Below are 72089 nucleotides of genomic sequence, written 5' to 3' on the forward strand. Positions count from 1 at the left end.
TTGACATAAAGTTTATGATTGTTAAAGAAAGAATTAAGAAAAATATATATATTTGTAACACATATAGGAAGAGATAGTATGTTAGTTGACCCACTAATTTATGGTTGACAATTAAAAGGTTAGCATATATGTTGCTCATATGGTGTTGTTTCAATTGTTGCCTTGGTTTAGTAGGAGTCTTTATGTTCTATGTTTGAATTTAGATTTCATGTATTTTATTTTCTGCATAAATAAAGATTACAATTTATAAGTTTATTATGAAACTTGTTTATTTGAGTGCAATATTTATATTGTACTTAAGGACTTAAGATTGATCTTGCTAAAGACTTAAGTTGGACCAATTAGAAATAGGCATAATTGAGATCACAGTGCATGTAATTTTCATGCTTCTTATCCATATTGACCTATTCATTGAGTGTATTGAAGTGGTGGCCATTGGGGTTTAGTCACATTTTTTTAGTGACAAAAGCCACAATGATTCCATTATTAATACATGAGATGAACCAGATCATTAAGGTGGACATCTAAAGGTAAATAGTGTATGAATGTACACCTAAGGATTTTTTATATAATTGTTACAATATGTAGCCAAAGTGGGAGATTGTTGGAATTTTCTATTCCAATAATTAATGTGGGCTAATATTATAAGACAATTATATTAATTGTTTATTATTAGTGGGTTTTATTTTATGCGGTCAAATTAAGCGAGTTTGTCAAACAACTAAATAAGACGATATAGATTTAAATGAACAGATGTCGGTGTTAGCCTATTACGGGATAATGAGAATCCTATTAGGTTAACACACTATAAGAAGGTTATGGTCCCCAATATATTGAGATGTCACACAGTTTATCTTCTGCTCATTTGAAGAGTTGCAGAGGTTTCATTAAGGAATAAAGATGTTCTAGTTGAGGAAGAATCATAATGTCATTGTTCGTGATCGTGATGGATAGCCGCAAAGATCTTACAACAAATGTCAAAGAATGCTTAGATCAGGAATCATCCATGGATATGGATATTTTATCTAATCCTTAATAATCAAACATGTTGTAAATCCTACGACTTTTGGTGAATTATCCTAGATTATAGACCTGTGAATTTTTAACTTTTGCATAAAAAATAAAAATTAAAGATTAAAGATATTCCAATACAATAACCATTGCTTTGCGGACAATTAACAACAGCATTGTTGCTATTCCCGGTTTGGCCAAACACAAATTTACTCACATCATAGAGCATTCTTGCCACATGGGAACCAAACAAGAACTCTGATTCAAAATCATCACCGGTGAGGTAATCCTTCGTGACACAATTGTTGTTGTTGTTGGCGTTGATCACCTTGTTGTGGATGATCACAAGGATCAACAACAACTCAAAGGAGAGAACCTTCTTCATTTTGTTGCTGCCTCTTCTTCTCTGTTTGGAAATTTGTTTTCTAGAGACAAAATGTTGTGTGGTTCATTAGTCAAGATCGTTGCCATTTTGTACCAATTTGTGTTGCAATAAAATAATGAACGAATCTTCAACAAGTTGAGAGTGAAATTAATGTATCTAGCTGCTATAATTTTTAAAATTATATATATATATATATATATATATATATATATATATATATATAAAGAATTTATTCATTTTTCATTTTAGTATATTAAATTTATCTCTTAAGGGAAAATACCTAAAGAGTACAATACATATATCATTAATACAAAATAGGTTAAGTTTATGGTATACTTTAATTTGAATAAAAGTATATATATATATATATATATATATATATATATATATATATATATATATATATATATATATATATATATATATTGTAAATTAATCAATTATTTACATCGTTTATTCCTTTCACATGTCTTTTTTAATTATTCTTCTTTTTTAAGAAACTCACTAATAGAAACACACGTGGACAAGTAGTTAAAGTTGATTTTTTTTAATTTTATAAATATAATGTAAAATGATCACTCAACAATTAAAACTACAAAATTCATTTTAAAATAAGTGTTATTTTAGGTTATTTAATATAGATAAGAAAAATTATAAATAGATCAAAAGTGATAATTTTATAAAATTAACTCTACTATTAATATTATATTAAAATACTAAATTGAAATTTATTAGAGATATATTAGTGGAAGATAAAATTAATACTATATTGAAAAATTAAGATTATACTTATTCTAGGATAATTTTTTTTCTCTGGATGTGGCACTGTATTTTGGAACGAAAGAAGTAGTATTTATACGTGAGAATATCCTTGTTAGTCAACGTATCAAAACATTACTTGTTGATTTAATTAATTAAGTATAGAAGCACAAGTAATTACGTAATTAAGTTGGTCACGGGTCCCTAGCATTAAATGAAAGTTGTGTTAACAATAGAGACCCAAAGGTTTTATGTTGACAATGTTAGTAATATATAATACATCCTCCCAACATGTACGTTTGGGGGCTCTAATTGTGCTTTATTTTGTTACTATTTTTCTGGCAAACAAGTTTGGTTCAGCCGACATCATTGAACATTATCAACAAAATGGATGAATTTGAAATTTGCTTATGGCACATGTAAATTGGTAAATGATATGTTAAGTGCGTATCATGTAACACTCCATTTTTTTTAAATAAATTAAAAAGAAATTTTATTTAAAAATAAATAGTTTTAGAAAAATGATAAAGTTTTTATAATTAAATAAATAAATAAATAACTTTATTAATTAAAATAATGGTTTGAAGGAAAATAAAAAGAAGATATTTTATTTATTTTTTTAATAAGAAATAAAATAGAATTTTTATAAAATAACTTCCCCAAAAAATCTTCTCTTTATTCTGTATACATTCAAATTTATCTTCTTAAAATGATGATCTCAGACTCGTTAACCGTTGGATCGTCATAAAATTTGAACATGATGTTTGTAACTTATATCTGCACATACCCACCGTTGAAATTTTCAAAATAATATCTATGATGAAAGAAATGTCCATCTCACTGAACTTTCTCTTTTCTCGCATACATCCAAACATGTCTCAGTAAACCTACGATCCTAGACTCCTTAATCATTGGATCATTGTGAAAGTTGGACACCACCTTTGGAACTCATTTTCACACAGTCTCACCGTTGGAATTTGCAATATAATGTTCTTGCAGGGAGAAATTAATCTTGCACATTGACAGTAAAATGGAAGCTATAATCTTTTTTCCTTCTCTGTGACGCTTGGAAATCTTAGCAGAACAATCAAAGGAAAAACTTGAGGAGTCTCAAGAAACCACTAGCGATACCGCTATTACTATCGGACTACACCTGTGAGCCCGCTTAGAGGTAAGAGATGAATTTATCACAATTGGGATTAGAATGAACATGTGTAGGGATCCTTAGGGGATCAAATTGGGATTTATGTTGGGATGTTTGTTGAATTATAATTATTCCTTTATGTTTATAATCACGATATTGTTATGTTTGACGGACCAATTGATGTCCTAATGCGAATTAATTGATAAATTGAGTGCTCTTGGTGTTTTCATGTTTTTGACCTATGATTTTAATTCCTTGATTTTGATATGATTATGTGAAATTGTTTGAGGCATTTTACTTCCCATGTTGTGAGAAACATTTTTGTATAAATTGTTTGTATTTTGGACAAGATTTACTAGATGAGCATGATAAATTGTAACATTGAGATCATGAAATTGTGTTTAAAATTGTGTGTAAGTGATAAATTGAATATGTGATGAATTGTGAGATAACATGTTGCATTGAGATTATAACATTGTTATAGAGATTGAGTATAAGTGCAAAGTTGAACATGCTACCTAATGTGATTTTTCAGTGACATGGTATCACATTGCATATAGGCTTGAGTCTTAGTATAATTGTTGCATAACGTCTGTTAATTGTTTATTATGAAATTGATGAATATTATTACGTCTTGATCCGAGTGTGTGATTCATGTGTAATGTGATTAGTGTTTGAAAAATGAATTTTAAATGATAAAGTGGTGAAATGACGTGGATTGTATTAAGTTGAACTATGTTATAAATACTTTTATAATTTATTTTGATTACGTCTTTGTTTATTTGTTTTTTTTTTGTTTTTTTAGGATCTGATAACTCATTCCTTGTGTGCTATTTGTGTTTAGATCCTGTGATGATCTCGAACCTTGTGACTAGGTGGATGACTTTAAAGGATCTTGTGCTAGAGAATACTGAGACACAATGTTTTGATAGGATGTGACATTGGGATGAGTTTTTATTTTAACTGCATGATGTTGTTTTATTTTATTTTACTTCACTGAATTTATAAAATTTCTTTTGTACACTTTGACGGCCTTGTTGCAAGTCAGATATGTTTTTAATTTATTTGATAATAGTGAAGTGAATGTGAATTTTTTATCCATGTGAATTTATTTATTTATATTTTTATATGTTTTATTGATTTATATCGGAGAGAGGATGTCACATATCACCTTATATGTGTGTGTTTGGGAGTTGCTAATTTGTTATATCCCGAAATTGTCCTTTGAATGAAAACACAACAATTGTGTTTTCCTTTTCTGTGGCGGTGAAAAAACAAATAACAATGGAGAAACATTCTGTTGTAAAAGAAATAAACAAGTACAGTAATTGTAATAATTATTTATTAATGTAATTATTTGATTAAAAAATATTTGACTAGAATATTTTTAATTGATAATTCGTTCGAGTTCAACACGATCAATTAACCCGTTGATTTTCAGTTTAAATTGTTGTCTAGAAATACAAAAACAAGAATTCTAATCTGTTGGTAAACTTACGTTTAGCCTGACTAGTGTTAGCCAAACATTAGCTCAATCGTCACTTTTTTCTTTAGAGAGATTATTATTTCTACTCAGTTACTTCTGGTGGTGTTTCGGGAAAAGAATGCAAGGAATTAAAGGCAAAAGCAGATTCAGCACAACCCTGATTTGAATAAAGAGAGGCAATATTTTTTTTGTTGAACATTGTAACTGTCAAAGATAATAACTAATCTTTGTTAGAAACAGTGAACGCATATAAGGCGGATATTCTCCTTCCAACAAGATCATTTGTACCATTTAGTTAAGAGACTATCACTTATATCAACTTGTTAGAAGAGAGCGCGGTATAATTAGCTTAAAAATATATCACATAGAAGTATTTTGAATTGTGGTTGCCATCGCATATGCCAATTGTTAATATTGCAAAAAAATTGTGAATTAATGCTGCTCTTCCTAGAAATTATCTTTTCCATTTGAAATATTGCACAACAATGCAATCTAAATCTTCCACAAAAACATACAGGTTTATCTGCAGATATCGTACATTGATGTTGGTTTGTGTGTTATACACAACTATGAAAGCTATTTTCCAAGTATTTTCAAATTATTCAAACTAGGTCCAAGTGTTTTACCCAAACTAATGAGAATTGTTTCCTATAAAATATTATTCCCTTTATTTACAGTTTAATGTATAATGTATTTAATAACTTGAAACATACAATCTGAAATCTTTGTACTATGCTTACATTCATAAATTTAATGCTATCCAAAAAATAAAATAAAGAGAGAATTCGCAACCAGGCTATGCACAATTCCCTCTTCAATCAGAATTTCTTGATCCAACAACTTTTTGGCCACCACCTTCTAAGTTCTAACTTTCTTCAACTTGCATTACCTTGATCCACTGTGACAAAAACATTTGCATTCACAGCCTCATCCGTTTCGATCACAACACGATTCTGAGAAACGTTTCTGAGAGCATGATTTGGGAAGGTGTTGCCATTGGCACTTAAGGAGTACACAACATGTTTGATAAGGTTAGGGAAAAGCAAAACTTTGGTAAAATCAGAAGTCCATGTGGTTCCATTACCAAGCAAAGACATTTTTGCAGTTGTGGCCTTTAAGTTCATACCCCTCACAACATTTCTAGCCACAAAAACTTGATCAATTTGATTAAAAGGACTATTTGATTGGTCCAACTTGACTATATCAACCCCTTTATTCAAGCCGGAGAACATGTTATCAACAATATTGAGACCACTTACAATCCCATTGACTGATTTTAACACAATACCAGCATCACCAAGGAAGAAACTGCTAGAGATGTGGAGCTGAACTGGATCTTCGGCGACAATATTGGTGTAATCCATGTAACAATTCACAATCCTAGTTTGTGTCAAACCAGGAAGCTTCAAATAAATCCCTTTGCCACCGAAGCCGGTGGCCTTATTGTAGCAATGTACTCCAGAAAGAGTGTTGGCTTGGCCAGTGACAATTATTCCTATTTCAGCAGAGAAAATCACAACATCTGTTACTGCATTGTCATTTCCCAGAAGGCTTATTCCAGTGCCTGAGAAGTCCCTTTCATGTTTGTCCCCTCCAGCAGTGATGTGCTGGCCAAGGAAGGTGTTTCTTATGTAGGTTTCATGGCCACCTTGGACTAAAATTCCAGTGGTGTTGAAATGTGTGATGTAACAATTTTCTATGTTGATTCTAAGTGTTTTTTTGACTGAAATGCCCCCTCCCCTGAAGTTTGAGTCTAGCAAGAGGTCCTTGAGAGTTATGTACTCATAATTGTAGGAGTTGCTTTCTCCTGAGGTGGACAAGTCTATGAGATGCCCATCTGGTGGAAAATTATATGAGGCTCTTATAGTTCCCCCATGTATCTGTCAACATTCAATTAGAAAAAAAAAAAAATCAAACTCAGCCGTCAAATTTGAGGTCTTTTGGGTTTGACCAATGCTCCTTTTTTGCCTTGATTTGCTGCAAATGCAACTTTGTGCACTAAGAATTTGTGTTATTTGAAAAGTCTTTTGTTGAGAAAAGAAAAAAAAAACATTGACATAAAAGGAGAAAAGATTGGAAAAGACTTTCTTCCTTTTAAATATTAAATTTAAATGGGTATAGTCATTCCTAAAACATTTTTTCTATTTCAAGTTTGACCAAAACCAAACTTTATAAACGTGGATATTTTAATTTTCACGTTCTAGATTAATGTGTTAGTAATTTACCGAAGATATTATTTTTTTAGCTTAATATTTATGCATTGTCATTTTAAGAAATTTTACAGTGTCAATTAATAAAAAACTATCATTAGTAATTTTAAGGTAATGATTGTAAAAGTTAATATATCATACATGATAGTATGCGATTAGACATACTAACTCTGATTATTTACTTTTATACATTCCATGAAAAAAAGTATGCTTTTCATACCATGAGGTTTCCAACCCCGGCCAGTGGCAACTGCAGTGGTTTGCTAATTATGTACTTTCCACCCTCAAGATTAATCTGAGCACCTCCAAGGTCTTTGATGTCCTTCATTAAGAACCCTACACTTGGACCTTTGGCTGCATCTGCTATGGCTGCAAGAAGAGCTTCAGTGCTGTCTGAATTGCCTGTTGGATCTGCACCATAAGATGTCACAAGGTACACATGTGATTTCTTGAGATCCTTCATTAGCCAAAAAAAAAAAAGTATCAAACATTATGAATGACTAAGGCCATTAGTGGTTTGCGTTATCAATGGTAATTCAAAAAGGAAATTAAAGGGTATCTATTCATGACTATTTACCTGTGATGGAAGAGGAGAAGGACTAGGAGAGGGTGAGAATGAAGGTGGTGTTGAAGCAATGGAGTCACGCCTAGTTATAGAGGCCTTGAATGCCTCAAGTCCAAGCAATGCTTCTTGATGAGTGCCACCATAAAGAGTCCTTAGAGGCATGTTCGCCCCATAAGAATCAGTCACACAGAAACAAGTTATTCCAAGAAGTATGAACCACATTGGAGATATTGTTGCCATTGTGGCTAATTTCCCTTGGTGAGATTTTTTTGAAGCAATTGGGGCTAGGGAGAAGCAGTTATGAAAAAGGGCTTTGGTTGAAATCGCATATAAATAAGGGAGTGTGGAAGGGAAAAAGTGGAGGGGTTAAGCAAGTCTTTATATGGAAATATTGGGTGACATTTTTCATAGTGGATCATAGTCATATAATGCACACTTCATTTGGACAATGATGCTAGTGTTAGTTTGAAGGTTTCTCCTTAAACTTTTTTCCTGTAAAATTTTTAATTTTCCCCGTATGTGACAGAAAAGGAAGCAGTTAACAAATTTACGGAGCTTCACAAGTTTGACATATGGAGACACAATTTTAATATTTTTTTACAATAAGATTAGGCAAGTTAGGTATCATGAACTCTCCAACATCATGACATATGTCTCAACTTTATATTAAGAGCGTTGGTTGGTAGAGGCATTGACAAATAGTTCACCGACGAGATCCTCATTTTATAGTAAAATGTAAAAAAGGTTTTTGGAATAGGAAGCAAAGTAGCACTTCTAATGAACTATAATTCTATGATGGCTGCTTATTCAAAAGGGAAATCAGAAAATTTGTTTTAATGGAGAAGTTAGTCCTATATATCATGATATGTCTTGGAGATGAAGATATATCAGGCCTAGATGGATCTATGTTAAGGCTCCAATTGGATTACATTGTAATAGAATTAATTTTTAAAATAATTGATATTTTGCATTATATTGTAATATAATTAATTTCGAAATAATTCATAACAAAACAATTGATCTAAAAAAACCCGGATAAATGCTGTTCGTTTCAACAAATAGCACGAAGTTTTGGGGGGAGTGAATGTATCAAACTGTTCGTGTCAACTTTTAATTACCACAATCTCTGGTAACTTAATTAGTCAATATATGTATGTTGTAACTAGTTACACGAGGCGACTAGCTAGAAGACAGACACAAGACAAATACAAACACAACGGTCATGTCTTGCAAGTTATGCGTCACTCCTCGTGTGTGTCTAAGTCTGAGTTCCAATTTGAACATTGTTAGAATCATAGGCACCCCAAAACCCAACCTATTTCAATCCTTTTTTCTCTATCACTTTTTTTCTCTCATGGTTCAAATTTTACAAAAACATTTCGTAAAATATCTTCTTTTAATTTTTCAAATATCAATCTTAAGAGAATATAATAATGAAACAAATTCTTTTTTTCAATGTTGCTAGAGGTTCTTGGTATGGTGCTTTCTGTTTTGTGTATGAAATTTCCAATATGGACATAACCCAATTAAGTCTCCGTCCCAATATGACACGTGCTTTGACATTAGCTATTGTTTAGTAACATAATTATGAGGTCTTTCATTATTTCAACTTTCAAGATGCAAATTGCAAACTATTAGGTAATTGAATTGAAAAACATTTCAATGCCAAATTATGAAGGCGGTGACAGAATAAATAAAGCACTCAATTTGGAAAAGAAAGCTAGCTAACACAAGAAGCTAAGATTTTATGATGGTGCAATAAAGCTATTGATTTGAGTACTTCAGTTGGCTGCGTCATCTTAAAGGAAGATAAAGGACACAAAAGCTCCCATTTGCTTATATTTGACACCAACTCTTAGGTAGCCTTTTGAATAGGTCCATTAAACATGTCTAGAATCTTGTGAGGTTTAGTTAAGGTTAGGGTTAGTAATAATGCATGTGACAAGGAATTACATGGATTTCACCGCCAAACATTGCACATGTATTACCCTTGGTTCATGCATGATTAAATTTGGAAGAACATTTTTAGTAATAAGAAGTAAATATGAATGACATAATCATCTAACAATTCAATCTAACTAAATTTTTATTATGTTTTGTATAATTTGTTGGCTATGCTTTTATGAAATTCATAGCATATTAGTCAACCATAGGTTTTATAACAAACAAATACAGGTCTTGGGTTCTATGGAAGGAGGCTCATATGAGAATCCTGATTATAAACCAAACAACTATGACCATTCATTTGATTCTATAAAAACCGACAGGAAAGTCAGACATATCAAGTGACCAATGTGAAAAACCGTCCTTGCTCATTAGGTCTAAAAACAAAATCATGTTTTTAACATAATTTCTTTATTGGACCACGTCTCTGCTCCCCTGCTTGCTCAATAACTTAGATTCTAAAACAAATACGAAACATAATTAAACTATAAAGAATGTTAAAAAAAACATTAATATTTTATATTTTTTTCATATTTGGTGAGCTCATAGCACTCCCATCAACCCTTCAACAATAAATGATGTTTTACATTCTTGGGAATGTAAAATACTCACGACTGTGCATTTTAAGAAAACCAAACCATTTCTTCTTTCTTCAAAAAAAAAAAAAGAACTAAACCAATAAATGATGTTTTATGGCATAATGACAACACCAGTTACCATTCACTTGGACATGTGTACATAGATGCCACCCAAAACCAGTAATATAAACTTTCAGAGGTTCTCCATCTTTTACTCCTCCATTATTCCATCCCAAAGGAACAGTTGAAATTTCAGTTTGAATAACAGGAGACTCAACTATATGACTGAACTCCACGGATGCCAGCAGCTGCAATGCATGACCAAGCAATTGCTTCAGATGAGGAAACTTTTCTGTAGCTCAATCCCTAAGAAATACGAGGAATCCATTACTTATATGCAAGTCAGATTCTGCGACCAAAAAGAAAGAAAAAGTATTAATCCTAGTTGAAACATCAATTAGTGATGCAGAAAGACAAATTAGTAGGATCTGGAACCAGTAAAGTAAATAGAAAGAAAATTTGAAATCAGGGAACATTGTTTAGAGAATATAACTATGAAGTACGAAGCATGAACCTGCAAGGTTTGGACTTTGGAGAGCATGAGGTATACTGATATACTAGCCAAGTTATAAAATATAACAAATATACCTCTAGCTTTTCATGAAGACGTCTCCGAACTTTCTAGCTGCAACTGAAGTGCATCTCAAATTTGCAAGCCGCTGCCAATCAAGAACTAGTAATTCAGTTGATTAGAGGAACATCTAATGCCAATATGAAAATAACCATAAGTGGAAGGAAGTACTTGATATTGAGAAGTGGATATTCATAATTTCATATTGATAAGGAATATAACACGATGAAGTGGGCCAGCACTCAGAGGACGAACTCAAGGAAAGAATTACATATAATAGCCTAAATTATAGCTAGTAAGTTCAAGCAATCTTTACTAGAAAGAACAAACGTGATTGCAAAATTTTAACAACTAAGGGAAACTTTTTTTATATAGAAGAATCATTATCAGTCATATTCTGCTCTAATCTTAGAGTTCAGCTCCTTTATGCATAAAAACAACTTACACAAACTTGTTTTAGCATGACTTGCAGTTTCCTTTCTACACTTCTCAATGAAAGAAACTAGCAAGTAAAAGTACTCAATTTAACTTAAACAAAAGAAAATGCAGAAAGGCATATATATATATATATATATATATAAAAGTTAATGGAATTTTGTAGCAAAATGGCCGTGGTGATGTGCACTTACTGTGTTGTCAATTCCAGGCGGCTTTCCATGAATGATTTATCACCTTCAAAGGCCCATATATGTATAAAATCTAGTTCTTTCTCCCCAAATGAGAGTCATCCTTGATACATCCAATGAGCAGAATCAGTGAAAGCCATCTAAGCAGCCACAAGTGCCAAACCAAATTATATAATAACTGAAAAGATTTCTTCTGTTTTCCATAAATCAAGAACACACCTTCATATGTTGCTGCAAAATAGATGGTGAACATTTTAGTTCTAAAAATAGTACCCAATCATAGAGAATTTTTTTTTTATAGTGAGCAATAGCTTAAAAATCAGTCTCAAAGTGGGAAGAGCCCAAGTTCACAGTATCCATAAATTGGGTAGCATCTATGTCACTACAGCAGCTAAAAAGATATGTAATATATCATCAGCAACATGATCAAATTGTATCCATAAATTGAAGCAGAAAAATTGAAGAAAAAAACAATGGACTAACCTTGAGGATCAGTTGGCCAGCAAGTGAGCATACTTGATGTGCATAATATTTATTTTAATGGATAAACTTTATGAAATTCTTACCAGATTAGCCAACCCTGGGTTTTATAACAAAAAATACAGGACCTGAGTTGAAAGGAAGGAGGCTCCAATAGGAATCTTGACTATCGACCAAACAGCTATGCCATTTGATTCTATAAGAACCTACGGGAAAGTTAGACACATCAAGTGAGCAATGTGAAAACCCCTGCCCTTTCTCATTAGGTCTAAAATCCATAAATGTCTCCACGGCCCTACTATTACCATGGCCCCTACTACGCATGCCAATTCTTCTCTTGCCTGCCGCACTATCCAAGACAAGGCAAAACAACTTCTGGTTCATTTCAACAATTTCATCATCTTTCCAAGCTTCATATCCAGAGTGTGAGTTCCCTGGGGCTTGTCTTTGTCCACATGGGACATGAAGGATGCAGTACAACTTAGTTGACTTAACCAGGAGTTTTGGTGGCACATTCTTCAATTGAAGACAAATATTCAGTGTTAGGTGGGAGCCTTGCGAAACAGATATATCAACCCCATTACTAGAGTCCTTATTGTGGACAAAAAGCTTCGACCCAATGAATGGCCTGCACCAATAATTTGCAAATACAACTCTAGCAGTTTGTCAACTATATATAGGAAACATAATAAACAAACACCAAATTGCCAACTCTTAATCATGGCTTTGATTAAAATAAGAACTAAAATGGTCCACGCTAGATTTTGCAGATAAGGCTACATTATAAAATAAGAGTGCACTAAATGCACAAAGGTGAACAACAAAGAGAACATCTATTTAACAAACTAAAGCAAACCAATTCACCATAAATACTAGCAAACTAAAGATCATGATTGGGAAACTATTTCTTGAGACTCCAATACAATGTACACAAAAGTAAACTCATCAATTCCTATCAACAATAGTTTATAGCTATAAAATTCATTTTGGCATGAAAAAAGAAGACATGGAAGGTATTAAAGGAGAACATAATAGTCCAAGCCAGGATCATTATAACAAAAAATACATGTAGACGTAGTCTTGATGTTCTTTAGAATTTAAACTTTCATTAAAATGTTTATACTGATACCAGTGTATTATTAATACACATACCTTACTTTGAAGAAGTACCTGGGAAGCCGAAAATGAATGTGCATCCATTTCATCAAAGTATTGAAAGTTAGTGATAAAGCGTTCTCAGTAAACTGAGGTGCAATTTTCTCAAACAAGCGGACAGCACCAGAGATGGCATAACTACAAACATTTAGCACCTCTCTGTCTTTATAACCAATGTTCCAATTTTGGTAACTAGGCAGCGGGGATAAACAGTTCTCATTTGGGTGAAAATAATTCAACAGCAAAGAGAAACTTGCTCGGGTTTCATGATCCACACTCCAAAATAGCCTCCTTAAACTTTGTATTGTCAAAGCCTGTAAATTAGAGGTTTTGCCACCAATTAAAATTCTCTGAGAATGTTGGTCTATGTTAGACACTCCAAAAGCAGTTGCAAATGCTAATATTGAACAACTCAGACCATGAGCTGCAAGGACTGCAGAAGTTTCACTGTCCATCCCAATGAAAGATGCTCTAAGTAGATCAAATTCTTCTACTAGTCTGAACAATTGTAAAGAAGCTTGAGTAATATCTTGATAAGATTTCAGGCATTGAAGCTTATCACTACTCTCAATCTCTACCTGATTGAAATTCTGAGCTACATTCAATGAAACTTCCCTCAAAGCTCCAAGCACACCCACTAAATTTTCCAACACTCTAGCTCTTAATGATAAAAACCACCTCTGAAAACAAAATGCTTGAGAACTTGTCACGGACGCTTCTAAAATTTTCAAGGAAGAGAAAACTGCCATATGAGACTGAGTAAGCTGATCATAGTAATTACAATCATTGATACTCCTAGCAAGTCTTGGACATGTATCACCCTTGTAATCACATGATGTTATAGGAAATTTGATAGTCTCCATCAACTCCATTGAGGTGGTTCCCTGTTTTGGTTGACTAAGAAGTTGGATTTTTCCTTCAGAATGAGCATAATGGAATAATGCTTTTAACCAGCTACAGCAAGAATCAGACTTCACTTTCTCTATTAACGTCCTGAATATATTAGTAGCTAGCAACCATTCACCCTGACACGCTGCATGAGCACCAACCTTATAAGCAGTCCAATCATTTGTTCCTGTCAAGACTTTGTTTACAAACATTGTGCAACAACTAGCTAGGTGTGTTTCATCAATCTCATGGACCAAGCCATCACAAATAGGTTGACTGTGCAACAGTAGATGGTACAGTGTGTATGTATAGCAATCAATTAAACTACACTGGCACACAAGTCCAACCAAAATATTCACTTCACTGAACACTTTGGTATTGATAGCACCAACTATATAAAAATTTTCAAGGAAGGCCACCAGAAATCTGTATATCTTGCAGAAAAGTTTTAAAATAAAGGATTTTTTCTCTTCTGTAAAATTTATGGTCAAAAGAGTTGATGGTACTGCACAATTAGTAGATGCAACAGTCACAAGATATTCAATCACTTGTTTTAAGCTATCAAGTACCAAAGAACCAAGATTAGGGTGTCTTTCAACAATATTTAGAAGAATCTTTAGCAAACCCTGGAGCTCTTGAAAAATTGTCAAATCATTTTGACAACCTTCCAACAATGTCTTCAACAAAAGTTTGATATGATCTTTGATTAGGGAGATAACACGCGATGGCAAAGAACAACAAAAAACTTCGTCAATATCTGCTATATCCTTCGTCCTACAACACAAATCTGCCAGAATACGAATTGACAAACACCTCTTCCTTGAGGCTGGATATTGACTTGCATTCTCAACAACAGTTAGAAGCCTGACAAACTCACGAAGTTCCTTGTGAAGTGAAGAAGGTGGAATTGAAAGAAGAACCTGCCAATCATTTAATGCATGTCAAACAAGTTCATAAATCATAACAAATAAAAATGAGAATTTCATTTTGCCAGGTACTAAAATCAAACCTTGTGCAAGACCCTTAGAGCTTTATATTGCATGGCCAATGAAATTTCAGGTCCCTCCATTATGGAAAATAACCCCCGAATTAGACCTAAATTATCTGAGTGTTCATACAATCCTCTTCGGAATAAAAAATGCAAGCATTTTAACGTCGTGTCTTGTACATGTGAAGTTCTGTCTCGGTTGAGAAATGAAAGAAGAAAGTCCACCTTAATCCAAATGATTAAAAATAAATTACACAAGGAAAGCACCATAGTAATATTTGAATTAGCACTATCATCTGTGCATGCTAAAGCTGGCTATGTGGTGCTTTATTTTATCACGAGCTTTAACTGGCTTACCAACCCTTTTCAAAGGAAAAAATCTAGCAACGAGTTTCACAAACTTCATATGATTGACAACTTTAAAAGAAACACTTTGTCATTTAAAGGGATATTGACAACGACATTGAGAAAATGTTCACCACATCAGAAAATCATATAATAGGATAAAAAGGTACGTACTTGATAAGAGATACAAGGAATTAAAATGCAAGCCAATTTTGAGAGTGAGAATAACATGGCAACCAAAAATTCTTCATCCGAGGAATTTAGTACCAACTCCATACCTGTCTGCATTAAATCAATCACCACATCAGAAAACCAAATATGTGATTGTCCTAAATAGACAAGAAAAAGTAACAAATTTCTTTAGGTCGATTAAGCTTAACAATTGTTGCTATGGTATTTCACAATGCTATTAAATTTAGATACTGACCCTAAGGCACAAATAGTGTGGGATCCATGGGGCAAGGAAAAAACATCAGCCTAGCACAATAAGAATTAGTTCTGTTTTTTTTTAATCTTATTTTAAAGTCAAGGTTTTTGTTTCAAACAAAAAGTCAATTGTCCAACCTGATTGCTCTATGGCCAAAAGGCAGCAACACACCAAAATATATTGTTCCATAATCCCCGAAGTAGTAGTCCTAAACTTTTGATTAAATTGAACTAGATATTAGTGGAAGGGGTATCTTCTTTGCATTTTGATGTAAGCTTAGTTTTATAATATATTAGACCTGGTTGGTTGGAACACAATGTTAAGAACTATTTACAGAAAAAGAGGATACTAATGAAAAAAAAGTGTAATAAAAGTCAGAGAATATAAAATGATCAAATACCTTATATGCTTTATAAGCAACTGAATAAGAAGATTTGCATTTTGCCAAAACTTGAGCTGCATCCAACTTTATAGGCAAAGGCACTGAAGATGAATTCATTATATTGAATAGCATCTCCACTGAAATAGATGCAAAATCATCTGATATCTCACAAATGCACCCAGTGGCATACAAAGATGCTCTCACCTATAAAATCTCAACCCAATATTTCAGATGTATTGATATAGAAAATTAATCAATTCAAATATAATAAAAGTGTCTTCAAATAAGGTTAGCTAAACATGTCAGAACTTAGAATTAAAGAAAATTAGGAGAGTATTCCAAGGCAATCATCCTCCACATTTTATGAAATGCAAAGGGCAAAATGATAGCCAATCAAGCAATCACTATCATGTGTCAATCCATCCATGTATAGTCATGTAAATCAAATTAAGATTGCAATTTCTTACTTGCAATACAACAGCACAACAAATTTTTTAATCATTAGAAGAAAACATGAATAGGTACATAGGTATAAAATCGAAGTAAACATTTAACCGAGAGACTTTAATATGATTGGAATTAGACATCTAAAATAAAAGAAACACTAAGACACTTATTTTACCTCACAATCATGAGGAGAAACAAGGCTAGAAAATATCAAGTATCGTATCTGAGCATTGTCTTTCACAAAATCAGCCCAACAACCAAACAGAACCAAAGCCAATGCCTTCGACTTCAATTCCCCACTATCAAAAACAGATTTCACTCTCTTCAACAACTCCAAGTGATTAGCTACTTTGGCCTCTGACAGCAATCCTTTACACTGTTTTTTCTTCTCTTTATCACGGTGTTTCCGTTCAGACAAGAAAACCCTAACAACTGAAAGTTTTGTCTCTATGTCACCTCCTCTAAAGGCATCAACAAGGCGCAAGAGGATGGTATTGGCAAATAACTTATCTTCACCTGGAACAAGACCAAACATGGCATAGGGAGCAATGCCAAATTCAGGCTCTGTACTCCATTGCTGAAGGCGAGGCTCCATATCTGATATGGCTTTCACAGGAACACCTGATAGTGATAAATTTCAATAACCAAAAAAACAAACAAACAAAACACAAAAACTAAAACAATTTTAACTATAAGGCTTTTGTATGGATTAATGGTACACAGTGAAATGAAGCAGCAATATTTTGGTAGCTACCTTTGTTAGGATTGCCAAAATTCAATGGAATAAAATGGAAGACAATGACATATTGACAAAAAAATAAGGAACAAATAAGAGAATTAACTAACCAGGTTTGGTAGATCGGAGACCCATTTCTAGTTGAATGCTCCATTCCATGGCTTGAGCAACGGAAGTTGGTTCCATGGTAGATTATCTTCACCCTACATCAATAAGCGTGGTACCAATAGCAAATATGAATTAATCATTGTTTAGAAAATTTTAGGTAAGAAAATTTGCAATCTATAAAATCACAATTACCTTTGAAGTCAGTGAATTGTAGCATGAATAGAGAGGAAAACAGGGTGCTTGATCAAACAAAAATGCTCTACAGATACAATTATAAATATTATTTGGTTCTTTATAAGGTTTGCTGACTTTCCTCACTTTTTCTCTACTTATTTTTACACAAAAAGTTCTGTTTTTTTGTTTCATTATATTTATAAAAAAATGCTTTTATTTTTTTGAAAAATCTCGAAAAATAAAATTTGACTTTGACTGTTTACATTCTAATGCTGTATTATTATATACTCTTATTTAACTTATTTTTATTTAACTTTTTAACTATACCCTTACTTAAGTGTTTTTTTTCTTAAAAATCATTTTAAGTTATTTCATTCCGGTACTGTGAGGCTATTCACACTCCACGGCTTTTATTTTTTATAACTTATTCTTATTTAACTTTTTAATAAAATTTAAAATCATTTAAGTTTACTTCCTTTATATGTTAAATAAAGTATTACAAAAAAAACGAATGTATTACCAAGGGTTTAGCCCTCAGAAATTGTCCTATTTTTATTTAATTTATTTATATTTACAAAATTAACAATGCCTGGACATATTAATTGTCCTATATTCAAGGAAAACTTAGATCTATAGTTTTAAGGCAAACTTAGAAATCCAATTTTCAACTCAACAAGCAGAATAAGAGAAACTATGATACTTTATAAGGTTCCATTCTAAAAACCCATGCCCCTCCAAATATGATTGGTACAAAAAATTTATTTTTCCCCCTTTCATATTCTTCAGTTACAGAAAGTAACAAGATTTAGGTGAAGTTACAAGGAAAATTCAACAAACACATAAAAAAGAAGATCTTTTGAGCTTTCTCATCTACTCCAAAAAAAAAAAAAGGAATATGGTACCCAATATTCATGAACTACAGTGATCCATTCATTTACACAGCTCACACTGATTCTCTCTTTCTTATTTTTCTTTCACACATTGCTCAAGCAAAACACACACACACACTCATATTCAACCCCATTTCTTGTATCACACAAACACTGATTTAAAATGAAACAGATTCCACATCATTGACCAAAATATTCACTTCAAAAATGAATTAAAACTGATTCCATAACGAGAAGAGAGACTGACACACATCAGATGACTAAGAAATCAAAAACGAAATCAAGCAACAGAATCAAACAAGAAATATAAAAAGAAACCCTACATCAAAAACAAAATCAATGAAACCAAACAACGAATTTTAAAAAATAACGCAGATTAATTAAATACAAACCGTAACACAAGTTAGCGAAATTAAAATCAGAAACCTGAATCGCAGAGATGAGAGACGCTCTGTACCACTGCGCGTGCGAGAGAGAGAGAGAGAGCAGTGCGAAAAACTTAAATTTCAGTGTAACCGTGGCTGGTTGGAGCACGAAGTAGTCGTGAGGGAGCTCCGTCGAGCGGTCTTTTTGCGCGCTTGCGAGGGAAAGAGAGTTTTAGTATTTTTGCAGGTCTCATTTTATTTCACGGTGGGCTAAGCCCAATATAATGTCCTCTTCCTTGTTTTTTAGACTTGCTATATCCACTCCCTTTCTTTGCTTATCCACTCACCTTTTTAATTTGTTTTCTAAAAATGTTTTCTTTCAAAAACTACACTCCCCTTTTGGGCAATAATGTTACAATGTCATCATTGTTGCATACCCCACCTCAAATTGAACAAATTATCCTCCAAGAAGGCACCAACAAGGAATCTTAAACCGTAACTAAACTAATCCAACTCAGAGTTGGGGTTGCATTCTTTGGAGTAGAAATTATTATTGTCCAACAAAGTTCCCAACATGGCATGAGTGAAATTAGGGTCATTAGGACCACTCTTTGGAAACTCCTCATTAGAATCATCAAAGTTGAATTTCATAAATAATAATGATGAATAATGAACAGTTAAGAGGAGAGGGAAAGAAAGATACCATGAAGTTTGCTATGGTAACGAAAGCGGGAATCTTGAAGGTCTCTGATGCGTTGGTGATTCTTTTAAAATTGTCAACAGGGAAGTGTACTTTATAAAACAGGATATTTTTCGAAAACAAATTGAAAAGAGGAAGAATAAGGAAAGAAGGGAAATGAATATAGTAAAAAAAATTTCCACCGAAGTCTTTTTTAAGAGGCATTCATGTTCACAGATCGATCGAATATTAAATATGGATAAATCTTACCATATTTTAGGAGATTAATCTTTACTTTTAATTCCAACTCCTTTTGATATGTATTCCTACTCTTTGATCGATATACTTTTCTCATTCATCTATTTACATAAACTAAATACTTACCAATAGATATTATATAATAAAATCCATTTTGAATTTTATTAATCAACTATATAATTATATAATAAAATTGAAAAGTTACAGTAGAATTTTCTCCGGGGAATTTAATTTTCTAGAAAAATATAAATATATCATATTTATATAAATTTAAAAAATTATATTAACAATATTTTTTGACAGCATTAGATTGAAAAACATTATATAATAATATATATCATTTTTAATTTTATTCATTGTATAATTATATAATAATTCTAAGAGTTTTGCCCACATCAAATAATTTGTAAAAAAGTCATCCAACTATATATATTCAAGTATCATATGATAATATATAAATACTTTTAATTGTATTAATAAAATTTATAATTATGTAAGAATTTTTTAAAAAGCGTGTGAGTGTGGGTGTATGTTATTTAGGTTTAATTGCACTTTTTCCTCAAAGTTTCATAATGTTACAAAAGAACAGGAGGAGTCCCCAAAAAAAAGTTTTCACAAAAATAAAGTTTTATAATATTGCAAATTTTGTTCTCCAAAATTGTTTTCATAAACTTTTTCTCTCAAATTACAAAAAATTGGGAATTTCACTCACGCATTAAAAAATCACCATAAGACATTTGTAGCAATTTTCCTTTAAACTGCCACAATAAGAAAAAAATTGTGATATTTTTTTCTCAATAATTGTGGCAATTTTTCTACGCAGGGGCAAAGTGTGTGTATGACATATGAAAAAAAGTGTTTTAGGAATTAACTTTATATTATATAACAATTAAAAGCATAAGTTAATCTACAGTATTTAGACTTAATTGCATTTTTATCTCCCAAGTTTCACAATATCCCAAATTTTTTTCTCAAATATTTTTTCATAAATTTGATCTCCGAATTTACAAAACTTTGCGAATTTTGCCCACATGTAAAATAATTGTCATAATTAAGACCTTTTGCAATAGCTTTCCTTTAAACTGCCACAATTTAAAAAAAAAAAAAAAAAACTGTGACAGTTTATTTGATAATTATGTCAAAATTTCTACCTAAGGGCAAAATTCACAATATTTTATCAATTAGGGGACAAACTTGTGATATTATAAAACTTTTAGGATAAAAAATAAGACTAAGCCTTGTATTTATAAATCTATCTAGTCACCAAACAAATGATCCACTTGTCCCGAAGTTACATTTTTTTTTTTTACATTTACAAAATTAAGTTGCACTCTCAAAAATTACTGAAATAAATGTTGTTCATTACTTAATATTAGAGATTTCTTGTGACTCATATGATGCATGTATGTATGTTAGTAAAATGATAGTTTATAAAGACCAAAATTTGTGTAATTTCAGCTTTATTTGAAGAAATACATAGCTTATAAAAATGATAGTTAAGGAGCAAAATGAAGGCTATGAATAAAATTAAGCTAAAAATATCATTGATCTCTTGTTGGAAGCGCACGTTCACTAGTTATTTTGAATCTGGTCCATTTTCTATCTACATTCAATCCATATCTTTGCAAATATATTTGCAACCACCTTCAGTAACAAATCACGTACCCATCATTTCTGTTGTGGGTTCGAATCTCATTTCTGCCTTTGTTGCTTGTTTTGCCTTGGGCTGGTTTTGAACCCTCGCTCTGCAAGCATAAAAGGACTCCTTTTGCCGCTAAGCTACTGCAATTTAATTGATTATTAACTGCAGTTCATGTGTATTTATAACTTCTGAAGGATAAATCATTTATGCACAAACTGTTTAAAATTGTGTGTCTCTTAAGTTATGTTGAACATGCAATATTATGTTAAATATTGGTATGCATTGGATTTAATCCTTAAAGTTTATTACATGTTGAATGAATATACGTGCAATGTTATTGGTATACATGTAATTTTTATGATTCAATATTGAGCACATTTGCATTATTAAGTATGTTTATGCAAGGATTATTTTTGAATGTTAAGTGATTAATATAATTTTATTAAATTAGAGAATAGTCACAGCATCTTTAATTGAATAAAATTATATGCTAAATTTATAATCACATTAGAAATATTAATTGTGATTAATCATATGTAATGTGATGAAATCTACCCACAGGAATTTTGTTATATTTGTATGATTAATTAGGATAAAATATTAAATTATATTTCTTAATTTACCCACAGGAATTAAGGAAAAGAACATGATTTAATAGTTTTATCATAAAGTTGCATGATGAATCTAATTGAGTAGGACTTTAGCCCACAGGCAAGTTTTGTGTCACTAGATTCATATATTGAGACATGATTTGCATTGGCAAAACATGACATTTGTTTAGTCTCAAATTTTCTTAATGAGCATGTGTGTTTGTTTGCAGTTTCACAATCTATGAATATTTCTTGTGACCTTCCCATTTTGAAAGGTGATAATTATAAGGTTTGGAAGGAAAGAGTTCTCCTTCATTTGGGCTGGATAGATATTGACTATGCTATAAGGAAGGATGAGCCACTGGCTATTACTGAAACTAGCGAACCTGATGTTGTTGATCTTTATGAAAAGTGGGAGAGATCTAATCGTCTCTCCGTTATGTTCATAAAAACCAACATATCCGCTAGTATCCGGGGTTCAGTTGACCAGCATGATAAGGTCAGAGATCTGTTGAAAGCCATTGGTGAACAGTTTACGACCTCTGAGAAGTCTCTTGCTAGCACACTCATTATGCAATTCTCTTCCATTAAGCTTACTGGAACGAGAGGTGTGCGTGAACATATCATGCGCTTAAGGGACATAATGGCTCAGTTGAAAACCCTGGAAGTTACCATGTCTGAGTCCTTCCTGGTACATTTCATTTTGTGCACCCTACCTCAACAATATACACCCTTCAAAATCTCCTACAACACACATAAGGATAAATGGTCTATTAATGAATTGATGACCATGTGTGTTCAAGAAGAGGAGAGATTGATAATGGAAGAGGGTGAGAAGGTAAATTTGACTACTTCTACTTCTGGAAAGGATAGGAAGAAGCTGTAGGCACCAATAAAGGAAAGATTCCGACTCAACCAACAATTAAAAAGGAGTCAAAGTGTTTCTTCTATAAAAAGAAAGGACACATGAAGAAGGACTGCCCCAAATTTAAAAGTTGGTTTGAGAAGAAAGGTACACCATTGACTTTCATTTGTTATGAATCTAATATGATTAATGTGAATCATAATACATGGTGGATTGACTCTGGTTCTACAATCCATGTTTCTAATACCTTGCAGGGTATGGAAAGCCTAAGGAAGCCAGTGGGAAGTGAGCAGTGCATCTACTCAGGGAGTAGGATGAGCTCGCATGTAGAGGCCATTGGAACGTGCGTCTTAGTTTTAAGTAGTGGCTTTAAATTACATTTGGAGAAAGTTTTTTATGTTCCTAGTTTCTGTAAAAATTTAATTTCTGTTTCTAAACTTGCACCTTTGGGATTTTATTTTAATTTTACAGACTTTGGTTTTAATTTACTAAATAAATATGAAATTATTGGTTGTGGTCAATTGGTTGATGGTCTTTATTCGATTGAATTGCAAAATGACGCTACTTCTATGCATGTTTCTGTTGGGTTAAAACGATGTATTGTGAATGAAGAATCCTCTATGTTGTGGCACCGAAGATTAGGACATATCTCTATTGAGAGAATCAAGCGATTAGTAGATGAAGGAGTACTTAGTACTTTGGATTTCGCTGATTTTGAGACTTGTGTAGATTGCATTAAGGGTAAGCAAACTAACAAGTCTAAAAAGGGTGCAAAGAGGAGTTCTAATTTATTAGAAATCATACATACAGACATATGTTGTCCAGACATGGATGCAAATAGTCCGAAATACTTCATAACCTTTATAGATAATTATTCACGATATATGTATCTCTACTTACTTCATTCTAAGAATGAAGCTTTAGATGCCTTTAAAGTTTTTAAGGCTGAAGTTGAAAAATAATGTGAAAAACAAATTAAGATCGTGAGATCAGATAGAGGTGGGGAGTACTATGGTAGATACACAGAGGATGGACAAGCACCAGGTTCATTTGCGAAATTTCTTCAAGAACATGGGATTGTTGCCCAATACACTATGCCTGGTTCTCCGGATCAGAATGGTGTGGCAGAACGAAGAAATCGAACCTTATTAGACATGGTGAGAAGCATGAGGAGTAATGTAAAGCTTCCTCAATTTTTGTGGATTGATGCTCTTAAGACGGCTGCGTATATATTAAACCGAGTTCCAACCAAGGCTGTCTCAAAGACACCTTTTGAGTTATTCAAGGATTGGAAACCAAGTTTGCGACATATACGCATTTGGGGATGCCCGTCTGAAGTAAGAATCTATAATCCACAAGAGAAGAAACTAGACCCTAAGACTATTACTGGGTATTTCATTGGATATGCTGAAAGGTCTAAAGGGTATAGGTTCTATTGTCCATCCCACAACACTAGGATTGTGGAATCAAGGAATGCAAAGTTTCTTGAAAATGACTTGATCAGTAGGAGTGATCAATTTCAGAACATTTCTTCTGAAAGGGATCAGTATGAAGCTGAACCTTCTGGGACAAGTAATAGGTTGGTAGTCATTCCCACCCCTCAAGTTAAAATGGGTGTTAGACAACCAGTGATTGAAGTTCCACAAGCTGTTGAAAGTGATCATGTAGATCAAGTTGTTTGTGAGGAACAACATGATGATACTGAACAAACTGGTGAAGAACCATTTGAACAAGTTCCTCAGCAAGATGACCAAACAACATTAAGAAGATCTACTAGAGTAAAAAAGACAGCAATTCCTAGTGATTATGTAGTGTACCTACAAGAATCAGACTACAACATTGGAGCCGAAAATGATCTTGAGACGTTTTCACAAGCCATGAGTTCTAAGGAATCAAACCAAGTTTGGGATCTCGTTGAGTTTCCTGTTGGTGTAAAAGCCATCGGATGTAGATGGGTCTTCAAAACAAAGAAAGACTCAGAAGGCAACATTGAGAGACATAAGGCAAGACTTGTTGCTAAAGGATTCACTCAAAGAGAAGGAATCGATTACAGAGAGACCTTTTCCCCTGTATCTAAGAAAGACTCTCTTCGAGTAATTTTGGCATTAGTAGCTCATTTTGATCTTGAGTTGCATCAAATGGATGTGAAAACGGCGTTCTTGAATGGTGATCTAGAAGAAGAGGTTTACATGAAACAACCTGAGGGATTCTTATCTAGTGTTGGTGAGCACTTAGTCTGCAAGCTTAATAAGTCCATCTATGGATTGAAACAAGCCTCCCGCCAATGGTATTTAAAATTTCATGAGGTCATTTCTTCATTTAGCTTTGAAGAGAATGTCATGGATCACTGTATATACCAGAAGGTCAGTGGGAGTAAGATTTGTTTCCTTGTATTATACGTAGATGACATTCTGCTTGCGACTAATGATAAGGGTATGCTATATGAGGTGAAACAATTTCTCTCAAAGAACTTTGATATGAAGGATATGGGAGAGGCATCTTATGTCATAGGCATAAAGATCCATAGAGAAAGATCTCGAGGCATTTTAGGCTTGTCTCAAGAAACCTATATCAACAAAGTTTTAGAGAGATTTAATATGAAAGATTGTTCACCAAGTGTAGCTCCCATTGTGAAGGGTGACAAACTTGCTTTGAGTCAATGCCCCAAAAATGATTTTGAGCGGGAACACATGAAAAATATTCCATATGCTTCAGCAGTTGGAAGCCTTATGTATGCTCAGGTTTGCACTAGACCTGATATTGCATTCGTTGTTGGAGTTTTGGGAAGATATCAAAGTAATCCAGGTATTGACCACTGGAAAGCTGCAAAGAAAGTGATGAAATATCTTCAAGGAACAAAGGATTACATGCTCATGTACAGACAAACTGATTGTCTGGAAGTGATTGGCTACTCCGACTCAGACTTTGTTGGTTGCGTTGATTCACGAAGATCAACATCTGGTTATATTTTTATGTTAGCCAGTGGAGCTGTATCTTGGAGAAGTGCCAAACAAACCTTGACTGCTACTTCCACTATGGAGGCTGAGTTTGTTTCTTGTTTTGAGGCTACCTCGCATGGTGTATGGTTGAAGAGTTTCATATCTGGCCTTAGAGTTGTGAACTCTATTTCTAGGCCATTAAAGTTGTATTGTGACAACTTTGCTGCAGTGTTTATGGCTAAAAACAACAAAAGTGGAAGTCGAAGTAAGCACATCAACATCAAGTACTTAGCCATAAGAGAACGTGTTAAAGAAAAGAAAGTGGTCATTGAACACGTCAACACTGAGTTAATGATTGGTGATCCTTTAACTAAAGGCATGCCACCAAAGAATTTTAAGGATCATGTAGTACGAATGGGACTTGGTTTCATGATGTAATTTCATTGTACGTACATTTGTTATTTTCAATGAAACTCTTATTCAGTTAGATATTTTCTCATATCGTTTTGTGCACATATTTATTTATTTCGAGAAAAATCATTCGGTTTAGATATAGAATAAACATATGGTTTATTCATTAAGTTGAGAGCTAGTGTTGAGAGACTCGATATATTGTGGTACATGGAAGATACTACTCATCATCAGAGGACCTATCGCCATGATTCATATATTATGTTTCTTGTTACGGTTGATGTTGGGTTAAATGGACCAAGTGGGAGAATGTTGGAAGCGCACGTTCACCTCCACGTTCTTTTAATTAATTAATTTTATTATTTTTGAAAAAATTAGTTATTTTGAATCTGGTCCATTTTCCATCTACATTCAACCCATATCTTTGCAAATATATTTGCAACCACATTCAGTAACAAATCATGTACCAATCATTTATCTCACGTACTGATAACTTCTTATCTCACGTCTCATAACTTCCTATCTCACGTTCTGATAACAAGTTGAGAGCTCTGTGATGGACAGACTCTATAAATAGGATGGGGTGCTCTCAGTTTTGTATCACCAAACTCACTTCTCTATTCAGAAAAATACACCATCTATTCAGAGTGAGTAAGGGTCTGGAAGAACAAAACTGTCTTTCAGGTTCGTGTGTGCGCTGCTTCCCGTTCAATTTGCAATGGCTGGAGGTACGCTCGTAATTCTTTTTAATTTCCGCTGTTTGATCTATGTATCTTTTTACATCATATACATTCAAATTTCATTTTTAATCTTGATAATTTATTTTTGGTTGCTTCTTAATATTTGAAATTTTTTATTTATGTTTCTACAATTAGCATGATCTTAACCGTTAATGAAATGTCTATATGGTAACGATGAATTAAATGTTACACATAAAAAATGATGTGTATAATGATATGACTATTGGCTGCCAATAATTAATGGATTAAAGAAATATAAAAATAAATGATTTCTAGTAGCTTGTAGTTGTCAGAAATTCATTTTTTCTTTTCTAGGATTCTCTATTATTTCTATTATGGTAAACACACAATTTTTAGATTCAGACCCAGATGGAGCTCAACAACACCAAATCAAGTTCATGATCAATATACTCAATTTTAAATTCTTTCAAATATTCTAATAACAAATTCAAACAAGTTAAAAAAAAGAAACAAAAATGCACAAGAAATGTGGATCTAAAGTAAACACAAAATTGCCATTGACGAGTCACCACCCTCCACAGCGGTGGCAACCTCAAGCGCACACTCTGATGCTCCTCGACCACCCTGGCATCTCCATAGTAGATGACCTTAACTGCGAGTTGTGTTACCCATGTTCATAAATAAGAGCTAGTTCTAGGACCAAGTCACATTCTTGTGCATAGAAGCACCACACTTTTCCTCCTCGCATTTCTCTTCCCTGCAAAACCCCAGTTCTTCTCCTCTACTTTAGGACCCTTACGACACACCAACATGGTTTCTACACAACATCTTTATGACCTAGCATCGCAGCAAGATGTGGTTCAATATACCCAAATTCTTTATGTCTTCCACTGATCTCTTCTTTTTGTTCTCTCACTTCACCGTTATCTCTTTCCTCCTCCATGAACAATGAACCAAGAAATCACCAGCATCCATTGTCATCTCTATCATCCACCATGACTCACTAGCACCCATTGTGAGTAGATCATAACTTTGACCACACAAAGAGCTTGGGTGAGCATCGACGACAACAATATGATCGGGCGACATTGCGGGTGGGAGATGCGGCATGGGGAGGACCTCATGGGAATCACAGCGGCGACAAAGAGAGAGAGAAAGAATGGATCAATGGGTTGGATTGTGGGTAAAAGAAAAAAAAATCTTTTTCATTTTTATTCTATTTTTAATGATATGTCATTATTTTATTGGATGTGTCATTATTTTTAATTTTTTTATATTTTTAATTTATTAATTATTGACAGAAAGGGTGAATCAAGGGGGGCAGGGAGAACCTCGGTCCCCTTTCCTTAGGATCCTTATGTGTACGTGAGGGAAAAAATTAAAATTAAAAATATTAATAGAGAAAATTATATATGAAAAATATGTTTTAAAGTTGATACTTGTTTAAAATTTTTCTAGCAATATCTCTAATTTTATTTATAAAATTAATAATAAATATTTTTTAAAACTTATTATTTATTAAATATTTAAATAATTATAAAAAAATAAATCCCTTTGATACATTCCTGGATTCGTCCTTGATCTACACTCATCTCATTACACATATCTTTTACACTTCATATTTAATGTAATGTGACACAATACATAAGCAACTAAATTGTTACTAATGGATACGCCAACGGCTAACGGATCGATATGGATATAAACAAAAAAAATTCAAATATCAAAGAAAAAAAAGACCAAAAATGAAAAACAAAATTTAAGTATATATCAAAGATCATTAATATATTTTAACCATAAAATTAAACTTAAAAAATAACAAAATTTAACATTTTTTATATGAGTGAATCAAATTCAAGTAAAATAAAATTTACAATAACTCATATACATACAGTTTAACTAACTAGGGGTAGGTTTCCAAACTACAAACTATTTATCAAATTGTTTATGCAGTAATAAGGGACAACAAATAATTAGAACTAATCTATTTCACGATATAATTTTACCATAGCCTTGAGTTTCTGCTTCAATATTCAAATTGTATCAAATGAAATAAGACAATTAATCTTATGAAAATTTCTAGTTCCAAAATTTGTTAGAACTCCAGGTAACTATTTTCAATTGGAACTTCTCCAACTAATTACTTTGTTCTAATAAATAAACGATATCCTACAATTTGGATATGGTACTCATTACACATTTTCCCCAATTTCCACTTCCTTACGATTAAGGAGCCTACCATTAACTATGAAAATAACAATTTGTTTCCCCATTATAAACCTATTTATTTTGCTTTTTAAATGGGATAGAAAAATATTTTAAAAACAAGTAATAAAACCAACTCAATCCAAATTTTACAGAACATATTTCGTTTCAAAAAGACATTTTAAAACAGAAAACTGAAAACTTACCATCATCTCGAACGGGCCTTAAGCTCCTTAAGCTCTTAGTAAGGAAATTCAGTTTTACAGAAAAACCTTCTATGAAATCCAGCTTTAAAGAAATACAATAGATATAAAGAAAATTAATCTTAGAAGCTAACCAAAGTCAACTTTAAAGAAGTAACCAGTTTTTTTTTTTTTTTGAAAAAAGAAGTAAACAGTTTAGCAACATGATAGTTTAGGACCAAAATAAAGGCTATAAATTTTTTAATGTGTTCAGTCATTATTGTTCAATTGAATTGGACATTAAAGTCTAGTCAGTTTTTGTTTGGTGATATTTTTGTGTAAATTAAGTGATTTAATTCTTACTCTCTTTTTTATAAAAGTAATTTAATTCTTACTTGAGTCACTTTAGTTTCGTCTTATTTAAACTCACCCTTAATTAAATTAATTTTGAGCCTAGCGAGATCAACCTGAGTCCAAAGATTGGATGCGATCATAATTCATAACTTAGAATGAGGTAATTAATAAAAATGGTAGGAAGTATAACTTGTGTTTAACCAGCTGACCATGAACACTGTTTAGTTACTCTACTCATAACATAATATATATGACATTTGATTTCTAATAAATTTTTATTTTAAGATGGACTTTTAATATTTGAAAAGGTTTGTCTGAGGTCTCAACCGTTAATCAGGATCCCTTAATTGTTTATGTGACCGTTAACCGGACAAGTTGGCATACGACATAAGGTGTGATGCCACATGTACTTGTTGTGTGAGTGGAATTATATTAAAATTTTATTTTCATTTTTAGAAAATAATTACGACGTCATTTGGAAAGTCACACTTTTGGGAATAGCTTTCTGTAAAGAGTGCAAGAGCTTTTTGGGAAGAGTAAAAGATAAACAACACTCAGCCTAGTCTCACGCTTTTCTATTTTTTCACATTTTCAGAAAACGCGTTGCTTCCACCTGGTTTCTCTTTCTCCGACAACCGACCAGGGGTTCAATGGCAACGATGGCAGCAACTGCACATTGAGACCATCGGAGCAAAGAGAGGCCATCGCCTCCTTCTTTTCTCTGCCGGAGCAAAATGAGACCGTTGCCACTCCTCTATTTCTCCCCCCGTTTATATGTTCCCTCTCTCCAAGCCTCAACAAACATCATCTTCTTCCTCGACCTCATCCTCATCCTCTTCCTCCTCAACCTTCTCCAAATCCAATCTCCTAAACGACGTCGTTTTTGCGTTCCACTCCATGTGCAAACAAATCGACGACAAGCAAAATGTCACTATTAAGGAATGTTGAGGAAGCCATTGGGATGGCTCGTGAGATGGTTCAATTTGGGATTTGATTTTCAAGTGTTAGTTGTGATATTTTGGTTCAAGGGCTTTAATTTGCAAGGAAGGGAGGGTTTGTTGTTTCAATTTGAAATGGATCCCACATAGCACATCTCAAAAGGTCCCCCACTTGATGATCCATTCAACATCTTAGGTCAAACGATGCCAATAATAACAATAAACAAATAATAATTAAATAAACAAACAGAACAAGAGAGTGCATCACCAAACCACCCAAAGAACACGTTTACTCTTGATTTTGCCTTGCAAACTGTGATTTCTCTATAGTTTCTTTCACCCCCCAACTCTAAGCTTTCTCTGTGATTTCTCTATAGTTTCTTTCACCCCCCAACTCTAAGCTTTCTCTGTGATTTCTCAGTTTCCTTCTTCCAGGTACCATCTCATTTTCTCTTTTACAAGTTTCGATTTTGATGATTCCTCCAGGTATCATCTTCTATTTTATTGTTTTAATTGGATTTTAATTTAATTATAATTTAATTAAAATATAATGCTATCTCAAACGATACATAGCCAACTTACGTGTAAATTTATGTCGATGTGACACCACACTAGCTTACCGACGTGTCCGATTAATGTTCACATTCAGATAAAACTTTTCAAATATTATGGATTTATCTAGAAGCAAAAATTTATTAGAGACCAAATACTAAAAACGGATATATATCAGGAACCAAAAACATATTTAAGTCGTATACATTTTACTGTTCTACTTTTTTTTATACTGCAAGAAAGAACCAAAGAACTACCACTTGACCTACGAGGGAATCTAATCCCAACAAAATCAGCCCGCAAAGGAATCATACAAACATCAAGAGCTTTCTCAAAATAATGAGAACCCAAAGATAACTTCTGACCATGTGCTGCTAAATTATTAGCCACTGCATTTGCCTCTAAATATATCCTACTAAAAGTGTAGTTCTTTTACAAAATTCTCTCTTTTTTGTGTGCCTATTTTTCTATTTTTATATCTGTTGGTTATCGGAACGCCCAAAGGGAAACAACAGCAGCAAAAGCAAAACGTTGATTATCGGCATCATTGCAGGTGTAGTATCCAGCGTCATTTTTATCTAGCTTGTTGTTTTCTTCGTCTTTTTGTCTAAGACTTCCAAATGTGGACCACTCTTGTTCTCAACAACCAAAATATGACTATAACGTTGATTATCGACATCATTGTAGGTGCAGTATCCAACATCCTTTTTTATCTAGCTTGTTAAAGTTTTTCTTTTAACTTTAACAATGCAAAAAATACCATAAAATATGACTTTTCTTTTCATACTACCCATTATAAAAAAAGTGTAGTTCTTTTACAAAATTCTCTCTTTTTTGCGGATCTATTTTTCTATATTTATATTTGTTGGTCGGGAAAAAGACATAACAGTAGGGTCCTGAGTTTTGCCACTTTACTCATCACAATTGTCTTTCACTATAACACTCTGAACCTTCCTCTTTCTGGTGCTTGTTAGCAACTACTACAAGCAAGCAATGATCATCATAACAAGCCTCAACAAATTCGCTAACGCGGACTCATGTTTGCTTTGAATCTACGCGGTTGGAAACAACATCTATGTCTTAAGTGAAATTGATGTCAAAACATGAGCGTCCACTATGCAAATCCAAACTCCTTAGTCTCTCACCCTTAACCATGAGGATCAACAGTATTACCTCTGTAACACTCTTCGTCCTTCTCCACCTCTTTACACACCTCCAAGTATTTGCGTACACTCCAGGGGACAATTTCATATCAGTTGCAGCACCACCAAAAAATCTTACCACTGAGAAAGAACATGAATAGGGGACACAAGTTCAACATTCTTATCTCATCAAGACAATACTGTTTATGCTATTGCAACAACACAATCTCCTTCTACCAATCAAGTTCCCTACACCACAGCGCGCTTGTCCCGTTCGCAATTCAATTACTCCTTCCTGCCACTGCAGGACCCAAATTTCTTTGCCACTTCTTCTACCCAACTTCTTATCCCTCTTTTCTCCTCACTAACTCATTCTTCAATGTTCAATCCAACCAATTTCATCCTCCTCTATAGTTTCACTGCCTCTCTAACCACTGATGCAGAAAATACGAAAGCCATCTTCAGAGAATATGTCGTCAATATGGACGACAGTGGGAGGCTGAACCTGAGCTTCACTCCATCGCAACCAAAACTCCTACGCTTTCATCAACAGAATCAAGGTACTTTCCATGCCAACCAATTTGTATTACACGTCTGCAAATGATATGGGTTTCAAGCTCATGGGAATTGACACGCTGTATGGCTTAAGAACCAACACTGCACTAGAGATAGAGTATAGAATCAAAGTGGGAGAGTAAGGAATCTTACCAAGAAACGACACTGGTTTGTTCAGGAACTTGACTGGTCACAATGAAGATTATTTAATTAAACAAAACAATTCACAGAATAAATGATCTAGCAACTAACATGAACAGTAAGATGAACATAATGGTGAATCCCGATTACGTGGCACCCAAGGAACTGTACAGAACAACTCGTGGCATGGGTCTGAACAAGAGCCTCGAGTTGACTTGGGAGTTCCCTGTTGACTCTGGTTTCACTTACATGGCCAGGTTCCATTTTTGCGAGCTTGACCCAAATATTACTAACATTGGAGACATGGTTTTCTTCACTTACATAGGGAGCGAGTTGGCTGAGGACCACGCTGATGTTATAAGTTGGAGCCAGAAACAGAAAGGCCTAGCTGTGTACAAAGATTATGCGATTTTAATCCCAAGAATGATACTCATAAAAAGGTTAATATCTCACTCCAAATGCATCCTCACGAAAGTGCCAATCACCCATTCTTGAACTATCTTGAGATCTTCAATGAGTCTAATAATCTCGCCGGGCATAACCCGCAGAAAAACATGCCTGTCCAAAAGGGATAAAACAAAATTGGAAAACTAAAAATTGTTATAGCATGGGTGGTATTCGGTATCCTTTTGATCTCACCTGTTGTTTTATTCATCGTTTGGTGGGCGAGCTCCAAGTTCAGTTTACTCTTGTTGTCAACCAACACGCAGGATTACAAGCTTCCAACCAACATGTGGGATTATAGGCTGCCAACCAACATGCAGGATTACAGCGAAAAATGTTGGCCATACAATCGCCTCTGCCAATGCTTTTCCCTCGACGAAATCAAAGCCGCCACAAACAACTTCGACAACACCTCAGTTGTTGGTGAAGGGGGATTCGACCATGTGTACAAGGGCTACATAGATGACATTTCCATCCCAGTAGATATCAAGCATCTCAAACCAGGATCAAAGCAGGGGTTTGAAGAGGTCCTGGCCGAGATTGGAATGCTCTCATAGCTCTGCCACCACCATCTCGTTCCTCTTATCGGGTACTGCGACAAAAACAAGGGGATGATCATGGTCTACAATTTCATGACACATGGCAACCTCCGCAACCATCTCCACAAGTACAACACTAACAAACCCCCTTTATCATGGAAGCTACGCTTGCAAATTTGTATTGGCATGGTGCACAGGCTGCATTATCTTCACAAATTAGTTGTAACTGCACAATCATCCACGATGAAGTGAAAACCACCAACATCTTGTTGGATGAGGACTGGGTGGCCAAGGTTATGGGCTTTCCAGAATTGGACCCACGGGCACGTCCAGGGCCTACGTGAACACCAATGCTATTAGGGGTGTGCAAAAATTAGTTCAGTAAAAAAACTGAATCGAATTGGTTTTGAACTGTTTTAACCAATTCGGTTTTACATTCAAATAGTCAAATTGATTTAGAAACTGGTTCAAAACTGAACTGATTTTAAAAAACTGGTTCTGAACTGAACTAGTTTTTAACCAATTTTAAACTAGTTCTAAGAGCCAAACCAGTTTCGAACTAATTTTTCAAATAAACAAATATTTAAATGAAAACCAGTTTGGTTAATCAGTTTTGTAGAAATAATTCGGTTAACTAAATTGATTTTATAAAATAGTGCACTCATTTTTTCTTGAATTAGTTAGAGAAAAAAAAAAAACCAATTCAGTTTAGGTTCAGTTACAATCCGATTCAACCCAAACCAGTTTTTTTGCACACTCCCAACTACTCTGAAGGGGAGCTTTGGGTATATAGACCCAGAGTATTACAAACGGAAGCATTTGACGGAGAAGTTTGACATGTACTCTTTCGGGGTAGTGTTGTTTGAGGTCCTGTGTGCTCGTTTGGCTCTGATTTGCACCACAGAGTCGAATCAGGAGTCTCTTGCTTATTGGGTCAGATACTGTTACCAAAATGGAACCATAGAGCATATTGTTGCCCCCGAGTGCTTCAAGATGTTTTGCGAGATTGGGATGATGAGTTGTTTGTCTGGGACAGAGAGGTCGTCCATGAATGACATTGTTCGGATGCTGCAATTTGCGTTACCGATATTTAGTAGCCAAGACTTCTTTCTCCGAGATTATAGACCCAAGGCTGTGTTTGGGGAATCAAATTAACCTAATACTCTGGAAATGCTGGCAAAACCATTACATTTGAAGACCTACTACTAGCTAGATGCTCAATTTTTGTGTCTATTTTTACAATGTACAGGAATCAAGTTGCTTCTATCATTTTTTGTAAGCCATAAATTTCAACATTCTTGTTACCAGCCAATATTTTACGTGTTCAATTTTTATAACATTTTCTTGTCCAATAACTTTATTGTAGCTTTCTTGCAAAACACTCAATAGTTTTTCCACATAATGTCATTATTATTATTATTATTATTGCATCTTAATTTCTCATGCTCTTCAATGTTATTTATTAGACATTGGTAGCAGGTGCTTTTTTAATTAGGGATGAAGACTCCATGCAGTTCCATTCTTGTTATTGTTATTTAATGTAAAGAATTTCAAATTTTCAATACATAATTTGGAACTGCACACTATGAAGCACCATTCTTAATTACTGAAAAATACAAATAATTTTATGAGGAGTCACATGTTGCATGAAATCTGGTCATAATCTGACAAAACAAAGTATCTTCCTCTTGAAATTTCCTAAAATTTTCGCTTACACGTTTGAACATATTCTATAACCTGGTAACATTTTTAGTTCTGAATCAAACATAATCTGGTAACACTGTGGCTGCTTATAATAGTATTTGAATGATTTTATATTTATACCAGAACCAGAAAGCCTGGGATAAAGGCAAGCAATTACGGTTTAAAAACTAATAAACATTTCCAGAAGCTTGTTGTGCTTGTCGCTATGCTTTCTATGCTGAGCAAGCTTTTGCAGTAGATCCATGCTGAAAAATGGAAGAATAAAAAATTAATTATTAAGCCGTTATTAGTTTACTAACTTAGTGTTTTCAGAAAGGAAGAGTGAGAAATTCATTACCACACACGCATGGACATCATTACAACCACACAAGAGCTTCCCATTGAGAGTGTCCACAGCTTGAAACGAACCTCCTCCTTCACTCCTCTGCAGAATATTCCCCAAATTATGATATCAGCATTAAAGAGTCCAATGTTTAAGCTTTACAACAAAAGTTGGAAGGAAAAAAAGAAAAAAATATGGCCAATTAAGTTGTACCTTGTAATAATCAACAGCAACAAAATTAGCCCACCTGTTGCCGGCAGCACGGTGACAGGTTTGTAGCATTTCAATGAGACCTCCAGAGTTATCTTCACATGAGATTGGCTTCAGAGGAATAGTGCGAAAATAGTTTACCAACACCAAGGACTTGCTCTTGTCGTCAAGAGGAGAAGATTCTTTTCTATTTGGACAGCTTCCTTCTTTGAGTGCTTTCCTTCCTTTATCCCCAACTGCAGAATTCAGATCACCAAAATGAAAAATTAACAAAGGAAAAAAGAATAAATATTTGTGTTGAAGAATAAAAGAGCTTTAATGGTTGGTGCTTTCTTACACTGATTTTCAACCATGTAATTCCACTGGTATGCAATGCCTTCACTTTTTTCCTTAGAACTGACTGAAGTGAACAGTAGCAATCTTTGATTTTTAGCAACCATATCGCTCACTAGAGGCCAATCTCCTCCATTTTTAGGCATTCTAGTCACAGGAAACCAAAACTTCACCAAACCAGCATCAGTGAAAACTTTTGTCAATCCTTTTGGTGCTTCAACATAATCTTCCAATATGAGTGTGACAATTTCTTTCGGGTTGGAGGATAGAAAAGCTGCAATTTCCTTCAGTGTATCTATGGCTGGTTCCTACTTGTTGATTACAAAGTTAGGGTTATGTAGAGGTATCATTAGTCATAATTGTTGTTAGAGAAACAAGTTGGGAAAAGCGTAGGCAGGCCCAAGGTTTTAAAAAATGATCTGTGACTGTGATTTGCACCACAATATCAAGGTTTTTTTAACTATTCTTGACCGCAACATGACAACAATTTTGACCACATCGACTGCATTTGTCTGCGATTTGCCGCGATATCAACAAAAGCGACAAAACCGCAATGCGACCACAACCAATATTTAAAACCTTGCATAGGCCTAAAGGAAATGGAAGCAGGAAGATGATTTTTACATACAAAAGCTGTGAAGTCATGACAGTGGCCTCGAAATGAATGGCATAACCACACATCTCCATCAAAATCATATGTATCTAGCATTAGTCCCCGAACTCCATTCTACAAATGGAACATTGATGGAAGAAAATAGTGACCTTAAACATCCCTTATAAGTTATAGGAAACAGAACATAATAAAAGTTAACAGAAGCTAAGGTTTGTAGTAATGAATGGCATACTTTTAGCTGCTGTGTTACACTGTCTTCTTGATTACTGAGGGTAGCTCGACGCACTCCTGTGTGAGATGGTTCTCCATTGATGGCAAAAGCATTGTGTGTTGTCAAAAATGCATACTTGTTGAATGGCAGAGAGTCATTCTACGCAAAAAAAAAAAAAAAAAAAAGACCAATTAACAACAGATTAAGATGAAAGACCCCTAAACTTATTCCCCCAATCCACCCTTTTTCCCTCTAAAACAGAATGTGCATATATCATACTATAGGTATCTCAAAAAAACGCAACGCCTACAAAGTTGATCACAATTTTTTCCAAAGCAGACGTTGATATTCAGATCATGTAAAATGATGGAAGTAGTTTCCAACCACTCTAAATTTTGTCACTTGATGATGGCATTGTTAAAAGGTTTGACACATATGAATTGGGTGGGTTGTTATCATCTATGCAAGTGTTGTGACAGTTTCTTGTGAAATAAGGCAAAGAGTACTAAAGAGAAATGGGAATCTTACTATGAGCTTGAATTGATCTGTGATGGAAGATCTCACACACCTAGAGCCTGAAAAGCCATGTGGGCACGAGAAACAATAGAGTCCGGCTCCACAATCACCGTTAGACGAGCATTCATCGTCAAGCTGATCAAAGATTCGAAAACAATAAGATCAAAACAGAAAAAACATATTTACGGCATGGTTCAAAGCGGTAGGGTAGGGTATGGTATACAAACCTTGCATTTTCCATTAGAACATGCAGCATCAATAGAATAACACAACGGAAGAATAATAACCAATAGCAAGCACCGCAGAAAATCCATTTGTGCTTGTACAATGACTTAAGTTGGATTAGTGGAGTGTCTAAAGAGTAACACAAGAAGAGGTCTAATTTGTGCTAGAAATTGTGTATCACAAGAAGATTAAATAACTTGGAGTTCTCAATTCTCATATATATTGGCCAGTTTTAATGTTGGAATATACCAATAGATCTGAAGGGGAAGCGGTTATCTTGTATTAATAGTTATATATACTTTACTAACTATAGTCTGAAAGGTTTCCAACTTATCGCTTCAACGCAGTGACGTTTTGGATTTTTATTAATGTGGAGGACAAAAAATAAAAGACATTTTGGTAAATATAGAGCACAACGTGCTCTAGGTTTTGACAATATTTATTGTGGTGTTTATCAACCGTTGTACATTAATGCTGGTATAATTAATTTAATGGACAAGTATAATACAAGGGAAGAATAAAAAATATAATTTTTTACCTGTATATCTATGTTAAAAACAGAAACCCATTAAATTTAAATTTGTAATTATGTTATATAATTTGACTATATATTATATTTAATAAATATAACATTTAATGTTATTGAATAGTCAATTTTTATATACGATATAATAATTGACTATTTATCATATATCAAATACAATTAACATATATAAATAATATTATTAAATACTACGTTTACTAAATATAATATATATTTATTAAACTTATGACTTTTCATATAAATCTATGCATATTAAAAGTCTACTAGTACTGTTAAAATAAGTAATTATTACAAAACTCTTACTCTTATCTCAGTATGCACAATGTGAAAATTATCAACATCACACATCCTTGACTACGTTCCCAAACCATAGTTGTTAAAATTAGACCTCATGGACGAATCATATTGATTCGACCGGAAACTATGTTTTGGTATATCTGGTTAGGTCAAATCAAAGATGCAATTAATTCACTCTCACTCTGATCCATTTGAATTTGGTCCAAATAAGTTATTCATATTGAATTAACTTGATTTGATCCAATTAGATATTTTTATAATAATTTTTAAATCATATTAAATTATTAATAACTAATTTTTAAATTACATATAATATAATCTAATAATATTATTTTGATTTTCATAACAATATATAATAACTAAATATTATTATTTTAATTATGATATAGTGTAATTCTTATTTTTTTTATACAAATTTTTGTACCTATAGTTATCTGGCCACTTTTATACTTAATTGTGAAAAATAATAAGAATTTTTTCAGTAATTTAATCATAATACTTCACAAAATAAATTATAATATCAAATAATTATATAATATTTATAGTTTATTTGTGACAGTAATTTTAATTTTAAAATATGAATTATAAATTTAATCATATTATATATATATATATATATATATATATGATCAATTTAATAAGTGATCTACCGATTAATTATCAATCACTAATCAAGTATCTTGACTTCGATGAGTGATCGATTTTTGCAACACTGCTCCAAACGGCAAATTTCCCCATCTGGGGTTCTTTTACAAAATATTTCCCCAGATGAGGTCTTTTTAAAAAAATTTGCAAGATGGGACTGTTTTTTACGTGGCATGCATGCATACAACACCCAAATCGCCAGTACCACTGGCGAGTTTGGTGATTCTGAAGGAATCGCTGCTTGCAATGGCGATATAGCCATGCATAGGGAACTGCCAGTTTGACTGGCGAGTTCCTGGGCTGAGGGCTAGGCTCTAGGCGTGCAGGTGCAGCAGTTGTGCAGCAGTGGTGCAGAACGGAGGTGATGGCAGCACAGTGGAATCGCCAGTACGAACGGCGAGTTGCATTGAGAAGAAACCGCTAGCCTGGCTGGCGGTTTGCTTGATTTAAAAAAATTAGTCTCGTTCACTTATAAAAGAAGAAGCTCCCATTCCACACAGCTGCGCCTTCCTTGCACTTCTTTGATATTGTTCCTCATAAGTTCTCCCAGCCTTCTTGTTATTTTGTTCCTGCGTTTTCTGTTTGGTAAGTATTTATGAATGATAAATATTATTATGTTATATAAATACATATGTTAACTTAATTTTATTTGATACGTTTGTTTATTTTTGTAGGACAATAACTCTCTCCTCTTCCTAAGTAGTTTCTCTTCTCTTCTTAAGTGGTTGCTCTTGTATTGCTGTTAAGTGATTGCTCAAATTGGTAAGTTTTTCTTAACTTGACAACTTTAGTTGATATTAGCGGGAACTTTTAAATTTTAAGTAGTATATGTTACAAATTTGAGTTGGTATATTATTATTTTATATGTTAGTTGTAGGTTAGTTGATTTTAAATTCATATGTTATTATTTGTGATAAAATGATTTGTACCTTAATTTTAGCTGTTATATTATTATTAATTGGTTTAGATTTATTAGGTTTGTATGATATTATTTGTATTTTATATATGGTATTTTTAGTTTTAGTTAGACAGTGAATATTATTTAATTGACTTATTTATAGTTTTTACTGAAATATATGATATTTTATTAATTTTATATATGTATGTTGTTTAAATTTTTGATTCCATGGTAATTTTTTGATTTAATGCCATTTTTTTGTGTATAATATATGTTATTTAATTTAAATTTTAATAATTGGAAAAAAAATATGGTCATTTATTTAAATTTATGTAGATATTTTAATATTTAATTTTGTTATTTGTAGAGTATTTTAGTTAGTAAATTAAGTTATGTTGTGTTAAATTTAAGTATGTTTTTTATTTTATAATTTTGTTATGTAAGTATTTTAATGTGGTCATTTATTTAAATTTATGTTGGTATGTTAATTTTTAATTATCTTATTTGTAGAGTATTTTAGGTTGTATTTTAAGTTTTTTTGTGTTAAATTTATGTACGTGTTTAAATTTTTAATTTTGTTATTTATTTTAATTTGGTCATTTATTTAAATATGTGTAGGTATTTAATTTTTAATTTTGTTATTTGTAGAGTATTTTAGGTCGTATTTTAAGTTTTTTTTTTGTTAAATTTATGTACGTGTTAAAATTTTTAATTTTGTTATGTATTTTTAATTTGGTCATTTATTTAAATTTTTGTAGCTATTTAATTTTTAATGTTGTTATTTGTATAGTATTTTAGGTAGTATTTTAAGTTTTGTTGTATTAAATTGATGTACGTATTTAAATTTTTAATTTTGTTATGTATTTTTAATTTGGTCATTTATTTAAATTTTTGTACATATTTAATTTTTAATTTTGTTATTTGTAGAGTATTTTAGGTAGTATTTTAAGTTTTTTTGTGTTAAATTTATGTACGTGTTTAAATTTTTAATTTTGTTATGTATTTTAATTTGGTAATTTATTTAAATTTGTGTAGCTATGTAATTTTTAATTTTGTTATTTGTAAAGTATTTTAGGTAGTATTTTAAGTTTTTTTGTGTTAAATTTTTGTACGTGTAACAAATTTATGTATTTTAAGTTGGTCATTTATTTTAATTCGTGTAGCTATTAAGTTTGTAATTTTTTTATTTGTAGAGTATTTTAAAGCATTTATTTAAATGTAGTTAATTTTTTTAATGCACAATTTTTGGTGTTAATTTTTTGTATTACATTTTACTTTACAGTATTAATGGCATCTTCATCCTCATCTTCATCTGGTATACACATTAAGTCTGGTCCAATAGATGGAGACGTTTTATGACTGCAACCTAAACATGTTTCCGAACATGTTTGGAATGGAGAACCAGACAGGAAGTTACATATCAGACGAGCTGTACCCATCTATCAAGGACAAGAAGAAATACCAGAGGAAATTATTCCTCTGCTTCGCCAATCAGGATTCTATTGGATAATGAAAATGGGGTACCTGAAAATTAATTCTTCATTAATTACAGCCTTGATTGAAAGATGGAGGCCCGAGACACACACGTTTCACTTGAGATGCGGAGAGGCTACGATTACTCTTCAAGATGTGTCAGTGTTGTTAGGTCTTCATACTGAGGGGGCACCATTAATTGGTCAGACTAATCTTGATTGGGCTGAATTGTGTGAAGAATTATTGGGAGTCAAACCACAGGAAGGTGAACTTCAAGGCAGTGTGGTCAAATTAAGTTGGCTGGCTCACCATTTTTCAGAAATAAATATCCATGACGGGAACGTAGAACAATTACAAAGGTTTACCCGTGCATGGATCCTCAGATTCATAGGAGGAGTTCTATTTGTTGACAAAAGCAGCAGTAAAGTTTCCCTAAGGTACCTTCAATTTTTACGGGACTTTGAACAGTGCAGCACGTATGCATGGGGACCTGCCGTGCTTGCTTATTTATACAGAGAGATGTGCAGCGCCACCAATTACAAAATAAAATCAATCGGAGGTATGTGCATCTTAATCCAAATGTGGGCATGGGAACGCTGCACGACTTTGGCTCCAAAGAGAACTCCTCCTATAATGGAAAACAAACCACTCGGACACAGGTTAGTTTTTTTAAAAAAAAATTCATTTGAAAATAATCAATAATGTAATGCGTCGGCACTAATTATTTCATATTTTTTTTGTAGGTGGCTGCGACGTGGAAACCAACATATTGGCAATGATGATCTAATAGTTTTCCGTCGCAATTGTATATCATGAAACGACATGAGGTAACAAGATCATCATGTATTTGTTAAATAATAAATAAAATGTCATGGTTTAAGATAAATTAACAATTGTGTTATTGTATGCAGTTTCTGTGGGAGCCTTACACAGCAACTGTTATGTCGATGTTGCCTCCCATTTGTTTGGTTGGCAGTATGGCGTGGTGCGCAGTGGTGCCACTCATTTGTTTTCATGTTGTAGAGTGGCACCAACCAGATAGAGTGTTGCGACAATTTGGAATGCAACAACCTATTCCGGAGTCTCCTTCGCAACCATGGAATGTCCACGGGCTAACACTGAAAGGCAAAATGGATGAAAATTGGTTCCAGCTGTTGGCCCCATTTATCAGTCAGTGGAATAATCGAGCTGAGTTTAGGATCGACGTTTATGCTCGACAAGAGGGCCTATTGAGTTTTAACTCGGATTACATGGTGTGGTATAGGCGCAAAACAAAAATATTTATCGACCCAAACAATGCAAACACGACTACATTGGTATTTATTTCTTTTTAATTATTTAACTTCAATTTACTTTTTAAAGCATCGACATTAATTTCCTTACCCTAATAATTGCAGGGTGAAGTTACCGAGACATTGCAGTATATGGTGTCACCACAAGGGCGAAACACATGGACAGTTGATGATCTCGTGCCATATGTGGAAAAGTTAGCGATTTTATCCCAAGAGCAAGAGAGGATTACTGAGCCTGTGGCACATGGTCCAGCATCAGAGCGTCGATTTCCCCCACAACAGTTTCACATGCTTCAGTCAAGTGTTGAAACTCGAGGTTTTGACAGACGAAGGGAGATTGTTCAAGCGGAAGATTTTTCCCAACATATGGAGCAGCATGGCCATGGAATGTATTACACGCCACCAACATTTGCTCAGTATCATTCGCAAATGTATCAGTATCCTTTCGAAGGCCATGACACTGATATGTCTGCAAGTGAACATTCGTTTGGTGGTGTTGCGGAAACACAGCCTAATTTTTCATGGCCGACCATGACCCCTTCGCAGCAACATGATGCCCCAATGGCAACATCTAATGCCCCATTAGGTCAGCAATGGGATGTACCCGGAGCAATCCCTGCAATGGGTGACTTATTAGGTGTTGATTTGCGTCACGAGTTTTCTGCAGAGGCTGAGGAACAAGGGCGAAGACAGCGCACAAGAAGAAATCCGGATCGTCAAGCCCGAAGGTGGGATCGACCATGTGGCACATCCTCGCGCCATCACGGACACCATAATGACTGATTTTGATGTCTCTATTTGAAATTTGTTTTGTATCTTTGTAATTTGAATTTCAGACTTAATTTATGGTATGTCATTGTACTTGTTATGGAATTTGTTATGGAATTGCGTTTTTTATCACCATTTGTTATTGAATCACCATCGCGGACACCATAATGACTATTTTTATGTCGCGCATCAAACTACAATAATAAATAAAGTCAAACAACAAAATTAAAGTTGACAAATACAGAGTTAGGGTTAGGGTTTATGAGTTAGTAGTAGTATGAGTTAGGTTTATGACTTAGTGTTTATGAGTTAGTTTTTAGGGTTATGGGGTTGTGTTATGAGTTTGGGTTAGGGTTATGGGTTAGGGTTAGGTTTATGAGTTAAGTTTAGGGTTTATTACTTAGGTTTATGAGTTACGGTTAGGTTTATGAGTTGTGGTTAGGGTTTATTATTTAGGGTTATAGTTTTTGAGTTAATTTTAGGACGTAGGGTTTATGAGTTAGTTTTAGGGGTTATGGGTTATTGTTATTATTTAGGGTTAGGGTTAGAGTTTATGAGGTAGGGTTATTAGTTAGGGTTAGAGGTTTATTTTTAGGGTTAGTGTATGGGGTTTAGGGTTAGTGGTTTATTTTTAGGGTTAGTGGATGGGGTTTAGGGTTAGTGAGTTATTTTTAGGGTTAGTGGATGGGGTTTAGGGTTAGTGAGTTATTGTTAGGGTTAGTGAGTTATTTTTAGGGTTAGTGGATGGGGTTTAGGGTTAGTGGTTTATTTTTAGGGTTAGTGGATGGGGTTTAGGGTTAGTGGTTTATTGTTAGGGTTAGTGAGTTATTTTTAGGGTTAGTGGATGGGGTTTAGGGTTAGTGGTTTATTTTTAGGGTTAGTGGATGGGGTTTAGGGTTAGTGGTTTATTGTTAGGGTTAGTGAGTTATTTTTAGGGTTAGTGGATGGGGTTTAGGGTTAGTGGATTATTTTTAGGGTTAGTGAGTTATTTTTAGGGTTAGTGGATGGGGTTTAGGGTTAGTGATTTATTTTTAGGGTTAGTGGATGGGGTTTAGGGTTTAGTGAGTTATTTTTAGGGTTAGTGGATGGGATTTAGGGTTTAGTGGTTTATTTTTAGGGTTAGTGGATGGGGTTTAGGGTTAGTGAGTTATTTTTAGGGTTAGTGGATGGGATTTAGGGTTTAGTGGTTTATTTTTAGGGTTAGTGGATGGGGTTTAGGGTTTAGTGAGTTATTTTTAGGGTTATTGGATGGGGTTTAGGGTTAGTGAGTTATTTTTAGGGTTAGTGGATGGGGTTTAGGGTTAGTGAGTTATTTTTAGGGTTAGTGGATGGGGTTTAGGGTTAGTGGGTTATTTTTAGGGTTAGTGGTTTATTTTTATGGGTAGGGTTTATGAATTAGGGTTTAGGGTAATTAGTTAGGTGTATGGCTATGAGTTAGTGTTAGGGTTTATTAGTCAAGGTTTATGACTTAGGTTATGGGTTAGGGTTATGGGTAGGGTTTATGAGTTAGGGTATAAGGTTATGAGTTAGGTGTAGGGATATGAGTTAGGGTTAGGGTTATGGTTAAGTAATCATAATGACTATTTTTATGTCGCGCATCAAACTAAAATAATAAATAAAATCATAAAGAAAAATTAAAGTAGATAAATCAAAATAAGTAATTTTAGCTACTAATTTTAGCTTTCTCATCTTTTATTGATTTGAAGCTACTAATTTTAGGGGTAATGGTTGAGGTTAAGTGTTAGGGGTTAGGGTTGATGGTTAGTGGTTAGGGTTTAGGGGTAGTGGTTGAGGTTAAGTGTTAGTGGTTAGGGTTTAGGGGGAGGGGTTAGTGTTTAGGGGTAGTGGTTGAGGTTAATGGTTAGGGGTTAGGGTTAGTGGTTAGGGTTTAGGGGTAGTGGTTGAGGTTAAGGGTTAGGGGTTAGGGTTTAGGGGGAGGGGTTAGTGTTTAGGGGTAGTGGTTGAGGTTAAGGGTTAGGGGTTAGGGTTTAGGGGGAGGGGTTAGTGTTTAGGGGTAGTGGTTAAGGTTAAGGGTTAGGGGTTAGGGTTTATGGTTAGTGGTTAGGGTTTAGGTTTAGGGGTTGAGGGTCAAAATTAGTGGTTTAGGTTTAGGGTTTATGTTTATGGTTTTAACTAACGAATTCATTGAACCCCACAAATAAGTCATGTACAAAATGCAAAATGTTTTTAACTACTGAATTCATTGAACCCCAGAAATTCAATACATTGAACAAAACGGAAACAAATACAAGTCACTCGACTAACATACATAAATCAAGGATTTGAACAACTCCCACGCTCAGATTGCATTGGACAGTGACGCCTGTTATGCCCTTCGGCTCCACATCTACTGCATTTTGTTCGGTGCTCAGATGGTTCGACCCAATCCATCTCATTTCTTATCCTTGTTGATTTTGGCCGACCTTTTGCACGAATTGTAGTTGGGTCAGGGATAAGTGTCCATGCGTCATCAGAAGGAGGAATAGCCGCTTCATTCCCAAGAGGCCACCATTGTGCGGAGTAAGCTTTTAAGATGTGCTCGTTTGTATAAACAACATCTATATATTGGTAGTAGTTCATGCTCACGTAACCACAAGCTGCAATAATGTGTGAACATGGATAGTGAAGCGCAGAATACCTTCCGCATTGACAATGACGACCATTCAAGTTTACTGCCACTTTTGTCCGCCACGTTGCGTTATAGTGTTGAAGCTCTCCTCTACTTCAAACCTTGTGGAGTGGATATCATACACGCGAACGATGTGCGTACAAGCTTGTTCTTGATTTTTCCTCAGTTCTTTAACAAGCTTTGAACAATATATTTGGCCTTCATTTAACTGTCTTTGGGCTTGGTGGCCACGCTCAACAAAGTACTTTCGACACCTACTGTACGTTGATTTCACCAATGCTGTTATGGGAATGTTGCGACAATCCTTTAAAACCTTATTGATACATTCTGAGAGGTTCGTTGTCATGTGGCCATATCGACGTCCTTCTCTATCGTAAGCCATCGTCCATTTTTCTTTTGAGATGTGATCAATCCATGTTGCTATGGCTGGACTCAGTTCACGAAATTTTTCTAAATTTTGATCAAAAATGTGCTTGCAAGGAGTGTAGGCTGCATAAAATTAGTTATGAATAACAATTTAAAGTATAAATGAAAGTAAAATAAACGTGGCCATCAAATATGAAATTTTACCCAATTTCTTCAACATTTCTTTTTGTTTGGCATTATTGAATTTTCGATTGAAGTTGCTTGCTATGTGTCGCACGCAGTAGACATGATAACCGTGGGGAGGTTGCCAGCCAAGTGCTTCGTTAGCGACAGCGGACTTTATACTCGCGTGTCGATCAGATATCAGACAAATACCATTTTTATCTGTGACATGTTCACGCAAGTGTGCCAAAAACCATGACCACGCTGTCAACGTCTCACCTTCCACCACCGCGAATGCTAGAGGAAGGACACCACCATTTCCATCTTGGGATGTGGCCATTAAGAGGGTCCCATGGTATTTTCCGTACAAATGTGTGCCGTCAACTTGTATGATTGGCTTACAGTACTTGAAAGCCTCTTTACATTGGCCAAAAGTCCAGAAAACTCTATGAAATTGGCGGTGTTCGCGACTAACCGTATTTCCAACGATAAAATCGTCATGTAGTATTTGAAAATACGATCCAGGAGAATGATTTTGCATGTGTGTTAACCACGACGAAGGTTTCGCATATGACTCATCCCAATCGCCATATTCAATAGCAATGGCTTTTTGTTTCGCCAACCAAGCTTTTTTGTACAACACCTTGTACGCAAATTGACTGTTAATCCTCTCTTGAATCAATGAAATTTTTATCGATGGATCTTCTCTGATCATGCCTGTCATTAGAATAACAAAATTTAAATGACAATTAAGGCTAAACAATAACATAATATGAACATAAAATACGTACCTACTACACAAGTCGCAATTAAATCTGAATCAAGTTTCTCGTGATCTTGGGTCATGGTCATATTGAGACATGTGTGTGGTCCACCCCATTGAGTGACTTTCCATGAATCAGTCTTTTTAGATAGAATTGACCTCATGTAGAAAGGGCAAGGACAATCTGCATTTCTATTCAAGCAACAAACCACATACTTGTCCCATTTGCTTTCAACCACTTTGAAACTTTGATGCACCCTCATAACATATTGTTTGACCGCATTCTTGACCGCATCTTTACTATCAAATTCCATGCCAACATATAATTCTTGGCCAACATTAAAAGTGGATGGCATCTCCAAACCACAAATGTCCTCCTCATCAGGATGGCTCCAGTTGATATTATTATAATGCAAAGCATCATTCCAAAATGGATTCTCAATTGCTTGTACACCTTATAGTCCAAAAAAAATTCAAATCATACTTATTTGGCATTAAATACAATTGTCGTGAAATAATAAATGTATTGAGTGAAATATTTTTTAAGAGGAAATCATACCTTCTGCTGGGTGAACAATTCTTACTGGTGGAATCATGTCGGGGACTTCATTGTCTGTATCTGATATACCGTCAACACTGTCATCTTCGTCTAACGACTCTTCAACGTATGAGTTAGACATAAGATAATCATCATTATCATGATCATCATCTTCGTCAAGATTTAAATTGCTCATATTTGTTGGCGGTTGTGTGTAATCATTAGATACATAATTTCCACATGATGTAAGGGAATTTGCAGAATGAAACATTGAACCACCAGCCACATCCTTTTCTATGTACAATTCTAGAACTGACATTTCTTGTTGTTGTTTAAAACTTTCCAGCATCGTTTCAACGTCTTCGTCATCGCAAATTTACAAGGCAATATATTTTCCTGACACTAAAAATCTACAACTGATAGCATAAATAATTTCATTATTTTCTAACTTTACCTTGTCTCCAATTTTTTTCTTCAAAGCATTGAAACTAATTTCACGTTTAATTTGAATCGCTTTTTTACTGCCTTCAAATATTACACCATCATTATCTTCATATACCCTTCCATTGAAATACAACACTGTTATAACCAAATTCATCGTGTACCTAAAAAACAATATTTTAATTAATTATTCATAATAAATTTAAAATAGTCAAAAAATTTATCGTGTACCTATAAAAAATTTATTAACTTTAAATATTTTTCATGGTAAAAACTTAAAAAAATAAACGATTCCTACGTACTAATTTTAAAGCCCAAATAATAATAACTTCCACACTCAAGTTAGTATTAACTTTAGTATTATTTATAAATAATTTATTCTCATAATAATAACTTCAACTTACGTACTACAAATAAATATAATGGAAAAAAATTAATTTTAAATACCGCTCAAGTTAATGGCTCATAAAATAAATTTACTATAACTTTATATTAAAATAAATTTCCACACTAAAAATACTTATTTCATTAATTATGATGTTACAAATTTTTTTACTTTCAATTTTTAACACTAACAAAGTATTAATACCAACCTAATCTAATTAAAAATATACTAAAATTTTCATATTTACCAATTTTTTTGGGACTCAAATATTTTCTTTAGATAAATATCATCAAAAATATTTTCTATTTTACAAACACAAAGAAGCATATCAAATATAAGACTAATTTAATTAAAAAATTATTAAAAACAAAACATTCAAAATGCTCTAAAAAATTACTTAACAAATATTTTATAATAAAAATTATTTGACTCAAAATTGCTAACTTGATTCAGAAATTTATGCCTCAACAAATAAATTTCAAACCTTATACGCACAAATTTAAATCTCAAGAAAAACTTACAATTTTTGAAAATTGAAATGTAACTTTCAAAGCACAGCACCAACACTAACAATTTGCAGTTTTGAATACACAACGAACTCACTTTGGGAAAAAACACCACCACTGAGTTTTCAAGACACAACTAAGCAGTTTTGAACACACACTGAGGGTTTAGCAGTTTTGAACACACACTGAGGGTTTTTTTTCCGAGTATATAAAGGCACTGAATCGCTATTTGGAATGGCTACTTGGCCTTAAACCGCCAATGGCAGTTGCAACTTGCCATGAAATCGCCAATGGCAGTTGCAACTTGCCTTTTGGCCTGCAAACACTGCGCATCACCTCTGCCACCTGCAAAAGCCTGTACCCTGGAACTCGCCAGTTTGATTGGCGGTTCCACCTTCCAGCTATATCGCCAATGGCAAGGGCGATTTGTTCCTGTGCATGTGCAACTCGCTGTTGTCAATGGCGAGTCCAGGCAGCAGTAGCAAACCCGCCAGTCCCACTGATGGTTTGCTTGCACCATGCATGCAACCACGTAGAAAAGTGCCCCCTTGAAAAAATAGTTTTAAAACCACCCCATTTGGAAAAAAAGTTTTTAAAACTATCCCAAATGGGGAAATTTGCCGCTCCAAACTTAGGTTTTATCACTTCCATCACCGCCAGCGTACCCAATGGTAAAATAAAGTAACGATTAATGTGCCTCCATAGTACACGCCACCTAGAGTAGAGCCCGTTAATAACATTCGTGCCCCACAGCAGTAGAAAGTACAAATTCCAACACCGTGTCTGTTAAGTGTTGCTTCAAATGTCACATCAAATTCAGTTGGAATCACATTTAATCAATCTCAGACCATATACTGTATTAATTTATCGAAGTGAGAAAAAGGACAGACTCTGAAACCCAACAGAAAAAAGCAGAGAGAGAAAACAATAAACTAAGAGAGTAATAACACTCACCTTTTCTTTTAAATAGAGTACACAAACAAACACTTCATTATTCCCATTGTGCTATCAGATATCTACACCAAAAAAATATAAATATAATAAGATTTATGATAAAATATAAAAAGATAAATAAAAAAATTAAAAGTGTTGATAATATATTTAAAATAAAAGAATATTGAATATTATTATTGTTATTTGAAATATCTCTTTAATATTTATTATTTTTTTTCTATCTCTTTCTTATTTCATAAAACACCTCATATGTTATCATATACTTAGATAAATAAGAAAAAATAAAAATAAAAGTAAGTATAATAGAATTTATAATATGATAAAAAAAAATATAAAAAAATGGTGAAGAAGTATTTAAAATAAATGATGATTTGTGTATCATTTTTTATCCTAAATTTTATAATACCTATATTTTTCTTTATATTTCTTTTTCTCTAAGTATCAAATAAGGGTGTTAATGTAATATTTTTCTTTTAAATATTAAAGTTGTTATAATTCAATTGGATGATCAAAATAGAGGCTTAAAACCTTACCACGAAAGATACAGGCTTAAAAAGAACTAACTTTTGAATATAAATTAGTTTATGAGATTTTTCATAGTTATATTTTTAAGGCTAAAATGTATTTTTGATTCTTAATAAATATTTGATTTTTGTATTTATTTTTTGATAAATTTTTTATTTATATTGAGTTTTTAATAAAATAATAATTTGATCTTTGATCTTTGAATTTTTTTTTAATTCCTAATGAATTAACAAATTTTGTATTTATTCCTTGATTTTTTTTTGTTATTTTTCTTTTTCAAAATAACTAATAACAAATGAAAAAATTATTAGAAAAAATATATAATTCATTAATTTATCAGATATTTAAAAAAGTGTTAAAAGACAAAAAAATAAAAATTTTGTTTTATAAAAAACAAAATAAAGAAAAAATTATTAAAAATAAATACAAAATTTAAATATTTATTAAAAATCACACTGCTATTTTATGTTAACCCAGCATAATACCTGTAATCGATCTTCAACGCTAGTTATGCCACTCCAAGTTCCAAGTATAAGCCATGAAGAGTGAGGGAGTGTGAAGAGTGAGGGATTGTTGAGTGGAGCAGAAACTAGGGTTTTGGAAATGCTTGAAAGAGGGGATGAAGATGGTTTGAGGTTTCAATTATTCAGTCTTGCTGGATCGCCGCGGTTTGAGGTTTATGGTACTGATTAGCTTCACAGCATCTACCCTCTCTTGCAACAGCAGTGCAAAAATTTCAAGAACCACCTCCACTTCACCCATCCATGGCCTCTCTTCAACTGAAGCCAAACATCTCTGAACGATCTCAATGAACACTTCCCAACAAGCAGGTGCTATTTTTCCCAGTAAAGATGAATCAACAATCTTCTCAGGAACCCCCTTGCTTTCATTATCAAAGGCCCATTTCACAAGATACTCACAATCTCCACCTGCTTGTTTCCTGTCGATAAACACACTTCCTTCCTGCACAAAACCTCCAACATAACCAACCCAAAAGAGTACAGATCAGATTTGTGCGATAACCTCCCAAAATTCTTCTACTCATCTTGGGACAAGTATATCAAAATAGGATTTTCCTAACTCAATCAAATTTTACATGACAAAAGGAACGTCTTTAAAATATAAAAAGGGTAACAAGGGTGTACTTAATAAAAATGGGTGTGAATAACAAGTGCTAAAGCCCTTTCTTCCTACAACCCAAAGTTGAAAAATAGTGTTATATTTTGATTTTAAATTTAGGTACTGTTGTTTTTTTAATCTTTCAAATTTAAATTATTTTCTTTAATCCTTCAAACTTTAAAAAAACATGTTTTTTTAGTCCTTTTCCCTTATATCATTGACATATGCCAAATAAAGAATAGCAAATTTATATTTTATGACAATTTTTAATTATAAATATTTTAATTTTAAAATACGATTTCTAGTGATCTTAAACTGTTAGAATCGTTTAAAGCAAAATAAAAATACGAGGGACTTTCTCAATAATCTCATAAATCCTTAACCCCAAATCAATTCCCAAAGCTGGGAATTTTATCATTTTTGGGTATTTTTTTCGATTTTTTCAAATGAGTCGTTTTCAAATTATTTCCAAAAAATGAGATAAGTCGTAACTAAGTTACAAGTTACAATATATGTTACGACTTATCATTTTTTAGCTGAAGTCGTAAATAATTTTACAACTTTAGTTTAATTTTTTTTATTTATGACTTCAAAGTCATTAGTTTTTATTTTATTTTATAATTTTGAAGTAGTCATGTTTATATTTTACGTGTTTTACGCTTTATTGTATTTTGTTTTCTTTTGTTTTCAAATTTTTAAAAATTGTAAATGATTTTATTTATTAAAAAATATTTTTAATTTTACTTGATATTAGTTTTATTTAATTGTTGTATATTTTTATGATTTTATTTAATATGATATATATCTATTTTTTAATATTTTTATTTAAAATATTTATATTTTTTTAATATTGTTTTATTTAATATATTTTGTATATTTAAAATTTAGATAATCTTTTAATAATGTTATTGAATTTGAATTTTTTAAATGAAATAAAAAAGTAACTTAATGATATTTAATATACTATTTTTAAATTTTTTTCTTTTAAATACTTAAATTTTAAAAACTAAAATTTAAACCAAATATTAAAATATTTTTTTTACTAATATTAACTTATAATTTAAGAAATAATATTTTTTATTTTATGTAAAGGAATTTACTATTAACAACATCTAATAATTTAGTAATAAAAGTAGTTGTTAAACTAAAAATAATATAATACTTTAATATAAAACAAACAATACAAAGTAAAGAGAAACATAAAAAGTAGAAATTATATTAGTAATCTACTTGTTTGTATGGACAATTATTACGATTATGTCTTTCACTTCTACACAATGAACATTTCTTAGACCTATTTGTAATTGGTTCGTCCATCTCATTATGTATATGAGTAGTGGGTGGCCTTCCCGATGCCTGTCGTCGTTTCGAAGGATCAAACATAAAATATGAACCTAAATATTGAGGTCATTTGTCTTCACTTTCAAGGGAATGAAAGTGACGCTGATAAACTTTGAAAATATTTTCTAACTTATATACAGGGTCAACAAAGTCATCATGATTTAAATTGCAAAAGACACACGTTGCAATTGTATGCGATCAAGGAATTCAAAGTGCTTGAAATTATCCACAATCACATGATCATTCGTTCAATTTGACAGTGCATATCATTGCTCGTCGACCAAGCCACATATTTGCAATTTCTTGAACCTCAAACTCTCATGTTTCTCGAACATACATGCGAACATAATGCGAGGTAGCAATGTGTTGATTTTCTTGCATCATGACATATACATCTTCAGAGTACCTATGTCCTGTCTTTATCGTATTCATGATTGTCATGCCATTAGTAACGAATAAATCATTTATTTTATTAAATGTTTTATTGACTAAAGTAGTAATAGGTAATGCTCGGGCTCCTTTCAAAACAAAATTCATACATTTGACATGGTTGGTAGTCATATGGCCATATCATTTTCCTTCATCGTAGGCCTTAGTCCATTTACTCTTGGGAATTCAGTCCAACCAATCTACTGCTTGTGGAAACTTTGCTCGCAATGAGTAATAAATATAGTGAAGATGTAACAAGAATTTGATGCATGAAATTGTTAGAAGCATATCCATATTGATAACTTGTTTTTTTAAGTCAACATTTTAAAACTATTTGTTAAAATTTGTTGCAGTGTGGCGAATGCAATACACAGACGAAACATCTAGTCTAGTCCACCCAACTCATTCTGATTGCAAAGCTGCTAGCAAACCAATTTCCGTGTCGATATAATACACAAATTTGATTGAGGTGTAACATATCTCCTCAAATAATCGAAGAATCACATCCAAGCTTCTTTGGTCTTCCTCTCAACAATTGCAAAAGCAAGTGAAAAATTGTTCCTACTACCATCTTGTCCAATGGCAATCAATAAAGTATCGCGATATTTTCTAGCTAAAAATATTCCATCTACTTGCACAATTGGCTTGCAATATTAAAAGCCTTCAATGCATGGCTTAAAAGCCCAAAATACACTATTAAGAATCACCTTAGGAGACTCATCCTCACCATCCTCCATCGAAGAGGAAGTTTTGTATCTTACTATTGTACCTTAGTTGTCCATGTTTTTTTGTATGAAACAATATAACCAAACCGTTGTAGCATGTTTACAATCAAGGTTTTGATTTTGATACCAGGATTTGTTTTCACTAAATGAATAATATTATGAGAAATTACAGATGGGTCTAACCTAACATGATCTTGTGATATGACATAAGTTGTGCAAGTGTGAATATCATTTATTTTCTTCAACTCCCACCTCTTATGTATTTTGTTGAACGATATTCTCGCCCTCCAATAACATCCATTATCATATTGATTACATATGACAACATACTTATGATTGGTAGATTTAGTATGAAGATTAAGCCTCATGAACAAATAATTTTGACAACTAAAAATTGTTATAAAATATGAATTTATTATTTCTTGTTTGGTATATGCTCTAATGACATAAAGAGGATGACTAAAAAGAATATTTTATAAGTTTGAAGGACTAAACTAAATATATTTAAATTTGAAGAACTAAAAAAATATAATTCAAATTTAAAAGATTAAAGATATATTTAAATATTTTGGAATGCTTTTCTTTGGCCTTATGTAATTTGTTAGATATATATTTATTAGCGGGGTTAAACTATAAGCTATGCAAGGACAATACACATTGAGGTTCGAATCCTAATATCCTATATGCACGAGATAGATATTATACGGAGAGGTTTAAATGGGAGTTTTATCAAATGAGTGTATTTTTTTTTTCAATTTCTGTATATGAAGACCTTTTCAAATTATTTTTAAGAATGGGATAAGTCGTAACAGATATTACCATTCCTGAATAGGTCGTAACATCTATTATGACTTATTATTTATTTATTTAATTGAAGTTGTAAAATTATTTATGACTTTAGTGTAAATTTTTTTTCTTTACGACTTTAAAATCGTTAGGATTTTTTATTTTAGTTTAGGACTTCAATATCATAATTTATTTTATATTTTATGACTTTGAAGTCGCATTATTTTTTTTTTATATTTTACATGTTTTATATATTTTACTTGTATTTTTTTTTCAATTTTTAAAAATTGTAAATAATTTTATTTATTAAATAAGTATTTTAATTTTACTTGTTATTAGTTTTAATTAATATCCTGTATATTTTTTTGGTTTTATTTAATACTTTACATATACTTTTTAATATTTTTTTATTTAATATATTTTATATATTTAAAATTTAGATAATTTTTTAATAAAAAGAGATACTTAAATTTTAAAACACTTTAATTTAAAAATTCAATACATTTAAATAAAAATTACATGTTTTTTAACGAAAAAATTAATAATAAGATGATGTCTCACAACAAATTTTTAAAATAATCAACTTCAGTCCAACAAGATGAGACGAAGCATATTTAGAAGAATTCGGTGTGAGACATCATCTCATTATTAATTTTTTTGTTAAAAAACATGTAATTTTTTATTTAAATGTCTTCGATTTTTAAATTAAAGTGTTTTAAAATTTTAGTATCTCTTTTTATTAAAATATTATCTAAATTTTAAAAATATACAAAATATATTAAATAAAAAAAATATATAAAATAATAAATAAAACTATAAAAAAATATACAAAATATTAATAAAACTAATAACAAGTAAAATTAAAAATACTTATTTAATAATTAAATAAATAAAATTATTTATCATTTTAAAAAAATTGAAAACAAAAAAATACAAGTAAAATATATGAAAAATATAAAAAAAATTTACGACTTCAAAGTCGTAAAATAATAAAAAAAAAAGAACATAACAACTTTGAAGTTGTAAATAAAAAAAATTACACTAAAAGTCACAAATAATTTTATGACTTTAATTAAAATTAAATAGTAAGGCGCAACAAGTAAGAAGCCATAATACCTGTTGACTTACCATATTTTAGAAATAATTTGAAAACCACCCATGATCCATATGAAAAAATCGAAAAATACATTAGATACAACTCCCGGTTTAAATCCTATTTGCACGAGATTAGATATTATACGTAGAGGTTTGAAATTTGAATTCCTTATCTCTCTTGTGAATATATGTAGAGGAGTGGTATCAATGATGATGGTAACATCTCTAGTGGTGCTGAAATGCAGCCTAGCTACATGGATTGGATCCAGTGATAGGGACTGCAATCTATTAATACGAATGGGAAAGTCAACCACCCATAAAGGAGTATGGTATAAATCATTGGGTCGATTTTGGTGGAAGAGGAACTCGAATATAAATCCCTCAAAGTAGGGTTTGGAAAATAAAACTCATAAAATGCATTAAATAAGTAAATACTAGTACTTTATATATCTCGTAAGCAAGCTGTCTATCACAAATATTTACCATCCATTTTTTATACCTAATTATTTCATAATTCATGGCTACCATTTTTTATAATGTAATCCACTTGAAACATCATTTTCCCCCCTTTTTTATAAAGAAAAGGGCCTAAGGGCCACTTGACACATCATCTTAAACATATATAATTAAATTATTTTTTGACTGCAAAAAAATATATTTAATTATATACTTCATTTATCTCGTAAGTAAGCTATTGAGTTGGGGTTTTTTTTTTTTTGTATTAAGTCCCTTTTTTCACAAAAAAGGAAGTTTTCTTTTTATAAGCAAAAAAAAATTGTATTATTGGGTACCAGACGTACTTGTGGTAATTACATAGTTATCATTACAAGAAGCACCATTAGTTCATTGCTTCCTTCCCAACCCTACAACAATTACCAACTAGCAAAATGACAGAAAGACAACAAGACATATCCCTTATATAGAATATTACAGATCGAGAGGTAAAATGATATATCCCTTCTCATTGAATTTTTTATTCCAATAATTAATGATAATTAATATTATAAGATAATTATATTAACTATTTATTAGTGAGTTTTATTTTATATGATCAAATTAAGTGAGTTCACAACTAAATCAGATTATATGAACGTAAATAAACAAATATCAATGTTGGTCCATTAGGGAATAATGAGAACCCCATTAGGATAATGAGAACCCTATTAGGATAATACACTGTAAAAAGACTATTATAACCAATATACCAAGTTGTCACATATCGTTTCTTTTCTCCCATATGAAGAGTTACGAAGATCCTATTGAAGAATAAAAATGTTATAGTTGAGGAAAAACATGAAGCCACCCATTACACTCTTAACCAATTATTTTTTGTCTCTACAACATCTCGGTAACAGATCCTAAGAAGAACGCATAGATCAAGAATCATTTACGGATTCAGGTATTTCTCTATCCTTAATAATCAAACATTTTGTGGATCTTAGGACCTTTGGTAATTGTTCTAGGTTAGGATCTACTTGTTCATTTTAGCTTTCGCATAAAGTATAAAGATTACCTAAGGATTATGGAAATTTTCCAACAAGTGGTATCAAACCACATTTTCATTATTTGATTGTTAGGATTCAAGTTTTTTAATTAGTTGATATCTGTTTTTTTTTTTTCTTGAATTGATCATGCTATTATTACGGTTTTGTTGTTCGAAAGTTTTTTTTTTCTCGGGAGCCAATGGCTTATATAAGGTTAGCGTTCAAATTTATAGGTTTTATTATAAAAGGGTTGCTTTTTACTATATGGATTTAGAAGGCATATATCTTTTGAATGTATTGATGTTCGTGTTTTCAAAGAAAACACCTTGTGGTATCATAAAGTAACAACATTAATTTCCTTTTCTCTTGATTTCCATTGTTATCAACGTCCATTAACAGATATTTGTAAATCAGCTTTCTTTACGGCATTAAGGAAATAGGGTAATTTTTTGTGAATTACATTATTGTCTTTTCATATTTTTTCTTTCTTTATTATATGTAAAGATTCTTTCAGGAATTAATACATAATTTATTGTTTTTAATTCTTTTGATGAATTTGTGATAGTTTTATTTACATATGTGATATTTATTTGCTGTATTTTAATTATAAATCAATATTATATTAATATAATTTAAGGATATGATATTTAATTGTTGTAATTAATGTTTTATATTTTTTTCTATCATGGTTGGGTGTAAATTTAGCAATAACATATGCTTTTCATTTATTTGCATGCCTAGTAATTTTTTTAATTAAATTGATTGACATATAGTCAAAGTAATCCATAGTATGAAAATTAATTTGATTAAAATTACATAGATATTAGTATGAAATTATTTATGCGAATTGTGTTTGGTCCTAAGGGGAAGACTCAATTTAGCCAAATAATATTGTACCTGTGACGATAAAAGTGTGACAATTATAATATGTTTTAATGTGAATAATGGTCGATCCAAAGAAAGACTATTATTTGACATAATTTATTGTCAATATTTGATCATTGCGTTAAGAGTACCAATTACAAATTAATTTTTCCAAAGACTATAAATTGATGTTATGCTAGGTATCTTGTGATGAATTTGTTCTACAAAATGTTTACACGTGTTATATATACTATATAACTTACTTGATTATATGTGAAATTTGCATAATTTTAAGACCTCTCATTTATTATATTAAATTATCTTGTATTTTTGGTTAAATTGATTGAAACAACATGTTGCCAAAGTAACCTCGGTTGATTTGATTGAATTTACATAGATGTTACATAAAATTATTCATGCGAATTATGCTCGGCCTAAAGGAAGATACAATTTGGAAAAATAATTACATGCTTGTGATGGTAAACATGTAGTGATTATACATAATATGATTTTTATGTGAATAATGAAATGTCCAAAGACAATCATTATTTGATAGGAATTATTATCAGATTGATTTTCATGTGAATAATGAAATGTTAAAAAAAACAATAATTACTTGACCGGAGTAATCATCATATAAGTTTTCCATGTGAGCAATGGAGTGTCTAAAGACAACTTTTGTTTGATAGGACTTATCACCAGTGTTTGATCAATGCGTCAAGAGTACTACTTGCAGTTAGTCTTTTTCAATCCAAAGATTATGGATTAATGGTGTGCTAGGTATCTTGTTTGGGTCTTGAAATTTACCATAAAGATTATTTGTGCATTGTATGTTTATTGTTCTCTTCTTTAATTGTTGTTGCTACTACTACGATTTAAATTACTCATATTATTTGAATCCCAAAGCTGCACGTATAAAATTTACAGTTTGAAAGGATTCAATTGGGAGTTAAGGATATTGCATAGTTTTTTTTTCTAGAGAAGAAACAATAGAATAAGATAAGAAATTTCTTTGTTGCTTTTTGTAAGATGAGAAATATAATAAAAAATGTCCCAATTACACTATTTAATGTGTGAAGAATGATAAACATTTCATTTTTGTTTGTTTTAAAGTTAATTTAATTTTGTATCGAAGGATGCTAGTTGGTTGATTTTGTTTTATTACTCACATAAGCATGTCTATACAATGCTAGCTATGGAGTCATTTGCCAAGTGATAATGAAAGATTCATTTATGTGGGCGATGAGATAAAGTTGCAATTGAAGCTATATAAACTTTTATATTGGTTTAAAAGACTCAATTTCATTTGAATTTAGTTGAGACATATATTGAGCTGTTTATTAAACCAAATTTTATTTCTAATTTGGACAAATTTAATTATTCTTGTTCAATTAGAAATAATAAAGTTAGTCTCTCTCGTGATTCAAATGTTGTAAATTATGAGTTCTTTTATGGATATTGAGTGTTTCTATTACAAACAATTTTGGGTGATACGAAACTTAAAATTAAATGAGAATTTCATCACTTTATAACATAAGTGCTTAAGTCATATCTCTTAATAGAGAATTTGGATGCTTGCATTATAGGAACTTTTGGATCCTTTATATTGGTTGGACCTTATAGTCTACATTGAATATATAAAGGGAAAATAAACAAACAAAATGAAATTCAGGTGTTGAAAGAACTAATGATGTCTTAGAACTAATACATACATATATTAGTGTTCTATTTCTTATGGATTCATGGAATGAGTAAATGTATTTTATTATGTTCATAGATGATTCCTTTTTATTTAAATTATGAGAAGTTTTGGCCTCTAGACATTTAGTCTTTCAGCTAAAGTTGAACTTCAACTACGAAATAAAATTAAGGTTGTTAAATATGACCGTGGGGAATACTATGGTAGATATGACATAAGGTGCACCGTTTGGAGTCTCCCATGTGTTTTCTTCAATAATTGTGAAATTTTTTTACAACATATAATGTTAGGCAAACCTAGTATGAACAAAGTTGAAGAATGATGAAACTAGACTTGTACGGATATGACAAGAAGTTTGATTCTTCTCTACTAAAGTCACTTTGGGGAAAGACATTAAAAAATGCAATTTATATCTTTTTAGGGTACCAATTAAAGTAGTGACTAATAATCCCTATAGGTGTGAGCCAAGGAAATCCCAACATTAGGCATATGCACATTTGGGGATCTCTAGCCAAAGCAAAGTCTTATAGGCTGCATGAAGGTAAGCTGGACTTAAAGATAATTAGTTACAATTTTTTTTGTTACATTTAAAACTCTCGCATGTATAAGTTTTACAATCTCATTTTAAAATCATGTTTGAGACGTGCAAGACTCCTTAAGGAAATTGAGTTTGGAAGGGAAGGAAAAATAAAGTGTTTGTCTTTAAAGAATAACATGTTCAAGAAACAGATATGATAATTAAATAATGATGTTACTTCTAACATTATTAAAAGACAAGACAACACTGAGATTATGTCTCAAGCACCACTAAAAGTTCAAACTTAATAGTCTCACGAAGTGTCATTAAAAAGATTCACTAGAGAAAGGAAAAAATGTAATTTGATATGATTATGTCATATTTCTTTAAGAACATGAATATGACATTAGGTTGACTAAGAAGGTCTAATTGACTTTAGTCAAGTCATGTTGTGCTCTAACTCTTAAGTAAATTTATGCCATAAATGATGTAATAAAACCGATGGTTGAACATAACATTTGAGATATCGTCAAATTGCCTGAAAGTGTGAAATCCATAAGCTGTAGATAAATATCTATAGTCGAAAGGGATTCAATGGGTAATATTGAGATATATAAAGTTTGTCTTGTCGCCAAAATTTTTACAAGAAGGAATACATTGATCACAAATAGATTTTCTCTCTGATTTCTTAAAAAGACTTTCTTAGGACTATAACGACATTGTAGATCATTTTGATAATTGTTTTGCATAGATGAATGTAAAGATTATGTTTCTAAATGGAAACATTGATGGAATAATTTATACGATGAAATCAGAAAATCTTGTTTAAGATGACCTAAAGTCTATGATATGCAAACTAAATAAATCTATTTATGCTTTTAAACAAACCTCTCGTCTATGGTATTACAAAATTCATCAAGATTACCTTTTATGGTGTTGAGGTAAATTTGGTTGATGATTGCATATACTAAAAGTTAAGTGGAAGTAAATTTATTATTTTTGTATTATATGTTGATGACATCCTACTAGCATTATACGGTTTATTGTTGCAAAATAGTTATATTGTAATTTATCACGTATGCTTAAGTTTATTTTTTATTGTTTTGAAATATTTTTTTAGTGGGAATCCTAAGGTGATATATGAATAATCTTGGTATGCAACACTAGAAAATAGTAAAACACATAATGTGGTGATTGAAGAGAACATAAAACTACATGTTTTCAAATCGAAAGTCTAGAAGTTTAGAGATCATTGAATATTCTGACTTCGATTTTTGCAGGATGTCTTAATAACAATCACTCCACATAAGGATCCACATCTAACCATGTTGGTAGAGTTAATATTTTGCTATGATACATCATACTAGAATTTATGACGGCTAAATTATTGTAATTGACTTGCTTGTTGTTGCCAACATTAAGAAATCATCGGGTGTTTATTGGGACAATATCTTAATTAACGGTCTTATTAAGGATTCAACCAAGTAATGGTTTGTTGACATAAAGTATTTGTTTGTTAAATAAAGAATTTAGAAAATACAGATTTGTATAGAACATATAGGAACTCATTCCATGCTAGCAAATTCACTTACTAAAGGTCTGACACTTAAAGTTTTTTCAAGAGCACATTGCTCATATGGGTGTAATTCATGATAGTACCTTATTTAATGAGAGTCTTGCTTATGTTCTATATCTTATGCTTTACAAACATTTTATTATTTGGATTTTCTGTAGAAATAAAGTTGGAGTTTATCATTTCATTTTGAGCTTGTCTTGTTTGCAATATTTATGTTGTGCTTGGATTGATCTTTATAAAGAATAAAGTTTGGACCAATTGGAAATAAGTATGACTGAGATCATATTGCATGTAATTTCCATGCTGCTTATCCATATTGACCTATGTCATTGAGTGCATTGATATAGTGGTCATTGGGGTCTAGTTACATTTGTTGTAGTGACGAAAGACACAACGATTTCATTATTGATACATGAGATGGACAAGGTTGTTAAGGTGGAAGTCTAAAGGTAAATTAGCGTACAAATGTGCACTTAAGGATTCTGATATAATCATTAGAATATGTAGCCCAAGTGGGAGATTATTGAAATTTTCTATTCCAATAATTAATATGGGTTAATATTTTAAGACAATTATATTAGTTATTTATCATTAGTGGATTTTATTTTATGTTATAAATTAAGTGAGGCCGTTAGACAACTAAATTAGATGATATGGACTTAAATGAATAAATATCAGTGTTGACCCATTAAGGGATAATAATGGGAACCTTATTAGGCTAACATGCTATCATAAGATTATGGTCTTCAATATACCGAGCCGTCATACATAATTTCTCTTTTCCTCATCTGAAGAGTTACAAAGATCCTATTAAAGAATGAAGAGGTTCCGCTTTAGAAAAAATCATGAAGTCACCGGTTACGCTATCAGCTGATTATTCGTTGTCTCTACAACATTCCACAATAGATCCTAAAAGGAACACATAGATCAAAAATCACTTATGGATTCATGTATTTCTCTATCCTTAGTAATAAAATATGTTATAAATCTTAGGATCTTTGGTAATTATTTTAGATTAGCACCTACTTGTTTCTTTTAGCTTTCACATAAAGGCTGTATGAGGATTAAGGAAAATTTCCAACACCTTCTTGTACACTATCTATATCTAGTGCAATTCTAATATGTTTGATCTTCCAAAAAACGCGAAACTGCCCTACCAAAAAGGTTAGCAAATGCATCATATATACATTCACAATCTTAAGCATTATAAGCATGCATGTAGCCGGGTTAGTGTACCACTCAAAAGAAACAAAAAGAAGTTGAAAACACTACTTTAATTAAACTTTCGATATATGCAGTTTCATATTAAATAATAATGATATTTTATTTTGAAATTTAATTTAAACATAAAAGATACACGTCATACATAAAAAACATGCTAATTAAGAAAGTTTAGAATACGCCATCCAAGACGAATATGATAGTTGCATCATTGATTTACTATATAATAATTGAGAACCCAAAACGAATAGACAAGACAACAAGCTTATTTAATTATTATACTCCACAACTTACTATCTTTTATTCAAAAGCGAATCAATTTTGTTTTTGACATGCACATGTAAATTACATATACAACTTTATATTTAATTACAAATGAATTTTATTTTATCAGAAACAAATAAAAAATTCACTTACTTACTGGGATTAAAAAAAGTATTGAAGACCAAAAACAAAATTCTTAATTTATTAGGAACTCAACACAACACAAAAATTTATTACGAAACAAATACAAAAATCATATATTCATTCAGAACAAAAACATCCGTTATAAAATAATCTTTTATCCATCTTTGTTTTGGGCATACATAAACTAGTTAATCTACATTTTTTGTTCTTCTCTCTTAATGTAGTTGTACATTATTAATTATACCAGCATGGACAATGGTTGATGAACCACAATCTTATATTGTCAAAGCCAACACGTATATATAAATGCATCCAACCACCATCATAGTGCACGAAGTGCTGTATGTTTACCAGAATGTCGTATAGTTTATGTCCAGATTATTTAATGAAAATCCAAAACAGCACTTCAATTAAATCGTCGGTGTTGGAAGTAAACCTAGTTCGGCGATAGGTATGAAAAGTTGGAAAGTGGAAACCTTTCACACTCTCGTTAGTCAAGTACAACAATTATTATTTTTTAATTGCTTTCGTTTCCAAATAATTAATGCAGCATAACATAACCATTAACCGCTTTCCCTTTTGGCAGCACTTGAGAATTGAGAACTCCACGAGATCCTTTCTTTTCCTCAGCCAAAACACAAAACCAAAACAGAAACCTTTTGATATAAATTATACTTCTTATTGTGGTTCTCTTCCCTTTCTGTTATTCACTTCCTTTTAGACACCACACTAATCCAGATTAGACATTGTACAAATGGGTTCTCTGTTGTTCTTGCTTTTGGTTATTGTTCTTCCATTGTGTTATTGTGTTGATGCTGCTTGCTCTAATGGAAACTGCAAGGTTTGTAATTTGTATAACCTACCCACCATCTCTGCTTTGAATCATGCCTTTAACTTTTCAGTTTCTTTAACTTTGTATCATATTGTTTTCTAATCTTTGATCAGGTAAATGATGAGTGCTCGTCTAATGGTGATTGTGGAGCCGGTCTCTATTGCTTCTCATGCCCACTTGGATATTTAGGCTCTAGGTGTGTGAGATCTTCCATCACAGATCAATTCAAGCTCACAGTAAGATGCCCATTTTCTCTTTAGTCTTTGTGTATTTTCACAAGAAATTGTCACAGCACACGCATAGATGATAACATACCCAACTCCTTAGCTCAGTTTGGGGTGGTTGCAAGTTTTTGTTTGGAGCGTTTGAGAGTTTTCAGTTTTTGGTTTTCAAATGCAATTTACAAATCTCAAAGTTTTTTAACATACCATTATCAAGTGACAAAATTTAGAGTGGTTGGACACTTGGGGTTGTTCAGATTTTGGTGGGGTAGGCCTGAAACTACTTCCATCATTTTACATTATCTGAATATTGACTGCTTCTTGGGGGAAAATCATGAAATACTTTCAGGGCCTTGTATTTTTTTTTTTTTTTTTAAATTTTGGATACCAAAATCATGAAATATTTTTTTATGCACAATCTATTTTTAGAGAGAGAAAATGAAAAAAAAAGGAAATTTAGGGATGTTTCCTGTTAATCTGTTGTTAATTGGTAGTTTTTTATGACTAGAATAACTCTCTACCATTCAACAAATATGCATTTTTGACAACGCACAATGCGTTTGCCATTGATGGAGAGCCATCACACACAGGAGTGCCTCGAGCTACCATCACTAACCAAGCAGACAGTGTAACAGAGCAGCTCAAAGTATGCCATTCATTATTACTAAGCATAGCTTCTGCTAATTTTTCTGATGTTCTGTTTCTTATAACTTACATGGGATGTTTAAGGTCACTATTTTCTTCCATCAATGTTACATTTGTAGAATGGAGTTAGGGCACTAATGCTAGATACATATGATTTTCGTGGAGACGTGTGGTTATGTCATTCATTTCAAGGCCAGTGCTATGACTTCACAGCTTTTGTATGTAAAAATCATCTTCCTAGTTTATTTTGTTTCTTTTTGGCCCACACTTTCTTAACCTGTTTCTTTACAAACAATAATGACCAACGAGTACCTCTACACAAAGACCCTAACTTTGTAATCAACAAGTAGGAACCCGCTATAGATACACTGAAGGAAATTGAAGCTTTTCTATCAGCCAACCCAGCAGAAATTGTCACACTCATATTGGAAGATTATGTTAAAACACCAAAAGGATTGACGAAAGTCTTCGCCAAAGCTGGTTTGATGAAGTTTTGGTTTCCTGTGACTCGAATGCCAAAAAGAGGAGGAGATTGGCCTCTAGTGAGTGATATGATTGCTAAAAATCAAAGATTACTAGTGTTCACTTCGGTCAGGTCTAAGGAACAAAGTGAAGGCATTGCATACCAGTGGAATTACATGGTTGAAAATCAGTGTAAGGAAACACCAAACATTAAAACTCTTCTATTCTTTATTATGTAATACTCATTGGTTAAATTAAAAGAGAAGCACACTAGAGAAGGTAGAGTGTGAATTACGGTATGCATTTATTCTTTCTTCATTTACTACGTTAATTTTCATTCTGGTGATCTTAAATTCTGCAGATGGGGATGGAGGAAGGAAAGCAGGAAGTTGTCCACACAGAGCAGAATCTTCTCCTCTTGATGACAAGAGCAAGTCCTTAGTGTTGGTAAACTATTTCCGCTCTACGCCATTTAAGCCTATTGCATGTGAAGATAACTCTGGAGGACTCATTGACATGCTACAAACCTGTCATGGTGCTGCTGCCAACAGGTGGGCTAATTATCTTGCTGTTGATTATTACAAGGTAAGACTTTGAGCTTGTTTTCTTTTCTTTTTCCTTCTGACTTTTGTTGCTAAAGCATAAAGATTGGACTCATTCATTCTAAACTTATAATTTGGGGATCATTGCGCAGAGGAGTGAAGGAGGAGGTTCGTTTCAAGCCGTGGACACTCTGAATGGGAAGCTCTTGTGTGGTTGTAATGATGTGCATGCGTGTGTGGTAAAGAATTTTTCACTCTTTCTTTCTGTAAAGACAAAGTTATAGTATATAACTGGCCAGTAATTAAATTTTAATTTTTTCCATTTTCAGCCTGGATCTACTTCACAAGCTTGCTCAGCATAGAAAGCATAGCAACGAGCTTCTTGAAATGTTTCATCCCACGCTTCCTGGTTCTGAATACCATATTTTATGCAGCCACAGGGTTACCAAATGTATTTGATTGACAACTATGAATGCGTTGGTTATAGTTAATAGAACATGTTTAAATTTGTAAGCGAAAATCATAGGAAACCTTCGGTGTTTCAATATGAAGATGCTTCTTTTGGGCAGATTACAACCAAATTAGGTGCTATGTGACTCCCTATAAATTTGTTTAGCAATTTAGAACGAAGCTGCTTTTGTTAGCAGTTCCAAAATTTGTATTTGTGGTCATTACATGGAAAAACTGTTGAGTCGTGTTTTGCATGAAAGCTTTAATACGCTTTTCAAAAAAACAAAAGTAGCAATGTAGCATATAAGCTGATATAAAAAATGTTGAAATTTATGACTTACGAAGTTGTTTTTTAAAAACTGTCTACGACTGCGATTTCAACTGTAACGCCAGTGTTTTTAGTGTTTGCATAACTTTATCACAATCTTGTCACATTTGTTTGTAATTTTCTGCAATATCAATCATGAAAATGAAAACTGCAAGTAACGTGGTACTTGTATACATGCACAGGAGATAAAAGCAACTTGATTTGTACACATTATAATATTATGATTATGAAAATTGACACAAACTGTGAGCTTCTAGCTATTAGTTGGTCTTCAAAACCTTGATTTGTATACATTATAATCATTATGATTATGTATTTCCAGAGCGTTGGATTAATTTGATTCACTCTAGGCGGCTTTGAGTCCATAACCTAGCTTGAAGAAAGTAGTCCAAGACTGCAGCAACCCATCACTGGGTAGTGACGGTATTGTTGTGCAGCTCCGTACTCTTGCAGGTGCAGCGCAAACTCCAGCATTGAAACAACATCGTTCATCGATGGCCTCTGCATTCCCATCCTCTCACAAAAAACTCACCCTAATCTTGGACTTGCACGTAGGCCCAAGCCCAGTTCTGGAAAGCCCAAAGTCAGAAAGCTTGGCCTTGATGGCCACGCTAGTGGAATTGCTGTTGATATAGCCCTTGTACACATGGTCGAATCCCCCAATGTCGACGATGAAGGCCTAATCAAAGTTTCTGGTGGTGGCTTTGATCTTGATGAGGAGAAGCAACGACAGTGGTTGGATGGCTAGGTGGAATTCTGCGTAGTTCCTGAATGGTCATGGAGAACAAGAGTAGATGATTACACCTGGAAGTAGCCCACATGTAACCAAAAATGGAGATCAACACTATGCCAGATACCACCCCAGTGACGACACTAAGTATCATCTTTCTGCTTTCACTGTTGTTCTTTCCCTTTGGTATGTGTTTGTAGCTTTGGCTCTGTGCATTCGCAATAGGTTTCCCTAGATTAGGTTGCTGTATTTTGAAGATCTTGAGGCCGTTCAAGAAGGGTTGTTGTATCTCGTATCATTAGCACTTTCAAAAGGGATTATTTGGAGATGAGAGATTAACCTTTTGCTAAGCATCATTCTTGGGAAGTAAAACAATGTAGTCTTTGTACACAGCGAGACCTTTCTGCTTCTGACTCCATATCATAACATCAGCTTGGTGATCCTCAACCAACTTGTTTCCTATGTAAATGAAGAACATCATCTCACCCATGTCATTTATATTTGGGTCATGTTCACAAAAGTGGAGCCTGACCGTGTAGTAGAAGCTAGAGTCAATCTACTTAAGACTTATGTTCAGAGAGGTGTTTGAGCCCATGTCACGCATTGTTCTGTACAGTTCCTTGGGTGCCACGTAATCTGGATTCAGGATTATGTACATCTTACCATCCATGTCACCCATTAGAATACCCCATAGATTTTGTGTCATTAAATGATCTTCATTGTGACTAGCCCAGGACCTGAACAAACCAGTGTCGTTTCTTGGCGAGATTTTTTGCCCTCCTACATTGATTCTATACTTTGTCTCCAGGGCAGAGCCAGCGTAGATCAAAGACGTGTAATGTAGATTGGTTGGAATGAAAAGTATCTCAATTCCATTGATGAAAGCATAGGAGTTTGGTTGAGACGGGATATGATGAAGCTGAGGTCCAGCCTCTCACTAATGATTGCCACATATTCTCTGAAAATGGTTTCTATGTTTTCTGCATCAGCGGTTAGAGAGGCATTGAAACAGTAGATGAGTGTAATTTCATTGAATTGAACCATGAAGGATGTGTTGATACGGGGAAAGGATGGGTCGTAAGAAGTAGGGTGGAAGAACATGCAAAGAAACTTGGGACCAGTAGTGACGAGGAAGGAGTAGTTGAGCTGGGAACGGGACAAGCATTTTAGTTCCTTGGACCGGTTAGTCCTTCATACTCATGCCCAAAATAATCTCCTATTGCATTGTGTCACTAACATTTTAGTCTTTTTCAAAGGGGCTAATAATAAATGAATTTTTTTTATTAATGAACAAACACAAAATTTGTTAATTTATCAAGAATTAAAAAAAAGTGTCAATGACCAAAAGCAAAACTTTTGTTTAATCAGGGAGCAAAATGGAATTTTTTTAAGCTTAAATATGTTTTTGGTCCCTAATATATGCCCGTTTTTGGCATCTGGTCCCTAATAATTTTTTCCTTCAAATCAAGTCCCTAATATTTTTAAAGTTTTGTCTAAGGTCTCTGTCGTTAGTCGGGATCCATTATCTGCTTGCGTGATCATTAACCGAACATGTAGGCATGTGACGTGTGGTGTCACATGTACTCGTTGCCTGAGTGGAATTACATGTAGGAAAAAGTTTTTTTTTTAATTAAAAATGACACCGTTTCTGCAAGCTACTTCTTCCTCTTTTCTACAACTTCTCCACGCCCCACTACCACCATTGAACAACGACCTACACCACTAAACCTCGAATTGTGACACCAGCACATCACCACGGCGTGAACACAGTGCACGAACACCACCATCGTGCCCTCGTTCACGTGCGTGAACACGGTGTTGCAACTCGCAACCACCATCTCCATCCTTCTTCAGATCTGGTTCACCATCACCACACCATTGCCTCCTTCGTCCCTAGAGATCACCATAGCCTCCAACATCACAATGCCCACCCAGATCAATCCCACCACCAAATCATCTAGTTTTCACTCATTCTCCGTGTTCGCGAAAAAAGTCATAACCCACCTCTGCAACTCAAGAACACACCTTCACCCGAGTCACATCCCCAAGTTTGCTCGCTCTGACTCAGATCCCATTCTCAGGAAGCAGAGATCCATCATAGAGAACCACTCTTCTACTGCCAACAAGTGCCCTTCCCTCGGCTTCTCCTGACATAACTTTGATGCCGCCAGAGATCGAAGTGGATGGAAGGATATATGGGGATGATGAAGAGATTTTTGCCAACAAAACCTCTCGTAGTGGAAGACGACATCGTATTGGTGGTGGTGGAATGACGAAACGGAAGATTGAAGAAATTCCAGACCTTAGGTTCGGAGTGAGGCTTGGGGTCAGCTACGAACATGATCTCTCTCTCTCTCTCTCTCCTGTTTGGGAAACAACAACGTCTTTTGGTGTTTCTTTTTTATTTTATTTGTGAAAGTGGTGTTGCAGACACGGATATGATGGGGGATTATGAACTGCAATGGAGAAAAGAGTTTCAAGTCCACGCGTTTTTGGTTCTTCCTACGTGTAATCCCAATCAGCCAATGAGTACATGTGGTAGCACATGTCGCATGCCAATGTGTTTGGTTAACAACCACGTAAGTAAATAACGGATTCCGACTAACGGTAGAGACCTCAAACAAAACTTTTAAAATATTAGGGACCTGATTCGAAGGAAAAATTTATTAGGGACCAAATGCCAAAAACAGGTGACCAAAAACATATTTAAGCCTTTTTTTATTAGGGAACAAACAAAAAATTTGGGTATTTATTAGGAATCACAAACATATTTTAATTTGGTTATCTAGTTGCAACCACATCTGTCTAAGATAAAATGTAACTTTGACGAGGCTTCAAAAGGTAATCTAGGCCTTGCTTCTAATGGAGGCATATTTCAAAACTCAAATGGAGGTTTTTATTGTGGATTCGTAGTTCCTCTTGGCATTTCCTCCTCTTTGCTGGCCGAGCTTCTTGCAGCTGTTACTGCCATTGAGTTTGCACATGCTAAAGGGTGGAGGAACCTCTGGCTGTAATATGACTCATCTGCTATCCTTGAAGCCTTTGAATGTTCAGAAGTCGTTCCTTGTTGGAATTTCTTAAACAGGTGAAATAATTGTGTTCATCTAACGACTAACATGAATTTTAGAATCTCACATTTATGAAGAAGGTAACTCTAGTGCAGACAAGCTTGCTAACTTTGGTGTGTTTTACCCCTCTTTTTGTTGGAGGAATTTGCCTCCCCCTTTCATTTTGAATGATGTTGATAGAGATAGCTCCAAATTTCCTTTTTACAGGTTTAAATGATTGTGGTTTCATCCGCCTTCCATGGATTCGGTTTGGCTCCCCATGGTTTTGTGTCTTGTTTTCTTTGATATATCTCATGATTGGGGTTTTTTTTAGTTGTTTAGGGGTATTAGTGCCAACCTAGTTGGGATAGTTCCACTTCCTAGCTA

The 72089-nt window shown here is 33.0% G+C and overlaps 5 protein-coding genes, 1 long non-coding RNA gene and 1 pseudogene across 14 annotated transcripts; 3 read left to right on the top strand and 4 right to left on the bottom strand.

Moving 5' to 3' along the window:
* Positions 1 to 5300: 5300 nt before the first annotated feature.
* On the bottom strand, positions 5301 to 8014 carry LOC114399598 (polygalacturonase QRT3-like). The gene is made up of 3 exons (XM_028361803.1): positions 7573 to 8014; positions 7216 to 7452; positions 5301 to 6665 (listed from the first exon to the last, which is right to left on the bottom strand). Exons 1-3 carry the CDS (start codon positions 7798 to 7800, stop codon positions 5661 to 5663), a joined length of 1470 nt encoding a protein of 489 aa, XP_028217604.1. The 5' UTR covers positions 7801 to 8014; the 3' UTR covers positions 5301 to 5660.
* Positions 8015 to 9999: 1985 nt separating this feature from the next.
* Positions 10000 to 18962, bottom strand: LOC114400292. Of its 8 annotated transcripts, none has more exons than XM_028362673.1 (11): positions 18786 to 18962; positions 17298 to 17390; positions 16968 to 17072; positions 16627 to 16883; positions 16023 to 16208; positions 15370 to 15477; positions 14872 to 15075; positions 12972 to 14782; positions 11343 to 12447; positions 10731 to 10801; positions 10000 to 10491 (listed from the first exon to the last, which is right to left on the bottom strand). In XM_028362673.1, the coding sequence occupies exons 2-9, from the start codon at positions 17371 to 17373 to the stop codon at positions 11910 to 11912; spliced, it is 3285 nt and encodes a 1094-aa protein (XP_028218474.1). In that variant the 5' UTR covers positions 17374 to 17390; positions 18786 to 18962; the 3' UTR covers positions 10000 to 10491; positions 10731 to 10801; positions 11343 to 11909. The 8 variants fall into 8 exon arrangements, with proteins under 8 accessions (XP_028218474.1, XP_028218475.1, XP_028218468.1 ...); XM_028362674.1 differs by having other exon boundaries at positions 11343 to 12025; positions 12125 to 12447; positions 16627 to 17072; XM_028362667.1 differs by having other exon boundaries at positions 11343 to 11570; positions 11823 to 12447; positions 16627 to 17072.
* A 13231-nt stretch (positions 18963 to 32193) lies between these two features.
* LOC114398488 lies at positions 32194 to 35016 on the top strand (annotated as a pseudogene).
* Positions 35017 to 35526: 510 nt separating this feature from the next.
* LOC114399930 (PI-PLC X domain-containing protein At5g67130-like) lies at positions 35527 to 38300 on the bottom strand. 2 transcript variants are annotated; one of them, XM_028362160.1, is made up of 8 exons: positions 37998 to 38300; positions 37783 to 37905; positions 37276 to 37413; positions 37059 to 37157; positions 36435 to 36738; positions 36135 to 36333; positions 35903 to 35989; positions 35527 to 35810 (listed from the first exon to the last, which is right to left on the bottom strand). In XM_028362160.1, the coding sequence occupies exons 1-8, from the start codon at positions 38082 to 38084 to the stop codon at positions 35726 to 35728; spliced, it is 1122 nt and encodes a 373-aa protein (XP_028217961.1). In that variant the 5' UTR covers positions 38085 to 38300; the 3' UTR covers positions 35527 to 35725. The 2 variants fall into 2 exon arrangements, with proteins under 2 accessions (XP_028217961.1, XP_028217962.1); XM_028362161.1 differs by having other exon boundaries at positions 36101 to 36333; positions 37998 to 38295.
* Positions 38301 to 43043: 4743 nt separating this feature from the next.
* Positions 43044 to 44137, top strand: LOC114399021. The gene is made up of 2 exons (XM_028361116.1): positions 43044 to 43168; positions 43257 to 44137. The coding sequence occupies exon 2, from the start codon at positions 43277 to 43279 to the stop codon at positions 43925 to 43927; it is 651 nt and encodes a 216-aa protein (XP_028216917.1). The 5' UTR covers positions 43044 to 43168; positions 43257 to 43276; the 3' UTR covers positions 43928 to 44137.
* Positions 44138 to 49719: 5582 nt separating this feature from the next.
* Positions 49720 to 52283, bottom strand: LOC114398131. The gene is made up of 2 exons (XR_003663509.1): positions 51667 to 52283; positions 49720 to 50718 (listed from the first exon to the last, which is right to left on the bottom strand). It is a non-coding gene; the product is annotated as an uncharacterized LOC114398131 (long non-coding RNA).
* Positions 52284 to 64903: 12620 nt separating this feature from the next.
* LOC114398304 (PI-PLC X domain-containing protein At5g67130-like) lies at positions 64904 to 67880 on the top strand. Its single transcript, XM_028360487.1, has 8 exons — positions 64904 to 65286; positions 65391 to 65513; positions 66007 to 66144; positions 66263 to 66361; positions 66494 to 66797; positions 66967 to 67190; positions 67300 to 67386; positions 67477 to 67880. The coding sequence occupies exons 1-8, from the start codon at positions 65200 to 65202 to the stop codon at positions 67507 to 67509; spliced, it is 1095 nt and encodes a 364-aa protein (XP_028216288.1). The 5' UTR covers positions 64904 to 65199; the 3' UTR covers positions 67510 to 67880.
* Positions 67881 to 72089: the final 4209 nt, after the last annotated feature.

Source organism: Glycine soja, chromosome 19, assembly GCF_004193775.1.
Source record: "Glycine soja cultivar W05 chromosome 19, ASM419377v2, whole genome shotgun sequence".
In the NCBI taxonomy this organism is placed as follows: Eukaryota; Viridiplantae; Streptophyta; class Magnoliopsida; order Fabales; family Fabaceae; genus Glycine; species Glycine soja.

What these genes read in the sequence shown, in the direction of transcription:
- LOC114400292 (XM_028362667.1), bottom strand. Translation starts at nt 17,373, where the DNA reads ATGGAACCAACTTCCGTTGCTCAAGCCATGGAATGGAGCATTCAACTA. An exon ending in TTGCTTATAAAGCATATAAG is followed by an intron (nt 15,478 to 16,022) that starts GTATTTGATCAT and finishes GATTTAATGCAG; the next exon opens with ACAGGTATGGAGTTGGTACT. An exon ending in TTCCTTGTATCTCTTATCAA is followed by an intron (nt 15,076 to 15,369) that starts GTACGTACCTTT and finishes ATTTGGATTAAG; the next exon opens with GTGGACTTTCTTCTTTCATT.
- LOC114399930 (XM_028362160.1), bottom strand. Translation starts at nt 38,084, where the DNA reads ATGGATTTTCTGCGGTGCTTGCTATTGGTTATTATTCTTCCGTTGTGT. An exon ending in GTGTAACACAGCAGCTAAAA is followed by an intron (nt 37,158 to 37,275) that starts GTATGCCATTCA and finishes TTCCATTTGTAG; the next exon opens with AATGGAGTTCGGGGACTAAT. An exon ending in GTCATGACTTCACAGCTTTT is followed by an intron (nt 36,739 to 37,058) that starts GTATGTAAAAAT and finishes ATCAACAAGTAG; the next exon opens with GAACCAGCCATAGATACACT.
- LOC114398304 (XM_028360487.1), top strand. Translation starts at nt 65,200, where the DNA reads ATGGGTTCTCTGTTGTTCTTGCTTTTGGTTATTGTTCTTCCATTGTGT. An exon ending in GCTCTAATGGAAACTGCAAG is followed by an intron (nt 65,287 to 65,390) that starts GTTTGTAATTTG and finishes ATCTTTGATCAG; the next exon opens with GTAAATGATGAGTGCTCGTC. An exon ending in TTGCTGTTGATTATTACAAG is followed by an intron (nt 67,191 to 67,299) that starts GTAAGACTTTGA and finishes ATCATTGCGCAG; the next exon opens with AGGAGTGAAGGAGGAGGTTC.
- LOC114399021 (XM_028361116.1), top strand. Translation starts at nt 43,277, where the DNA reads ATGGTGTCACCACAAGGGCGAAACACATGGACAGTTGATGATCTCGTG.
- LOC114399598 (XM_028361803.1), bottom strand. Translation starts at nt 7,800, where the DNA reads ATGGCAACAATATCTCCAATGTGGTTCATACTTCTTGGAATAACTTGT. An exon ending in CTTCTCCTCTTCCATCACAG is followed by an intron (nt 7,453 to 7,572) that starts GTAAATAGTCAT and finishes TGGCTAATGAAG; the next exon opens with GATCTCAAGAAATCACATGT. An exon ending in CCGGGGTTGGAAACCTCATG is followed by an intron (nt 6,666 to 7,215) that starts GTATGAAAAGCA and finishes GAATGTTGACAG; the next exon opens with ATACATGGGGGAACTATAAG.